This window comes from Arachis stenosperma, chromosome 10, assembly GCF_014773155.1.
Source record: "Arachis stenosperma cultivar V10309 chromosome 10, arast.V10309.gnm1.PFL2, whole genome shotgun sequence".
NCBI classification, from domain to species: Eukaryota; Viridiplantae; Streptophyta; class Magnoliopsida; order Fabales; family Fabaceae; genus Arachis; species Arachis stenosperma.
Genome location: NC_080386.1, coordinates 134,856,462 through 134,928,550, shown reverse-complemented (window position 1 = coordinate 134,928,550; position 72,089 = coordinate 134,856,462). Strand labels below are relative to the sequence as shown.

Genomic DNA, 72,089 nt, shown 5'->3' with positions numbered 1-72,089 from the left:
AAATCTTATAAAATCCTAGAAAACCCTTGGAAATCCTTAGAAACATCTAGAAAACCCTTAGAAATTCCTAGAAAACCATAAAAAATCCAAGAAAAACCTAGAAAATCGTAGAAAATCCTAGAAAAATCCTAGAAAACCCTAGAAAATCTTATAAAATCCTAGAAAAACCCTTAAAACTCGTAGAAAACCCTTAAAAACCCTCGAAACCCCTAGAAAACCCTAAGAAAACCTTAGAAAACCGTATAAATCTATAGAAAATCCTAAAAAAACTTAGAAAAATCCTAGAAAATTATAGAAAACCTTAAAAAATCCTAGAAAACTGTAGAAAACCGTAGAAAACTCCAAGAAAAACCTAGAAAACCCTCAAAGATCCCTAGAAAACGCTAGAAAACCCAAGAAAATCGTAGAAAACCCATGAAAATCCTAGAAAACCCTAGAAAAACTATAGGAATCCCCAGAAAACTCTTAGAACTCCCTACAAAACCCTAGAAAACCGAAGAAAAACCTAGAAAACCCGAGAAAATCCTAGAAAAACCATAGAAAATCCTAGAAAATCTTAGAAAATTATAGAAAAACCTTCGAAAACCATAGAAAACCATAAAAAACTCTCGAAAACCTTAGAAAACACTAAGAAAATCTTAGGAAAACCCTAAGAAAATCTTAGAAAAACCCTAGAAATCCCTTGAAAACACTAGAAAACCTTAGAAAATCCCTAAAAAATCCTAGAAAACACTAGAAAACTCCAAAAAACCCGTGGAAATCCCTAGAAAAATCTAGAAAACCATTAGAAATTCTTAGAAAACCCTAGAAAATCCTAGAAAACCGAAGAAAATCCCAGAAAACCCTAGAAAATCCTAAAAAATCCTAGAAAAACCCTTAAAAAACATAGGAAACCCTTAAAAATCCTCGAAAACCCTGGAAAACTTTAAGAAAACCTTAGAAAATCGTATAAATGCATAGAAAACCCTAGAAAAACCTAAAAAACCCTAGAAAATTCAAGAAATTCGTAGAAAACCATAAAAAAAACCCTAGAAAACTCTAGAAAACTCCTAGAAAAATCTAGAAAACCCTCAAAAATCCCTAGAAAACCCTAGAAAACCAAAAAAGAATCCTAGAAAACCCTTAAAAATCCTAGAAAACCCAAGAAAACCCTAGAAAAACCCTAGAAATCCCTAGAAAGCCCCTAGAAAACCCTAGAAAACCCTAGAAAAACCCCAAAAAACCCTAGAAAACCATAGAAAAACCCTAGAAAACCATAGAAAACCCTATAAATTCATAGAAAACCCTAAAAAATCCTAGAAAACTCATAGAAAAACCTAGAAAATCCTAGAATACCCTCAAAAATCCCTAGAAAATCCTAGAAAATCCTTAAAAATCCCTAGAAAATCGTAGAAATCCCAAAAAATCCTAGAAAACTCAAGAAAACCCTAGAAAATCTTAGAAAATCCTAGAAAACCTCTCGAAAACCATAGAAAACCCTAAGAAAACCATAGAAAACCCTATAAATCCATAGAAAACTCTAAAAAATCCTAGAAAATCCTAGAAAAATCCTAGAAAATCCTAGAAAATCATAGAAAAGCATAGAAAAATCTAGAAAACCCTAGAAAAACCTAGACAATCATTGAATACCCTCAGAAATCCCTAGAAAACCCAAGAAAATCCTAGAAAACCCTAGAAAATCCTAGAAAAACCCTCAAAACCATAGAAAACCCTACAAAATACTCGAAAACCCTAAAAATTTCTAGAAAATACTAGAAAAACCCTAAAAACCCTAGAAAAACCTTAGAAAATCGTAAAAAACCATAGAAAATTCTAAAAAATCCTAGAAAACTCCTAGAAGAACCTAAAAAACCCTAGAATACCCTTAGAAATATCTAGAAAACCGTAGAAAACCCAAGAAAATCCTAGAAAAACCCTTAAAAACCATAGAAAACTCTAAATAACCCTCCAAAACCCTAGAAAAACTTTAGAAAACCCTAGAAAATACGATAAAAATCCTAAAAAACCCTCGAAAACCCAAGAAAATCTTAGAAAAACCCTAGAAAAACTTAGAAAATCCAAGAAAACCCTTAGAAATCTAGAAAATCGTAGAAACCTAAAACAACCCTAGAAAACCCAAGAAAATCCTAGAAAAACCACAAAAAATCCTAGAAAATCATAAAAAAATTATAGAAAAACCCCGAAAACCATAGAAAACCATAAAAAACTCTCGAAAACGCTAGAAAACTCTAAGAAAATCTTAGATAAACCCTAGAAATCCCTAGAAAACTCTAGAAAACCCTAGAAAATTCCTAGAAAATCTTAGAAAATCCTAGAAAAACCTAGAAAACCCAAGAAAACCCCTGGAAATCCCTAGAAAAATCTAGAAAACCCTTAGAAATTCCTAGAAAACCCTAGAAAACCTAAAAAAACCTTAGAAAATCCTAGAAAACCCAAGAAAACCCTTGAAATCCCTAGAAAAATCTAGAAAACCCAAGAAAAATCTAAAAAAACACTAGAAAATCCTAGAAAACCCCAGAAAATCCTAGAAAATCCTAGAAAATACTAGAAAAATCTTTAAAAACCGTAAAAAACCCTCAAAAACCCTAGAAAACAGTAAGAAAACCCTAGAAAACACTATAAATTTATAGAAAACCCTAGAAAACCCTTAAAAATCTCTAGAAAACCGTAGAAAACCCAAAAAATTCTAGAAAACCCAAGAAAACCCTAGAAAACCCTAGAAAATCCTATAAAAACAACAGAAAATCATAGAAAACCCTAGAAAATTATAGAAAAACCCTCGAAAACTATAGAAAATCCTAAAAAACTCTCGAAAACCCTAGAAAACCTTAAGAAAATCTTAGAAAACTAAAGAAATCCCTAGAAAATTCTAGAAAACCCTAGAAAATTCCTAGAAAATCCTATAAAATCTTAAAAAACCCCTAGAAAACCCCTTGAAATCCTTAGAAACATCTAGAAAACCCTTCGAAATTCTTAGAAAACCGTAAAAAATCCAAGAAAACCCTAGAAAACCGTAGAAAATCCTAGAAATCCTAGAAAACCCTAGAAAATCCTATAAAATCCTAGAAAAACCCTTGTAAACCGTAGAAAACCCTTAAAAACCCTCGAAACCCCTAGAAAACCCTAAGAAAACCTTAGAAAACCGTATAAATCAATAGAAAAGCCTAAAAAAACATCGAAAAACCCTAGAAAATTATAGAAAATTGTAGAAAACCATAAAAAACCCTAAAAAAATCCTAGAAAACCCTAGAAAACTCCTAGAAAACCCTCAAAGATCCCTAGAAAACGCTTGAAAACCCAAGAAAATCGTAGAAAACCCTTGAAAATCCTAGAAAAACCCTAGAAATCCCCAGAAAACCCTTAGAACTCCCTACAAAACCCTAGAAAACCCAAGAAAACCTAGAAAACCCGAGAAAATCCTAGAAAACCATAGAAAATCCTAGAAAACCTTAGAAAATTATAGAAAAACCCTCGAAAACCATAAAAAACTCTCGAAAATCCTAGAAAACCCTAAGAAAATCTTAGAAAAACCCTAGAAATCCCTTGAAAACTCTAGAAAACCTTAGAAAATCCCAAAAAAATCCTAGAAAACACTAGAAAACTCCAAAAAACCCGTGAAAATCCCTAGAAAAATCTAGAAAACCATTAGAAATTCCTAAAAAACCCTAGAAAATCCTAGAAAACCCTAACAAACCGAAGAAAATCCCAGAAAAATCCCAGAAAATTCTAGAAAAACCCTTGAAAAACATAGAAAACCCTTAAAAATCCTCGAAAACCCTGGAAAACCTTAAGAAAACCTTAGAAAACCGTATAAATGCATAGAAAACCCTAGAAAAACTTAGAAAAATCCTAGAAAATTCTAGAAATTCGTAGAAAACCATAAAAAACCCTAGAAAACTCCAGAAAACTCCTAGAAAAACCTAGAAAACCTTTAAAAATCCCTAAAAAACCCTAGAAAATAAAAAAATCCTAGAAAACCCTTGAAAATCCTAGAAAACCCAAGAAAACCCTAAAAAAACCCTAGAAATTCCTAGAAAGCCCTTAGAAAACCCTAGAAAACCATAGAAAACCCTAGAAAAACCCCCAAAAATCCTAGAAAATCCTAGAAAAACCCTCGAAAACCATAGAAAACCCTATAAATCCATAGAAAACCCTAAAAAATCCTAGAAAATCATAGAAAACCATAGAAAATCCTAGAAAACTCCTAGAAAAACCTAGAAAATCCTAGAATACCCTCAGAAATTCCTAGAAAACCCAAAAAAATCCTTGAAAACCCTAGAAAACCCTTAAAAATCCCTAAAAAACCGTAGAAAACCGAAAAAACCCTAGAAAACCCAAGAAAATCCTAGAAAATTTTAGAAAATCCTAGAAAAACCACAGAAAACCATAGAAAACCCTAGAAAATTATTGAAAAACCCTCGAAAATCATAGAAAACCCTAAAAAACTCTCGAAAACCTTAGAAAACCTTAAGAAAATCTTAGAAAACCATAGAAATCCCAAGAAAACTCTAGAAAAGCCTAGAAAATTCCTAGAAAATCCTAGAAAACCCTTGGAAATACCTAGAAAAATCTAGAAAACCCTTAGAAATTTCTAGAAAACCCTAGAAAATCTAAGAAAACCCTAGAAAACCGTAGAAAATCCTAGAAAAACCTTAGAAAATCGTATAAATTCATAGAAACCCCTAGAAAAACCTAGAAAAACCCTCGAAAATCCTAGAGAATCGTAGAAAACCATAAAAAAGACTAGAAAACCCTAGAAAATCTTAGAAACCTCCTAGAAAAATCTAGAAAACCCTCAGAGATCTCCAAAAAATGGTAGAAAATCCAAGAAAATCATAGAAAACCCTTGAAAATCCTAGAAAACTCTAAAAAACCCTAGAAAACCCTAGAAATTCCTAGAAAACCCTTAGAAATCCTTAGAAAATCGTAAAAAACCCAAAATAACCCTAGAAATTCCAAGAAAATCCTAGAAAATCCGAAAAAATCCTAGAAAAACCACAAAAAACCCTAGAAAACCTTAGAAAATTATAGAAAAACCCTAGAAAACCATAGAAAACCATAAAAAACTCTCGAAAACCCTAGAAAATCCTAAGAAAATCTTTAAAAAACCCTAGAAATCTCTAGAAAACTCTAGAAAATCCTAAAAAATTCCTAGAAAATCCTAGAAAATCCCAAAAAACCCTTAAAAATCCCTAGAAAAATCTAAAAAACCATTAGAAATTCCTAGAAAACCCTAGAAAATCTAAGAAAACCCTAAAAAACTGTAGAAAAATCCCAAAAAATCCTAGAAAATCCTAGAAAAATATTTGAAAATCGTAGAAAACCCTTAAAAACCCTTAAAAACCCTAGAAAACACTAAGAAAACCTTAGAAAATCATATAAATGCATAGAAAATCCTAGAAAAACCTAAAAAAAACTCTAGAAAATCCTAGAAAATCATAGAAAACCATAAAAAAGTCTAGAAAACCCTAGAAAACTCCTAGAAAAACCTAGAAAACTCTCAGAAATTCCTAGAAGACCCTAGAAAACCCTCAAAAATCTTAGAAAACACTAAAAACCCTCGAAAAACCTAGAAAACCTTAGAAAACCTTAAAAAGCCATAGAAAACCATAAGAAAATACTAAAAAACCCCAGAAGAACATAGAAAACCCTAGATAACCCTCGAAAAGCCTAGAAAATCCTAGGAAACCCTATGAAAACCCTAGAAAACCAAAGAAATCCCTAGAAAACTCTAGAAAATCCTAGAAAACCTTCGAAAACCTTAGGAAATTCTAAAAACCCTAAGAAAACCGTAGAAAGCAATAGAAATCCCAAAAAATCTTAAAACCCTAAGAAAACCCTAGAAAATACTAGAAAAACCCTCGAAAATCCTAGAAAACCCTAGAAATCCCTAAAAAATCATAGAAAACACTAGAAAAACTCTAGAAATCCCTAAAAGACCCTAGAAAACCCTTAGAAAACCCTAGAAAAATCCTCAAAAACTCTAGAAAACCCTCAAAAATCCTAGAAAACTCTAAGAAAACCCTAGAAATTCTTAGAAATTCCTAGAAAACCCTAAAAAATTCTAGAAAACCCTAAGAAAATCCTAAAAAACCCTTGAAAAATATAGAAAACACTAGAAAAATCTAGAAAAAATCTAGAAAATCACTACAAGAAAACCGGCAGATAGCAGCGGTTATTTAGTAGCGGTTTTTTTAAACCGCTGCTAAATACAATATACCAGTAGTTCTTGTAGCAGTTTTTGGAGACGCTACCAAATGATCATATTTTGCAGCGTTTTTTCGGTAACCGCTGCGAAATGTACCGTTTTGTAGCGGATTTTATAGTGGTTTGAGGGGACGCTGCTAAATAATATCATTTTGCAGCGATTTTTCTGTAACCTCTGCTAAATGTCCAGTCTTTGAAAACGTTGATATTCGTTTTGCAGCGGTTTTTCCGAACCGCTGCAAGATTTTTTTAAGTTGAATTTTTTTTTTGTATAAACATTATTGCCTTCTTATAATTGTTCTAATCCTCGATATTTTTTAAATAGAAAAATAAGGTTCAAATACTGCAACTTAATTAATGCATTAAATAAATTTTCGATTTTGTGTTAAATAAAAAAAATCATTACTTAAAAACAAAGCTATACATGGATAACTAAAACCGAATTTACGAGTCATGTTGGCTCTTGTAGTATCAGCCATTCTGAGTTTGTATTTAACCATAACTGGTACCATAAAATTCAAATAAACATCCGAATTCACTAACTCAAAACAAAGTTCAATAGAGCATAAAAACCAGAGTTACTAAAGTAGACAAACAAGTTTTGAGTCAAATTTTCCCATCAACATCGTATTGACCTGGCCAAAAATACTCTGTCAAAAAAGCACTGCACGAACGTGATACCGGATCCGATAACTCATCTCCAAACCATGGCAGCTTGTTGAGATCGAAACCCCTTTTTCCAGCATGTACAGCATCTTCTCTGTGTTGGATGTTTAAAGTTTCATTGTCTTCTTCTGGAACCCTATTAAGCTCAACATCCCTGGAGATGTCATTTCCACCGGAGGAGATAGCATCTAAATCATCTTCTGAATTAGTATCTGCTCCATCTAGAGTGTCAGCAACTATTTCGCCTGAATATTCAGGTGACACTGAATATATGAACATGCAACCAACAACATATTAATCTACTTAAAAGATAATTAATACTTCCTAGTCATTCTAGTTATTAAGGAAAAAAATTTTCGGAATTATGGAAAGAGGACTTTCAAAATTAACAAATACAAAATTAATTATTACCGTCTCCTTCGTCAGTAGTTTGGACAGATTTCTTGGAAAGAAGCTCTCTAATAGCACGTTCTATATACTTCAATTCCTCTTTTGAAGCAATCTCCAACTCAATACCATGCGAGTTATTAAAGCGCATCTGCATCATAATAAAATGTATAGTAGATGGTCTATTTTGTAAAGCACATTGTGTCTCTGTAATTCACTTTCTGTGCTAGAAATTTATTGAAATACCTTTAATTCAGCAAGTATGTCTTCAGATGTCCTACCAGCTACAAATGTCACAAAAACATATCCAAATTTCTCCTCGTACCTTGATCCCCATTCATGAAGTTCCTACAAATTTTGGCATGAACGAAACAACTATCACTGGATAAATGTCATAAGCATATAGCAACTTAAAAGTTTTATTTTTCAAATAATGTTTAACTCAAGTGTTTAATATTACAGCTAATGAACATACCTGCACAGTAGCTTCATTCGCCGTTTCCAAATATTCATTAGAACAAGATCGACCCGATAAAGCCTCCACCCAAGACCTAACATTCAACTTACGTGACCATATGTCTCTGGCAACCGTAATTGCATGTTCCAATGAAGAGAATGGAGAGGCCAATGCCATTTTGTTAGCAAATGTTGTGCTTGCACAGCATGATGAGAAATCTTCCGTTTTCATTTCTCCTGTTACAACACCATTTAATATTAACTATATTTGTCAATGATAATAACGTTGTAATTCAAGATAATTTACTCGATGTCATAATTTTCTTTATTGGAGATTAAGAACAAAAACAATGATGATGAGAACAACAAAGCCTTGACAACTAAATTTTGAAAGCAAAAATCATTGGAAAAAATGAGACACAGGTGGCATTCATGAAAATCTACTTGTAATGAAAACTTAATTCAAATAAAAAAACACATATAGTATTGTAACCAGCAAACTGCGTACATCATAAACACTGTTAATCTTATCAAAAACACACAGATACTCTAAAAATGCTGCACATGTTTTGTCATATTTTCACTATGGCACATAATCTATGTTATCAGAAACATCTGCTACTGGGTCTTCTATATCATCGTTCCTTGTCAACTGTAAATCACTGATGTCACCTACTGCGGACATGTTCAACCTGGGCTGAGGAGAAAAAGCAGCTTCAACATCCTCATTTTCTCCTCCCATGTCATACAAGTCTCGTGGTTTTATATGAACCACTACACTCCATTCTTGTTCTACTTCATCACGTACATAGTATACGAGCTGAGCTTCTGATGCCAATATGTACGGTTCATCCTCTTCTCGATCACCGGTGTGAATTGGACGAGCGAAATTAATGCTGGTAAGGCCCAGATGGTCTTCTTTGATTCCTCTGCTCGTAGTTGTATCAGCCCAAATACATTTGAACAAAACCACTGTGAAATGACAGTTGTAGTTTAGTTCGATTATGTCCACAATTTTTTCATAATATGGAACAATACCAACAGCCACTCTGTTGTCACGCATGCTGGCATAACTTCTTGTATTTGATGAGACATAAACTCCACTATTTTGTGTTTTCAGCCCGTCTTCCTTTGTGATAGTTCTAAACTTATATCTATTGACGTTGTATGCCCCAAACCGTCTTGCCTGAAGCATGAGACCACATGCCAGCATTTTCATTTCTTTCGAATGTACAGTACTGTCCATTGGAACCTTGCACCATAAAAAATTTGAATTTACAATTTATAATTCTAGAAAACGAATAAGTTGGTCAGGTTAAATTTCTACGAACCTCACGCTTGAACCGCCGAGGAAATTCTGTATGCACAACACGGTCTATCTTAGAGTGCGACCTCGTTTGATCCCGTAACTTTCGCTTGGTTTCTGACCTAAATTTACTTTATGACATAACAAGAAATTAGTCCAACGACCGAGTGTTTGAAATTGGTTATAATCGTGCTTAATGATTACATGTGCATACTTACTCAATAAATGGAGCGACGGCCTCGCAGTTGACTAGCACATGACGATGTGCCTGATCTCTTTCCATTGGGGTTAGTGCAAAATGTGATACAGCCCCCGAAGCTTTTCCAATTTCAGGGAACATAGTACATCCTGCATTGTTTGTTATCTCAACAGGTCGATTGTCAACTCGCGCTGGACGGTTGATTCTAGTCTCAGTATTATCCAAATATTTGGAGCAGAATGTCAAAATCTCCTCGGATAAATAGCCCTCCGCAATTGAGCCTTCAGCTTGTGCCCTGTTACGCACGTATTGCTTCAATCGTCCCAGGTACCTTTTACATGAATACAACATAACGTTTAGTATATACGTAAGAAAATTGGAAAAAGGATTCTTAAATGAGTTCATTAGCACGCTAACCTTTCTATTAGATACATCCACCGATACTGTACCGGGCCACCAAGTTTTAGTTCATCAACAAGGTGCACCGTAAGGTGAACCATGACAGTGAAGAAGGATGGAGGAAATATCATTTCCATTTGACACAGAGTTTGCACAACATGATTCTGAAGGGCTCCAAGCTGCATAGGATTTATAGCTTTTCCACAGAGTTCTCAGAAAAATGATGACAGATTCGCAATCACATTCGATACCAGACTTGGCAATGCATTCTTCACCAAAATTGGAAGTAATTGTTCTATTAGAATGTGGCAGTCGTGACTCTTCAACCCATACAACTTGCGCTGCCGGATGTCAACACAACGAGCAATATTGCTCGAGTAACCATCTGGAAAGATCACGTTCTGTAGAGTCTTCAGAAATACATCCTTCTGTGGATTTGACATTGTGAAGATTGCTGAAGGATATTTACCACCTTCGTCCGGCCACAGTTCAGGCCTTATGCCCATGCTTTGTAAATCTTTGCGAGCTTTAAGATTATCTTTTGATTTGACGCTATCGTTTAAAATAGTGAAGACCACATTGTCACAAATATTTTTCTCTATATGCATCACGTCAAGGTTATGACGCAACATGTGATCCTTCCAGTACAGGAGTTCAAAGAACACACTCCTCTTTTTCCAGTACGAGTCATCTTGATCTGCATCTTCACTAATGCGTCTTCTTTTGGCTGTCAGAGTTGAGTTCTTCCCAAACGTTACTTGCATGTTACACTGCTGTTGTAAGATATCTGTTCCAGAATACTTCTTCGGTGGATTCCTGCTTTCAGCTTGTCCGTCAAATCGACTACGGTCTAGTCTATACTTATGGCTCTGAGGCAAGAAGCAGCGATGTCCCATGTAACACCATTTTCGACTGAATGTTAGCCGCTGAGGCTTAGCGTCCACATTACAGTTCGGACATGCTAACCCGCTGTACATGTTCCATCCAGATAAATTTCCCAACCCCGGAAAATCGCTAATAATCCACATTAGCGCCGCACGCATATTGAAAGTGGTCCTTTTATTAGCATCATAAGTTTCAACACCATCCCACAATTACTTCAACTCATCCACCAAGGGCTCCAAATATACATCTATGTCATTATCCGGCATTTTAGGACCGGGAATAATCATAGATAGGATAAAAGATGTTTGTTTCATGCAAAGCCAATGAGGAAGATTGTACGGAATAAGAATCACTGGCCAAATGGAATACTTCGTACTCATATTGCCAAAAGGATTAAATCCGTCACTAGCTAAAGCTAAACGAACATTTTGCGGATCGTTGGAAAAACATGGATACTTTGCACAAATTCTTTCCATGCTTCAGCGTCTCTTGGATGCCTCAAGTACCCATTATTATTGTCAGACTCTTTATGCCATACCATGTCAGTTGAAGTCTTGCTACACATGAATAACCGTTGCAGTCGTGGTATAAGAGGAAAGTAACGGAGAGTTTTTGCTGGGAGAGGCTTTCCGTTCTTCCTTACTGGTATTTTGAGTTTCGTAACGGAACCCTTTCATGTTTTTTGCTTCCATCGTGAAGTCCCACACTGCTTGCATTTGGTCGCGTCTTCATCATCACCCCGATACAACATGCAATCGTTTGGGCATGCATCAACCTTTTTATATTCAATCCCCAACTTTCGTATAGTTTTCTTCGCTTCATAGAAAGTTGATGGGAGTTTGGCTTGCTCGAATGCATCCCGCAATAAGTCCAAGATCATCGACATAGCCTTGTCACTCACCCCGCTCATACACTTAATGTGATAAAGTTTCACCAGAAAAGACAACTTTGAGTATTTCGAGCAGCCGGGGTATAATTCCTCCGCTCCATCAGCAAGAAGATCGTGAAAATCCTGTGCCTCGCGACTTCGACCATCGTACAAGTACGGCAACTCCAGATCATCGTCTTCTACAGGATCCCCGGTTGTGGTCTCCTCACCTCCAGGAGGCATTGTGAAGTTAAATGCCTCTTGCACCATTTGAAGATATGGATTTTCCTCGGTTGTAACTTTATCAAGTATCGGTGTGCAAGTAGATCTCTCATCAGCTGGTTTTTTACCATGACGCAACCACAAAGTATATCCAGGGGAAAAGGCTTTATCAACAGGTGGTCGTATGCATCCTCTCTTGTTTGCATAAATTGAAACCCGCATTGAGGGCATGGACATTTTATCATGTTATCCGACGATGCATTCGCAAATGCAAAGTCTAGGAACTCATTAAGTCCCCGTTTATATTCTATGCTATCTCGTGGCTTAAGAATCCAGGTTTTGTCCATATCTATTGTAAAGAAAAAAATCCCACATAATTACACGTATACAACGACGATGAAATGTACGCCAATTTAGATAAATTTTATAGTACATTTCGAACTTATTCAAAATATACGAATGACATAATTTTAAAAAATTTGGATAATATTTATTTGGTTTAAACTTTTTCACGTAATTTAATTTTATGCAAATGCTTGATTTGTAACGTGATATTTTAAATTTAGTTTTCAAATTATTTTGATCTAATAAAATATAATTTGAATTATGTGGAATTTATATTCTAGTCAAACTTTAAATTTTAACTTTAAAGTTGTCATTCGAATATTTAGTTAATATATGTAAATAATATTTTAAACTGCTAATATATATATATATAATATATATATATATATAAATACATATATTTAAATTAGTCTCTCAAATCTTTATTAATAATAACATATTTTACTCAAGTTATGTAACATATAAATAGTTATTATGTAAATGTTTAAATTTTAAATAAATTTAAATTAAATTTTTACAATTTTAAACCCAATAATTTGGATAATATATAATTTCATATAGTTACTTTCGTTTTGGTGACTTATGATGGATAAATTTGTTTTAAAAATTTGATTAATAGAACTAGTTTCGTTAAATACATTTTCAGAATATTTTTTTTCTGTTATTAAAAAAATAACACTGTGAAGATTTGATTAGATTTTGTTAAAAAAACATTTATTCACTTACCATTTTTCTCGTTCATAAATCACTGCCAAGGATTAGATCCAATGGAAAATGTAAACTTTGTATGCTTGCAATGATTTACTTGTTAATATACAGAGTTAAAATATTTGTTCATAAATCATTATAAGTGTATATTTTATTGAAAATTGTAAAATATAGAGTTAAAACTTAGCTTACCCAAGCTGTTATTGTGAAACTTACCCTTTGGCAATTTAATCATACACGATCAATTTAGTGCACCCGAGAATGCTGATTGTTAGATATTTCATTCTTTGTTGTTTTTTTTTCAATATTCCTATAGGTGTTGTATTGTTGCTGTGTTTTAAATGTTCTTTTGATTCTTTGTTGTGTTGTTGCTGTGTTATATTTCTTTTTAGATGAATATTTGTACTGATTAGCTCTATGAGGACCTACACACCGAGTAGCATTACTGCAATAAAGCTTTCCATGTTAAAACTTTTTGGTGATAAAAACTGACACGATGCCATGAATTTAGATACGTTTGGAGTTTTCTTAATGTGTAGGAGAGATTTTAGAAACCTATTTAGAAAATTAGGAGAAGCACTTATCAACTAACGATTTACGGGGGATAGAGTTTAAAGATCTAGTTTGGAGCATAGCAATTACTCTTAAAGACGAAACCGGAGCTAATAGGATAACACAAACAATATTGTCATAAGAATGAAAAAAATTAGTTAAATAACGCTAGTACTGAGATTTTGCATTACTTGAAAAATTAAGTACAACGAAACCTTGATATTAACAACTGGAAGGGAGAGTAGTGTTTAAAAATGAAAACGGTGGTACCTGGATGAACGTGTAGTTGGAAATTGAAGAAACCCACAGACGACTGTTGTTGGCACCCAAAATTTAGAAAGAAGTAGAGTGGAGATAATGAGTTTACAATTGTACTTAAGTGAAATCTGTTATTATATAGTCGACCAAACTCATTTAAAATATAAGATATTATCAAGTCTGTTTTGAAGATAAGTAATAGGAAAAACGAATTTGCCTATATGCTCCGGATTTACAGTCTATTTTTTGAACAGAAGCCTTTTTTTCAGTTACAAATAATTAAATAGAAGGCTAAATTAATAATTAAACAAAAAGGTTAAACTAAGTAGTAGGAGAAACGGGCTAGTCAACTCAGATAACAAACAAATTTAAATTTGAATTCAAATAAGCTAGTTAAGTAAAAGCCTATAAATCTGATTGAGATGAAGTTGTTAGGATTTCAAAAAATCACCCAACGTTTTAGCAAAATTTGAAATCAAATAAGCTAGTTAAGTAAAATCCTAAAAATCTGATTGAGATGAAGTTGTTAGGATTTCAAAAAAACCACCCAACGTTTTAGCAAAATTTGAAATCAAAAAAGCTAGTTAGGTAAAAACATATGAATCTGATTGAGATGAAGTTGTTAGGATTTCAAAAACTACCCAATATTATAGCAGTGTCTCCCCTCTTCATAACCTACTATGCGCCTCTTTCACCCCACACCAGTTTATACTTCTTATTTCAGATAGATTTTACACGAACTCTTCTTTTATTCCTCTGCACAATAATCATGTCCTTCTAATCATTGAGAAGAAGGCTCTTAAATTTAACCAAAGGGTTGAAGTGCTTCTGAAACCGTGATTTTAATTTGAATAATTTCTGCCCAGTCACTTAAGGTGAATAAATTTGTCCATCATTGTTCCTTTTTCACTCTTATGTGATTAAATTTTATTGTTTATATCTTTCTGCAATTTATGAATAGTTTGATGATGATTTCTCCTATATGTAACAGATTTTCGTCTTCTGCATTAGCTCTTTTTCGTAATATTTTTCTGTTGTTGCTGCAATATTTAGTTCGATACAACAAAGATAAGCACTGGGTCACGTTGTTATCATTTTTTATTCTCCAAAGTGTGCCTTCAAAAATTATTTAATCTTCTTATCACGGAGTTCGAGCACGAGCAGTCCAAGCAGTCATAGCACAAGCACTACAAGCAGGAGCCCTTGATTCTCTTCTTTCCACGGAGGTCCGACACAGTTCCAGCACACCAGTGCCTGCTGCCTGTATCAGCGTCCACCATCCACCACCGCTGTAGCACCCCCGTCCCTTTTATTTTTGCCCTGTTCTAGTTATATTCTTCCATATTCTGGTCCATTTTCCTGTTTAATTTAACTAAGTTTTATTAATTTGGTTAATTATTTGATTTTGGAGCGAACACACTTGGGCCCAACTTCTCAAACTTCTTCTTTCATCTTCGAATACCACGGAGTTTGTGTACTTTATTAGCACCTTTGAAAGTTGCTAACAGAATTGTAATGATTATTTAATTTCATTTATTTATTATTATTCAGCAACAAAATTGCTATATAATGTCTTAAATGTTGTTTGAAACTTGATTGATATAATTGGTATAGTCATTGTGCACTATTTGGTTTTCCATTGTCGTTATATTGCTGGTTCTCTAATGACCTTTTGTTGTATTAAGGAATAATCAAATGCCAAGGAAACCTCGATTCACCGTTAGTGATGCAACCGGACTTGTAGCTGGCCCTAATAGTCAAACCCACGCTAGTCCAGTGAGTTATTTAATGCACCAGTTTTTTAGAATGTTCATTTGCCTTTTAGTGTATACACTTCTTCAATAGAATTTGTAGGAAAATCGAATGAAATAAATTGATGTTCTAACTACTTTGTTTTTAGCAAACGGATGGAACGCATGATACGGGGGAAGAAACTTCAAGTGCACAACGACGTGCAAGAGCCCCTCCACCACCCCGTTCCGGCAATGGTGCTCGATAATCCCGTGTTAACGCTGTACCCTTTCGACCACCTCGCAATGAAACACGGATGGCTTCGTCAAGTGACATTGGGGACGCTCGAGCTCCTGTGACAAATAGAAGGCATCCACCGGATTCACATGAAGGTGTGGATGACCATTCAGAAGATGAAGACTATAACCCGGAGGCGGATGAGATCAATTCATTCGATGACCATCTAGACAACATGTTTGCTGCACATGAAGTTGAACATCAAGGCAATGTAAACCGCAAAAAAAAGGACACTGATTATTGGGTTGTTGATGTCATAGGTATTATTCTGATGCTTGCTTCTTTGTAAATGTAATGATTCTTCTCCGTGCATTATATTCTCTTAGTAAACTAACATTTGAAGTTTGTTCATTGCTATTAGAAAATGGTGTGATCTCTTCTATGGAGCTAACTGTTAGGGAGGCATTAGCACTTCATCCTGGAAAGAAGATCGTTCTACACCATAACAGAGAGTTGCAACAAGTTGGTCAGGCAGCGGGCTTGTTGAGCGGTTTCTTGGGGACATTGGGATCTGATTTTCAACAATTACCAATTTGTGCAAAGAGTTGGAAGACAATGACCAAGGCTTCCAAGGAGCATGCGTATGACCAGGTTAAGGTAATGTTTATGTGGTTTTAAATTTTTCTTGAGAGATTATTTCATTGTTTCCTTTCAATGGGGATGTTGTTTATTTTTTGTGCAGCAACTCTCCGTTAGTAGGTGGATACACAATTGATTTTCTATTTTATTTGTTTTAGTCTGGTAAATTAGAGAAGGATAGTGTATGTTGAGTTTCTTGTAGTTGAATTCTGTGAATTTTGTTGTCGAGAATTGTTGTTTTCATAAAGTATGTCTTTTGATAATACATAAGTCTTTTTGAGGTGGTTAATTATTATATGTTGTCTTTTGATTTGAACAACTTGTAACGAGTCTTCCACTATGAGGACAATAAAAGAGGGTGGATAAAGCGGGGAATTTTACAAAGAATAGGAAACTGTTGGAGGAATTCAAGAAATCATTTGTTCCATAAGGTTTATGACGAAGAACTAACTTTTGAGGAAAATATCAAGCGTAAGCCAGCAGGAATAGAGGCAAATCACTGGAAAAAGTTTCTTCAATATCGATTGGACGATGACACGAAGGTAACAAATATGTAATTAAAATTTCAATGTATGCGATTTTAAATTTTAATGAACTACTACTAAATATGCTGAATTTATTGTGATAGTGGAAAAACTACTACCCAAAAGTTCATCACCTAATCATTATTGTTTTTTCTTAAGTTGTACGCTCAAGGTTGATTTATAAAATCATTAACAGTGTAGTAATTTATATCTGTTTTGTTTTGTGTGCAGGATAAATGTAGAAAAAATGCCGTTAATCATTCAAAGCAACAATACACACATACCGGAGGTTCTAAAACGATGGCAAGAAAGAGACACGAAGAAGTAATTAAATTAACTTCAGTTCAACAATATTGACGTGTTTCTGGTAATACAATGTTGTGTTTAATACAAATGTGTGTTGATGATTGTTATAGGAGCAACGACTGGGAAGGCCTATTGGGAGAGGAGAGGGATGGACCATGAGTCATAAAAAAAAGGAATGGAAAGTATATGAATGAACAAGCGCGTTTGGTTGGGGTAAATCATGTTCATTACTTTTTCAAATTTCCCTTTGTAATTACTATAATTGAATTTAGATTAGTGTAAATCCGGACCTCACATGTTTGCAGGAAGCAATTGAACTTGTTGAGAGCCAAGACCCCTCTAGCAAGGAATTTTCACAGAATGATTCCCTTGCACAAGTGCTTGGAAAGGAGCACCCAGGAAGAGTTCGTGGACTTGGTATTGGTACATGTCCGAGTCAGTGTTTTCGTAACATTCCAGAGCAGTCAGACTACGGTGTACAGATTGAGGAGTATCAGATGGAGATTGTGAAACTCAAGACAGAGGCAGCAGAACTCAAGGCGGAGGCAGCAGAACTCAGGGCAGCAGCAGCAGCAGCAGCAGAGGCAAAGAGACAGAGAATGGAGACAGAGGCAGCTGAAGGAAAGGCAAAAATACAGACAATGGGAGATTTGTTGACATACGTAATCCAGCAACAAGGAGGTAATTTGCCACCTGAAATAGCTGCGGGTTTGGATTATTTGAGAAGTGCACCAACCTCATCCCATGCAAGATGATGTGTGGACACTCTTGATTTGACTTATCAGTGTTGGAATCGGAAGACTCTTTTATTATTGGTCTTTCGTAATGACTTTTCCGATATTTATTTGTAGTTTTTTATTTTGTTGACTTTATTTGTAGTTTACAGTAATGGACTCAGTGGATGCAAATTATCGTTATAATGATTCACCTTTGCATTTATTTAGTTATGTTTTGTTTTGTATGTTGTTTTTGGATTGGCTGTTGGTTATTTTAATAAATTAACGCAGTTGGGTGGATGAACATATAAAAAATAAGAGAGTTGTCATATTCTATTATAAATTCTGGTTTTTTTTTTAAAAAAAGTGTTATTCGACATTTGGCAGCGATTTTAAATCCACTGCTATATTGATAACAGGGTTAGTAAATGTATGGCATTTTGCAGCGGTTGACAACCGCTGCAATCTCCCTTAAATCATATTTAGTCGATTTAGTAGCGGATGAAACCGCTGCAAAATAATTCTGCTACAAAATACCATTTAACAGCGGTTGTTCCAGCAGTTACTAATAACCGCTGCTAAGGGTTTAGCCGCACACTATCTTTCAGCGGATTTATCAACCGCTGCTATCCGTTTGCCAGCAGTTAAAAACCGCTACTAATCCTATCCATAACCGCTGCTATCTGCCGGATGTGGTGTAGTGAATCATAGAAAAACATAGAAAACCCTAATAAAACATTAGAAAATCCTACAAAACCCTAGAAAATTTCTAAAAATACTGAAAACACTAGAAAACCCGAGAAAATCCTAAGAAAATCCTAGAAAACCCTAGTAGATCATAGAAAACCTTAAGAAAACCCTAGAAAATCCTTATAAAACCTAGAAAACCCTAGAAAAACCCTAGAAAATACTAAAAAATACTAAAAAACCCTAGAAATCCTAGAAAATCCTAAAATATTCTAGAAAAACCTTAGAAAATCCTAAAAAATCATTAAAAAAACTCTAAAAAAATCCTAGAAAAAACTAGAAAAACCCAAGAAAACTCTAAAAAAACCCTCAAAAACCCTAGAAAATCCTAAAAAAAACCCCAAGAAATCCCTAGAAAATCCTAAAAAAACCTAAAAATCCTAGAAAATTCTAAGAAAACCCTAGAAAACCTTACAAAAACCAAGAAAATCCTAGAAAATCCTAGATAACCCTAAAAATTCCTAGAAATCCCTAGAAAACCCCTAAAAACCCTTGAAAAACCTAGAAAACCATACAAAAAACCCTAAAAAAATCCTCGAAAACCATAGAAAATCTCAGAAAACCCTAAATACCCTAAGAAAACCCTAGAAAATCATAAAAAATATTAGAAAATTCTAGAAAAACACTAGAGAACCCTAAAAAATACTAGAAAAACCCTAACAACCATAGAAAATCTTGGAACCCCTAGAAAAATACTAGAAAATCCTAGAAAACCCTATAAAACCCTAGAAAATCCTAGAAAACACTAGAAAAGTCCTAGAAAACCCTAAAAACTCTTAGAAACCCTAAAAATCGTATGAAAACCCTAAAAAAGCCTAGAAAAATCCTAGAAAACCAAGAAAAAAGCTAGAAAACCCTAGAAAAATCTTAGAAAAGACTAAAAAATCCTAAAAACCGTAGAAAATCCTAAGAAAATTTAGAAAATCCTATAAATCTAGAAAACTCTATAAAATCCTGATGCTTTCTCAAAGCCACTGAGTGTTGGCGATAGGGCTGCAGCTTAACCAGCACTAAGTCTCCTTCACTGAATTCATAGTGTCTTCTATCCTTGTCAGCATCCTGCTTCATATACTAGTGTGATCTTTCCAGGTTAAATTTTAACGTGTCCAGCAGTTGATCGTGGTCCTCCAACAGCTTTTGTAGGGAGGAATCATCTTGAGCTGAAAACTCATATCGAGCCAAAGTAGGAGGTTCTCGACCATACAATGTTTTAAATAAAGTCATTTTGATGCTACTATGCCAAAAAGTGTTATACCAATATCTTGCCCACGAAAGAAGAGTAACCTAACGCTTTGGATTATCAGAACAAAAGCAACATAAATACATCTCCAATGTCCTATTACATACCTCACTCTGACAATCAGTTTGTGGATGATAAGCGAAACTCATTGCTAATGTAGTTCCTTGACTTCAAAATAGGTGCTGCCAAAATTTGCTGATGAAAACCCGGTCTCTATCAGAGACAATAGAACTTGGAAAACCATGAAGCTTAACCACATTGTTGATGAACATATCTACCGCCGATTTGCTATTGAAATCATGCTTTAAAGGGATGAAATGAGTATATTTGGTTAGTCTATCAATTACAATCATACTCACTAAATTTCCTGCTACCAGTGGTAATGCTGTGATAAAATCCATTGCAATGTCTTTCCAAACCTGTGAGGGAACTAGTAATGATTTGAGTAACCCTGCTGGGGCCTTGGTGTCCACCTTAGCTTGTTGACATACACAACAGTTTAGAACATAACACCTAATGTCTCGCTACATGTTGGGCCAATAAAAGATTGCACAAACTTGCTCTACGGTCTTTGCTATGCCGGCATGACCTCCAATAACACTATCATGGTACTCATGCAAAATTTTAGGTATTAAAGATCTGTTTGTAGGTATCACCAATCTATTCCTCCATACAAGAAGGTCATTATGGACAGAGTAATTTAAATCTCCCAAAGTATGATTACTACACTTTTCTATTATTACTTAAAAATAGGATTTTGAGCTACATCCTCCTTCAATTGCCTCATCCAATCAGCTTGTGGTGCATACCAAGCATCAAGAAAACTCCTCGAAAGAGCATCTGCAGCCACATTCTCAGCACCAGATTTGTAGTGAATCTCGAAGTCATATCCCAGTAGCTTATGCAGCTATTTGTGTTGCTTTGGAGTGTGTAGATCCTGCTCGAGCAGCACCTTAAGGCTCTGATGATCTGTACGCAATACAAATTTCTTTCCCAGTAAGTAATGTCAAAAATTTGCCAACGCTTCAATGATGGCATAAAATTTCCGAACATAAGCTGATTATTTCTATAGAGTTGGGGGAAGCTTCTTGGAAAAGAAGGCTATTGGATGTTTTTACTACAACAGAACTGCACCTATTCCAGAATCCGAAGCATCAGTTTCAACCTCAAATAGTAGATCAAAATTGGGCAATTGCAACACAGATTTTGAACATATAGCCTATTGAATAGAGGAATTAAGCCAGAAACACAAGTTAGAGTTCAGAACTAAGAACAATCAGAAAGAATCAAGCTCATCAGTGACTTGAGGTCTAATAAAAGAAACAAAATTGAGTTCTTTAATGTAACAGTAAATGCGACAGAATTGAAAGAAATATGGAGATCAGAATCTATAGAATCAGATTGCAGCAGTGGGAAGAAGCCATAACCTGAGAAAGATGGAATTGGAATTAGCAAGGTGGCAGAGAAGATAACAGAATAGAAAAATAGAAGGGAATATTCTACGTAACAATAGAATGAGAGTAACAGAAAAAAAAAGAGAGTTGAGAGAGAGAAGGAAGAAGAAAAATACCACAATTCACCTAATACCCACATTCCTCAGCAGCCTGCTATTTGACCTTTCTTTCTCACGCTTCTTATGAGGTCCTAAATTTGTGAATTGGCTGCCATCTGTCCTAAGTTAGTTGCAACCTCTTTTGCTAACATTGCATGCCTCTTACTTTCTTCCTTACATTCAGCTATACTCGTATTAATATTATAATTTAGATATAACAAAAAAATAATGCATCCTCATATATTTAATAAACCTTATCGTATTAAAATCTAAATGTGTTTGTTGGTGTAAATAAGAGTTAAATTAAAATAATCAACAATGTGTTTGTCTAAAAAATAGAAAAGTGATTCAATTAAAAAAAATAATTAAATAATATTATTTAAAAAGTTAAACAAAGGCCAAATTTTAAAAGATAACTAACACTTTTTTAAATCATAAATTATGAATAGAAATTTTTTGGAACATGATAAAATATCAAACAAGGTATTTACTTTTTATTTGCAAATTATACATCGATATCTCTTAAAATTAAACTTATAATGTATAGTATTCAATATTATTATATTTTATTGAGTTTACTTTTAATAGATAATATAAAAAATAATATGAAATCATATTATATTTTTTTAATAATTATTAATACGTACAATAAATATAAAAATTAAATATTTTTACTAATTTGATAATATATAATTAATTATATAAACCTTTTTATTTAACTTACAGTGTATTACTATTAAATTTTATTTTATTTTATAAAATGACTAACATTGATCTTTCTATAAATATAGATATAGTTCGTTTCTTCTTAATTGCAAATAATAATTGAATAACGAGCTAGTGGCTTTTTTAAATATTTAAATTAAATATATTTATTATTTATCGAAATATAAACAGTAGAGTATTTAATAAAGTGTCATTTAGTTGTCAAACTTATTCTCCTGGTTGTTGAATTAGCATTTTGGTTATTTAAATAACCATTTTTATAACATATTTAAAAATTAACATGTAAAATAAAAGGTGAAAAATTTCAGTTCGAGTTAATTTTATGTGAAGTGAGAGTCATTAGATAAAAATTTAATTAAATCAATCAAATTATTTGACAACTCTCAACTATTAATTTCACTTGAAATTTATCGCATTTGAATTTTCACCTACAAAAATTAAATGTTTAATTTTTCTACTAAAAAGTAAAGAACATTACCACTTTCACCTACCACTTTATATGCTTAGCAATTAGTATGACATCATTTTTTTTTTTGCCAGTTTAAAATTTTAATAAAACCATTCATATATCAACAAATAAGTGTCTATTTATTTTATTACAAGACTAATTAATTCACTTTCAAATCACTATTTTGTACATCTAAAAAATGCCGTTATTGCAAAGTTATCTCGCTATGTCAGTGTCAAACTGACGAGTTGGCCGTCGTGGATACAGCCTATCAGGAAGATTGGGCTTTGGTGCTTGATTGCTTAGAAGGCTAATTTTGAGCTTCTGTTCAGTTTCTCCAGTCATGCATCATAGTCGAGAGCATGCATCATTTTTTTCTTTACCAATATTTATATATTTGCATAATATAAATATGGGATTTTTTGCTAAATAGAAAACTATATATACATAAGAACAGATAGATTTTGCCCCTGAGAGATTACTACTCTCCCTCCTTGTAGATGAAAGGAAACAATGCCAAGTGTCAAAGGGTATTGAGACCGATAAGCGCCATGCTACCAAGGAAAAGAACCAATATTTTTTAAGTTTAGGCAGGTCATTCTTTATAACAAATTAACAATTCATTCCAAAACAGGAAATTAAACCTAATTTAGGATTAGAATCACACTTGGAGCTTCTCGCCAAAACGAACAACACAGTTTCGACCAAACTAGCTACACTAGCAGGGCTTGTGGGCAAAGCAACAAATCTTATTCTATCATTAATTAAGGATAGGGAAGTCTACCTCAACCAAGGAAAGATACAAGAATAAAGTACCGTGCAATTTAGATTCCTTGATTGATCTTATTATACTATGAATAGATAGGAAGAGAATCTAATTAATCTAGGCAACCTTTTTTAAAAGAATTACAAACTCATTTCTTTACTTACTGAATTTACCGAAACTCGCTACGTAAAATGACAGAAAGTTGTATTCACCTTAAAGTGTATGAGTACCAAGCTAAAGGGACAATATGAGTTCTCTGCAATTAGACTCTAAACTATTTTAGTCTGAACAAGACCACATTCAAAACATCAACGATTCTCGCATCTTTTTTACACTATGTAACACTACACGTTACGACTCATAGCAATTCCCAAAACCATCATAACTCCATCTGAAACAAGGCACAAAACCTTTATAAATCAATAGAAAACCATAAAAAATATAGCTAGCTATCCTAATTCCTTACAAACAATCGTAATTTTATGTTTAATCCTCAAACTTAAAGCACCAAATTCTAAATTTTAAATCCTAAATTTTTATCCATCAGATACTTTTAGATGGGTGGTGCCACCCACCATGTGTAGTTGTTTTTATTTCCTTTTTAACGGGTCAATAATCTTCTAAATAATCTTTTGAAAATTCTTTAACGTGAGTGATGAATCAGTTCACCTCCTTTTGTTATAGAAGCCATTTGTCTAACAAGGATTAGTTAGAAAGACTTTGATGGTTAGTTCCAATTTTTCATTTTTTATACTAAGTCATTTGATTAATAAATTCATTGTAATAACATGTCTTGTTCAAGTAAATGCAATTAATTGTTTCATTTTCTTTCTTAGCATGAACATGGTATTTAAGCCTATCTTGTATAGATGAGCTACCTACAAAAGTTTATTCTTGCAAATATTATGCTTCATATGTTCCATCTTGAGTGTGAGAAGAATGTATTGAAAATTCTAAATTATTTAAGGTATATGATCTCGATAACCTTCATGATTATGTCATAGTCCTCACTCCTTGAACTATAGAATGAGATTTTCTGGTTGAGTTATGCCTACTGCTCAATGGAAATAAAATAAAGTATATACTTTTGTACATTTCAAAAAACAATGTCTTTACACCAACTCATCCGCATTGCAGACATATATGAAATAAAAACTAATCCACAATTTTTTGTCTTTTATTTTCATGCTTTTAATACCCAAGATTTGTCTACCCATTTTAAATTGAAAAAAATATATATATTTGTACTGTAAGTTGGTTTCTACACCTATCTAGACTCCACTTTTTGTCCAAAATTTTTTCCCTTTCATTCGTTTTTCCTTTTCCCATCCTTCTCTTTCAAACATGGTGCTCACACCAAAGTTAGGTACATATAGTGTTGTTGACGTTAAAGTAGCAAAATGCTATTAATGTTTCATGGAAATTGGAATTCTGTCTTAAAACCTTTTGCGCCTCCCTTGGGTGGGCTAATGGCAATCCACAACAAAGAAATTGTAATGGCAACGAGACCTGCCCAAACATACACAATGGTTGGGGTCTTTCCTCTCCTCCCCATCAACCCTTTTGCAAATGGATACAAATGAGCAAGCACCCAAAAACTAAAGAAAGCACCTCCAATAAACTTGCTCCAATCTGGATATACGCTGAAAATTGTCCTAGAAAATGCAACCACAATGGCAATAATGTTCACCATAGCAATAACAATGGGTGGAATCATCAGGGAGGACCACTTAACTATATACAAATCTGCATATATATCTTCATCGTCCTCTGCCGCAGATTTGGATGTCAATGTGAAATTAATTTCAATACCAGCAATGACCTTAAGGAGTCCTTGAACCACAGCAGCAAAGTGAGCACTAGTTCCAGAAATGAGCCAAAATTGTTCGTTTCTCCACCATTGCTCTAACTCAACGCCAGACCATTTTACCTCAAGAATGGCCAACAAAACCAAACATATGGTGATGGTAAGCAAGTAGATCAAGAAGGCAATGCTAAGAGTTTGGACAATGAAGAACCCAGAAAATAGAGAAAGTGCAGGGAGGAAACAATACACAATAAGGAACACAGAGGTGAATGGGTATATGCCAACATTGAGGTAAGCGAGTCTTTGAAGAAAATTAAGGCGCCGACTTGCAAGTATAGCATTATTCTTTGAGAAGAAGATTTCAACAGAGCCTGTGGCCCATCGTAACACCTGGTGCAGTCGATCAGTGAGATTAATTGGTGCCGATCCGCGAAACGAGTCTCTTTTTGTTACACAATACACAGAACGCCATCCACGATTGTGCATGCGATACCCTGTAACCACGTCTTCTGTCACTGACCCATAAATCCATCCTACCCTATCTCCCCACTCTGTCTTGTCCTCGTACCTATAAATAAATATACAAATCGCACATCAATTAATCGATAAAATTTGACTGGGATGTCTACATTAAGTCTGTAGTTTGATTTGATCTGATTCAAAAGCATGCATACATACCAACAAGAAATGACAGATACGGCCTCTGCTACAGTTGTGGCATCAAGTGGGTCACGAGGTACCCTAAGAGCACCAGGTGGACGTCCATACTTGACTGCCGGATGATCTGCAAGTGGCCGACCTTGGAACTCAGCAATGGGTATGCTCTCGGATAACAAGGTAGAATTACCAAAACGTTTTGGCAATAGGTTCATATCTAGATCTCTATCAAATTCACTAGCACTCAATGCTTGCATTTCAGACTCACCCTCACCTTTTTTAGGGTTTACCTGATCCACCAAGGGAGGGTTAAAACCATATAGTGCAAATCTTCGAAACATGCAACCCGTTCCCACATAAACTGGACCTTGAAGACCATCAAGAGCTCGCATGTTACCATCAAAGAAGACAGTATTGTGGTTGGCATAGCGATCTGAAGGATCAATTCCTTCAAACCTTTGTGGGAATTGGATATAGCATATGTTTTCACCACCTCTATCCATCATGAAGCACATTCCTTCTCGCACCGCCTTGCAATTATAGATGTAGTGGTCACAGTCAAGGTTCAGAATGAATGGCCCATTCGACAGAATCGCGGATGCTCGAACTAGTGCATTCATGGCACCTGCTTTCTTGTTGTGATCGTAACCCGGGCGTTTCTCTCGAGATACATACACAAACATTGGTAATCGTATATCTACTTCTGCAAAGTCTATGATCTTGTCATCTGCACTTCCTAACAATGGATCAGGACTTGGCGGCTTCAACATCACCTTTGAATAGATTGATACATCATAAAATCATCTAGTGTTAAATGTGATCATTAAGCAAATATCTTGTAAGAACTTATTTGAAGAAAAAGATACTATTGGATACAATCGGGTAATATTAATATTACACCAAAAATTAGTTACAATATAGAATATATGTATTTATACATGGTGACTGATTTCTTAATGTACTCATAGTATTTTTTATTTTTTATATAATGAGTGATTTTCTTTTTGCACTTAAAAAGGTGATAGTTTATTTGTACATAAATTTTTATCATATATAAATGCATATTCATTTATTTATGAATTTAATAGGTATTTAAGTGGACATTCTAATAACATTTTTTTATAATATAATTCAATCAATTGATATATTGTGGACTAAACTTTTATACAAGACAACATACAAGCAGGTGGAGGAAAAAGAACAAGACAGAGAAAAAAAAAGTTGAATTTGTTAGGTGTTTCAACAACAAACCAGAATTTTTACACCATTTCGTTTGTATTGTGACACATTAGTAATGTTTAGTTTAAAGAGCATGAGTTTTTTTTATTATTATTTTGAAAATTTGACTTCAAACAATAAAATGAGTCACATTGCTGATTGTCATAACATAAATGACATAAGGCAAAAACTCTCATTTACTCACCTATAAAAAATTCTGATGGAGAGAGATATTATGAGCTAATTTTTTTGTGTATACAACTAGGTACGTAGCAAAAAAAAACCGTACACAATATTGACTTAAACACTTCCCATGTATACGTACGTTACAGTGTGCACATTTTAGCATGTAATGTGATAGATCAATTAGTATTTGATGAGGACGCTAATAAGTACATATAGTAACTACCTGAAGTATTCCAGCATGATCACCTTTTGCATGCTCCCTAGAAGGAGAAGCCCAAGTGCCAGGCCAATGGGTACCATCAGCCATCCATGTTGCCTTCAACACTTTAATTGGTTCAGAAGGGTCGGCACCACTCTCTTTCATGTGTTTCATCATCTTCATTTCCTCTCGTGCATTGAAGGCATCTGATCTTCTCCTAATAGAATCTGGAAGCCCATTGATGCGCACTTTGAACTCATCATATTCTCTTTTGACCCTTCTTCTGTCCTTCACAAAATCTGATCTGCTTTTGTTCTTTGTGGGGTCAACTTTTAAGTTGAAGTAACTCTCTGGATTCCTGGGCTCAATTTGATGTTTTCTGCAAAAAGGAACCCATAAGTCGGCAAAGCTAGCAGCCTCAGCCATGGCTTCAAAAGTCAATAGGGCACCTCCATCGTCAGAAACATAACATGAAAGCTTTTCCACGGGATAATCAACTGCTAATATGGAAAGAATTGTATTGGCAGTCACCAGAGGTGGCTCTTTATCAGGATCAGCAGTGGATACAAAAAAGTCAACACCCGGTAAATCTGATCTCCCGGTAGGATTGGAAGGGGATGGAGCATCAAATTTCTCATGAAGGACTTCAAGGTCAGTGGAACGGTTAATGGGGGAAAACTTGGGAATTTGATCAAGTATCCAAGAAAAAGCAAACCATGTCTCACAAATAATTGACATAAACCACAACCATAATGCATCTTGATTTGGATGTGCTATTCTCCAATGTAAAAAGAATCCCAATACTATTAATCGAACAAAAATTAGCAACCTGTCAACAACATCAATAAAGTATATTCAAATCATCAACTAATTAATAGACTATATGTGCATGTAGTTTGTTATGATGATGAATAATAACCTATAAGGACTCAAGATAGCAGTTGGAATTGGTATTATTCTACTTAAAGGCTTCCATGGTTTGTCTGATGGATCTATCATTCCTCCTTGCATACCACCATCACCATCACCACCATACATATGATCTTCCTGAGGCCAATACGCATTTCCAACACCATAGGTACCTTTGGTCTCAAATAGCCACCGATTATGGTCAAATTCTCCATTTTGATTCCTTTTCATGACAGACATGTTGTTTGCATCCCGCTTAGAGCCATCTGGTGCAGGTAACGGCAATGCTCTATTAGAATAATCTGCATCGTCGTCATATTCACCCACTCTATATGGCTCTTTACAACCAGGGCATAAGCCACTTTCTTTTTGTGCATCCAAAAAGCAGTCTCTGCAAATCTTGAACCTGGGTTCAAAAATTGTATAAAAATTAATTGGATTATTTCTTCCAAGTAATAATACTTAATATGGAATTAGGTGTTATATTTAATTGAAGTAAAGCATATTTATTGCATACCTACACTCACATGGGATTACATCATTTCCTCTTTCATCCTTCATAACCTTGCCATCACAGGCAGGCATTGAGCAAGCAGAGCCTTTGGCGCCTGCCATTTGGGGGTGGCTCACCTCAGAATCAATCACCTTGTCCATTAAGTGGGCTCTAGTTACGCTATTGAATCCTCCAGTAAATAAAGAATTGGAAACATATTGTTCTTCAGCTTTCATAGCAACTGATGAGTCCATGGGTTGATTATCAGGGGTAGGAGGAATATGAACAGTATAGTTCATATAGTCTCCTGACATGTCTCCAGACATGTCAATGTCTTCTCTTGACAATGTTACATATTTCCCACTTGAAGTTCGCCTTGCAAACTTCACAGTTGGTCCTCCAGAGTTGCGCGCTCCTTGGGAACTACTCGATTCTGATACTCCAGTATTACGTACAGACTTTTTTGAAGGTTGGCTTGATGATGACATCATCTTTTCTATGTGCCAATTCTATAATTATGATTTAATTTTCTATAGAAAATCTACATGTGATGAATTTCGTTGCAAGCCTTTGGTCATTTTGCTTGACACATCTTTTGGAAAGAATTAACAAAGAACAAATCCTCTTTGTGTCTTGAAATATTTCTAGTGTCATTGGAAAGATCTATCAAAACATACCAAAGGAAAATTGAAAAATTCCATTCTTCACGCTATAGCTATCATGAAGGATATGAAATAAAATTGAAATATTATCGTGGTAGGATTCAAAGAAAATTTATTGGAGAAAAAGTTTTGATTGATAACAAGACATTTGTTAACGTTGGTAAAGAGGTAGATAGATTTATGGTGAGAGACCGAGTCATTTTCTACAATCCTATCTTCAAGGATATCCGTTTCTGATTTCTAGGAGTGTGTTTGCTTTATATGCATGCGTCTTAAAACTAATATGTTTGTTTTGCTATATATACTTGCAATTTTTCTTTGAGTAATTATTATTTCCACTTGTGCAATGTGTATGACAATTTGAAACTATTGAATTATATTTGTTTTTACTAAAGCTTTTTAAAATATTTGTAAAAAGATAATTTAGTTAATGCATATCTTTAGAACATATGTTAAGGTTACTGTTAATGTAAATTTTTAATTTTCTTTTCTTTTAGACCTAACAAATACAATGAAAAATTTATTTCTGTATATTTTCTATAAAAATTTGCTCGGTTAATAAATTTAACATGTACTCGTTTAATTAAATCTAAGGGGAAAAAAAGCAAGACCTCACCACAAACTTATGATAACACTTGCAGCGAAAACCCAACAGCTAAAATTAGTAAGACATTATTTAATATGAAAATAAAAAATTCATTAAAAAATCATATTTTTTGGAAACCTAATGATACATTGCACTTTTGTACGTTTTTCTGTGTATATTTCCATCTTCATCAAAATTTAATATTTTCAACACACGATTTTGGCTTCACTTGATTTGGATCCCAAGATGAAAGTACAGAGACAAATAGAAATATAAACCAAAAAAAAACATTTAGAATAAAGGACAGCTACAAAAAAAGAAAATAGATTTTAATCTAGATCCAGTCAAGATTCACTACCCCTGGTGATGAAGCATTCCAAACTGAGTCTACGACGTATAGAGAATGGCACATTGATGATTACAATGTAAAGTCTTAGCTCTTTGAAGACACATGTTTGTCAACTTCAACTTCAACTTCAATTGAAATCGGTATAAAAGATTGACCCAACATCCGATTATCTTTTTCAAATCAAAAGGCTCGTGGATTTTTTAACTATTGTAGGAGCACTCATATCAGATTCTAAATAAACTAATATAATCCTGCCTGGATAGTTAAATGTAGATTATCAATCATTCATTACCTTTGTCATAGCGAAAGATCCCCCATACTCGATTCCCGATTTGGAAGCACTACTCATGGCACAAGAGGACATCATCAAGCGCTTTCAAAGACCTGAATCCTTCTATGGTTTAGGTTTATCTATCTCAATCCTCTAACACGCAAAATCCTGATTCTCCTTCTAAGTAGTGGCATTGGTATGCATATCAAGAAAGTCAACTCTGTTTTATTTAGTACTTCTAATCTCAAACGCTATCAATTCTATGATCTTTATGGGCTATTCATCAGTACTTTAATTTGTTTTATAATCTTGGATCAGTGACCAAACCTAGGTAACTGTTAACAAAATTCTTTATTTATTTGGGTGAAATTTGAAATATATTTTATATATAACGATATTATGTACAATATTATACGAAATCGTGATTTTTTTTTAATAAAGAGACATCTTTTGGAACATATAAATTCCTCATGGTTAAGAAACACTTGTAAAAGATGTGAGAGATGTCATGAATCTTCTTGCACACTATATACCTTAATATAAAAGATTTTGAAGATATAAACCAGGAGAAGCAACATTATAAGTTTAAGTATTCTCAAATATTTTACAAGTTTACTTGATCATTCTTATAAGTTTAAGAGAGTATGAAATTTTGTTATTGCCTGAATGTTTGATCAGAAACTCGAGGCTTTCATTATATTATAGGATAATCCTATCATTAACTCATTAACAGCTATGTATTGAAGAAAATATCTTTCTACAAAAGGTATTTCATTTATAAACCATAATATTCAAGTTATTATTATCTTAGAATGCAAATATAAATGTGAAAGTATATCTTTCTTCTCTTTTCTCTTGTAGTAGACCAAACCCACTTCCAATATTTCTGTGTTTTTATTTTCCACAACATTAACATCATTTTCTTCTTCTTCTTCTTCAAGTGCTTCTAGTCCTTCCTCTTCTTCTTCTGACAAATTGTATTTAGTATCAGAATTTGTGTTTCTATTTAAATAAAAATGGTTTATTTCCAAATATAAATTTTAAAAACGTTATCTTAAAAATATATCAAAATTATAATTTAATAATTTTTAATTAAGACCATTAGAAAATCTCAAACTTACTTAAAACTATCAAATTCAATCCCTACATATACACATTCAGCAAATATATTCTCCCCCTCCCTCCCCATGCGGACTGAACTATTTTATTATAACTTAAAATACTAAAATTTAATTTTTATCTCTTATTTTTATTGCACAACAGTTTTTAATTTTAAACATTCAAAACATGTTGGATTTGGACTGAATTGAGTATATTCGCATTTCGCAATTCTCTATTTAATAAGCAACACTCCTTTTATCTTTGAGTTCAAATATAAAAAATTAGGTATTATGTAATTTAATATTATTTTATATTTTACTAATTATTTAATTTAATTTTTTATATGATAAAAAATATTAGAATATTCAATAAGTATTGATATTATTATATTTGTATAAATTGATAAAAAAATTCAGTAAATATTATAAATTTTAATATTTGTCTTTCTAACTTCTTTTTTACATATTTTACATGATATATATATTCAAATTTTTATATAAAATAATCATGAAAAATCAAAGAATTGATACATTTTTTAAGAGGAAGGCTAATATTCAAGAAGGAGAATATATAACTTTTACAATATCAACACCTGTAATGAATCACGAAGAAAGTGAGATACAACCTTCAAAAATTTAAAGAATTGCATCTAATGAGTTTGACCTTAATTCTTTATAACGAGACCTTAGAAAACGGTTTTAAATTTGGCAATATCACCCAAATTAGAGAAATGAGGTTAGACGAGCTTATCTTAAATGGATCTATACCAAAAGTATTTTCACAAGGGAGCCACTCAAATAAAGACGCTAAAAACGTCTTTTTATAAAGATGTTTTTAATAATTAAAATTTAACATATATAATCGATTAAATCGTGTTAATTTTTGTCAAAATTAAGTTAGACAAATTGATTTGACCAAAAAATGGTGAATCAAATTTTGAACTGGTCTAAATTAATATTATTTTTTATAGAAAATGACTACAATACCCTATTATAGAAAATGACTAAAATACTTCTATTATATATATTAATTTTGAGAATCCTAAATTTTAGTCCTTTATTTTTCTATCGTAGATTTAGAATTTAAAATTTTTAAAATTAATATATAATATATATATATATATATATATATATATATATATATATATAGTAAGAGTATTTTAATCATTCTCTATAATATATAGGTATTGTAATCATTTTTTATAAAAAAAATAACATTAATTTAGACCAGTTCAAGATTTGATTCACCATTTTTTCGGTTAAATCAATTTGTCTAGCCTAATTTTGACAAAAATAACATGATTTAATCGATTAAATATATTAAATTTTAATTACTGAAAAACATCTTTAAAAAAAGACGTTTTAGGCATTTTTATTTAAATGATTCTCGATTGACAATTATCTTCTATCTAATCCCTTAAAATTTTATTTCAAACTCCGCCACTACCCTCTTTTCTCTCTTCTCTTTTTCTTTATCTTTTCAATTCATTTTTTTCTTTCCTTCTCAACAATAATTCTAAAATTCCTTTTCATACTTATTAATTTGCACAAATACAAAAAAGAAAAAAATTTATACTTGTTTTTTTCCAACACAATTCATTTTTTTCCTTCACAATTCATTTTTTTCTTCACAATTCATTTATATATATAAACGTGTTTTTCTTTTTCAAAAGTCCAGTTGTACTTGTCTATTTATATTATATTTATTAATTTGTACAAATGTGAAGAAAAATATATGTTTATTTTTTAATTGAAATTCATGCTTACTTTATGCCTAGCATGTATATTGAATTATACAAATACAAATAAATCAAAGAACATGTCTATTTTGTGCCACCTAGGGGTGCACAGATTCGGCCCGGCTCGAAGGTCCGGCCCGGTCTCGAACACTTTAAAGACTAATTTGGTGTGATTTCATCGGGTTTAGGGTCGAATAAGAGTCTCAAAAATAGACCCGGTCATTATTTCGGATCGGATCCGGGCCATAGCTCGGGTCACCCGAAGTCGACCCGGTGGCCCGGTCATCATACACAATTAACATTTTGTGTTATTAGTGACGAATCATGACTATTCTTATGTGAAATTTAAGTATTGTAAACCTTAATATTTTGTGTTATTAGTCATTATAAGATTATAAGTTAATGTTTTATGTTTAGAATTCATAAGACTTTAGACTAATGCATAATATTGTGTTATTTGTATTGATTTAAATATTTGGTATTATTAGACAATATTAGTATTGATTGTGGTTTTGCTTTAGTATTGATTGTGGTTATGCTTTAATTTTAAAGAATGGTTGGTTCTTATTATATTTTTTTAAGTGAATTTTACCATGTTAAATAATGGTTTGAGTCTTGAAAATTTGGATATTTTTACATGCTAGCTTACAAGAAGGTATCAACATAATGTAATGTTAACGGCCCGATTTTCACCCGGTATAATCGTGGCCCGAAAGTGTATTGGTTTCATCGGGTCTAGAGTCGGGTTCGGGTCTAATAAATAGACCCGGTGTATATTCCGGATCGGATCTGAGTCCCATCAAACCCGATCTCACCCGACCCATGTGCACCCCTAGTGCCACCTACATTTTCTCTTCTTTTCTTTCTTTCTTTTTTCTTTTTTCTTTTTTTTTTCCTCCTTGGTTCTTTCTTTTGTTTCTCTCCTTTTTCAATTTTCATCTTGACTATTCTTCCTTCCTTTCACTTATGTGCAAATTTTGAACCATTTCAATTTTATTTGTCTTCTTCAAAGAGATTGAAGACTCTTCTTCTCTCGTTCCTAGCTTTTCTTCTCTATCAAATGATATAATCGTTTCAAACGGATGGTAACAAGTAATAAATCTATCTTGACAAAAATAAATGTTTCACATAATAAATACTCATCTCTATCAAAAGATTAAATAGGGGATCACAATATGGTTTTGAAAGAACAGTAAATTTGATAGAAATAGAAAACAAAACATTGACCAATAATTTTTTAGGAAGACATTAAACAGGATTTAACCTGTATAGAGAAAAAAACATGTTTTATTTAGACACAAATAAATATCCATTTGAAATACATTAAAAATGGTTCATAATTTGTACCAACATGCATGTAACATCTAAGTAATTCTAAACAAAATAAACATTGTTTAAATGCAATTTTATTTTATATTTGGAATTTAGTAGAATATATTCACATTTATTCTGATTCCAATACACGTTTCTTTTTTAATTTAAGACATGTTTATTAATTAATTTGTACAAAGCATACTTGTCTTGGATAAATATAGTAGATAATTTTTATTTTTAAATGTGATAGTTTCTGTTCTCACAGATAATTATTATTGTATATCACAAAACGAATGAAACTGATTCCACAATTTCACAAAAAGTACTTCTAATAAAAAAATATTTTAAGAAAGTAATATATAAATTTTTAAAAATGCAATTTTTTTTAAAAAACAATTAACAATGAATTATCTATTAAATTGTCTAGTTTTAAGTCACCAAAAAAAAAAATTGTCTAGTTTAAAAAAAAAGCTAAGAGAAGAAAAGTATTTAAATAGTAAAATAGTCAAAATTCACAGGCCGGAACTTAACTGAACTTATCTGGTTTGGTTGGAAAGAACGGAGGATTGATCAGTCATAACTCATAACTCATAACATTAGATGGCGGCCGAACCAAAGAAGATCATAATTGATACTGATCCTGGCATCGGTAAGAATAAGATTTCAAGCTTTCCATCATAATTCGAAATGCTTCTTTGCTGATCCCTAGTGCCCGCAAATCAAACAATAAAAAACAAACAGATCATTTTGAATATGGATCGCCAATAAAACCATCAATTTGTGTCCGAATAGAGGATTTCTAATTCCTTTGTTTGGCTGAGAAATTTAGATTGGTTTTTCTTGTAGATGATGCTATGGCAATATTTCTTGCCCTACGATCACCGGAGGTGCAAGTAATTGGACTTACAACCATTTATGGAAACGTTTACACCACCCTGGCAACCAGAAACGCCTTGCATCTGGTAAATTTACTGGGATATTTCTTGTCAGCACCAGTTCCATTTTCTATGTATGTTATTGTGAAGGACTTGTGCTTTGCGTTCCATTGCATGTGCAGTTGGAGGTTGCAGGGAGAACTGATATACCGGTTGCTGAAGGATCTCATGTCACATTAACTGTAACAACTCTCACTCATCACTACTCAGCATGGCTTTAATGTTGATATCAATTGTTATGACTCTTGTGTTTTTTTCTTACAGAAAGGAACAAAACTTCGCGTTGCAGATTTTGTCCACGGTGCTGATGGACTTGGCAACCAAAATTTTCCTCCGCCAGAAGGGAAGCCCATCGAAGATTCAGCTGCTGCTTTTTTGGTTCAACAAGCAAAACTTGACCCTGGCGAAGTCACTGTGGTGGCCCTGGGCCCACTTACAAACATTGCTTTGGTTTGATTATAAATGGACAATTTTCGATTTGGCTGGCATTTCCATGTTGCTCTTCAGAGACCATATCATGCCGTACAATACCTCATTTCTTGACTAGATTCTTCTTTTGTAGGCCATACAGCTTGATCCAGATTTTGCCAAGAACATTGGGCAGATTGTTATACTCGGTGGTGCTTTTGCAGTAAATGGCAATGTGAATCCAGCCGCGGAAGCCAATGTGTGTTGTGATGAAATAAATAAATAACTACATCTGTGTACGGGTCATTTCTCTCCTTGTCTCACTCTTTTAGTTGGGTTTGATTCCAGATATTTGGTGATCCAGATGCTGCAGATGTTGTGTTCACAAGTGGAGCGGATATACTAACAGTGGGGATAAATGTTACCCACCAAGTTGTATTGACTGGTACACGCTCTGTCAAAGTTTTCTTCACTCAATTTTTTCTTAAAATTTTTAACCATTAATTCATTGGTCCTATCTTTATGGAAAATTTTCTTGTTGGGTCAAGTGTTTACCACTAGACCAGAAGCTATGGTTGTTAGTAGGATACAACTTTATTTTCTTATACTTTCTCAAATCATATCTAGCATGAGGAGGTGCTAAACCTATTTTAACATTTATATTTTAGATAAAAGTAAGTACAGAGAATCAACTTTTAATTAGTTAAAATTAGGCAAGTTTTTTGTTATAAAATTACTTTCTTAACTTTCACTTTTTGGAAAGTATAGAGTTTAGGATTTAGAATTTAGAATTGGTAATAAAAGGGTAATTTTAGAAAAATTGTCTAATATTGGCTGAAAAATAGTTGATTTCCTAGTTGAATTCTTTAGATTTTAGTTGGTGAGTTTTCTATAACAGAGGTTTCAGTTCAACTGAACTCAGAGGTCTACCCAACTGGACTAATATTCAAGACTTTCTTTGATCAATGAAAAGTTACTGCTTTGTTACTAAATATTTCAATTATTTCAATGAAGCATCGCATTGGTATGTTACAATGAATCTGTCTTTGACATTTATTTCTCATATCTTGTTCTGTAGTATGCTTAATTTTATAAGTATTAAGGTTAGACAGATATTTTGTGTTGTATTTGATTAGAACTGAACCCAGAGTTGGGAGAGGATTTGAAGAAACTTGGAATTTGAATGGTTACATGGTTCTGTATCAGTATGCTCACGGAACAACAATGGGGTAAAATATAAGATACAAGCGTACATAAAGTACAAAAGTAAAGGGTGATACTTCTCTTTCACCCTCCCATTCTTTTGTGAAATTCCACTTGAGCCTTCTGTTGCCCCATTCCCACTCCCATTTTTCATCAATGCATACAAGGTTAGAGATGTATTGCATTGGCAGGGAAAGATACTAGTACTTAGATTGGAGGAGTCAGAGTTCACAAAACTGCTAAAACTTAAATAACACTATTTTAATTTCATAAAACTGCATGGCTTTTAGCTGCTATTAATTATGGCACACATCATTTATCTTCTTTCTCATCCGTTCTGGCCTAATCTCATGCTCTAAACTTGATGACTAGGTTCTGATCGAGAAAAGTTGGCAAGTTCAAATGGAAAATTCGCTCAGTACTTGACCAAAATCCTCGATCTGTATTTCTCGTATCATCGTGAGGCCTACAACACCGACGGTCTGTCTTCAAAGTGCATTCAAGAATTGGGAGAGACCTAATAATCTGAAATACTAACTGCAATTATTTTCTGTGCAGGGGTTTACCTTCATGACCCCACAGCATTTCTTGCAGCTGTTGATCCTACTCTTGTAACCTGCATGGAGGGTAGTGTTAGAGTTCAAACCAGTGGCATTACACGGGGTCTTACAATACTGTACAACAAACAGAAAAGGTACTGTTATGCTGGCTTGAAATTTATCTTCATTTATTTGCAGTTTGATAAAAGAGAAGTCTTGGAGCAATGGTTGAGTTATCTTTGTATGACCTTAAGGTCAAGAGGTTAAGTCGTATAATTAGTCATTGATGCATTTATTAGGTTAGAATGTCTACATTACATCCTTTAGGAATGGTGCTTGTGCACGTGGGTTTTTTTTTTTTATTTTTGCAGTTTAATCTAGTATATATGAATTTCCTTGATATAGAGTAAACTTTTTCCAGAAATGCAAAGAGTAAGATTTGGTAAGAGTTTGGACTGTATTAGACATAAGAATGCCATACTCTTCTCGTTACTAGCTGATGTTACGGAGACCTAATAATCATCTTGCATGTTAGAGGATGAAATCTTGAAAACTGCAACTATAGTATCTCTTTTCTGAATCTTGGGCACAGATATTATAGTACACATTTTCAACTAGACAGCCTGTTATATTCAGGCAGTGAGGATATTATATGGAGTACGGACTATGACATTATTTTGACTTTTTCATTTCTCTGATTTATTGTATTTAATGTAGTTTTATTTATGCTCTTACTAAGAAATGAAATGCTATTAAAGATAAAGAAAGGTAAGGGGAACCTGGGACATGGATGCGTCTTAAATTGATACTCTGTTGTCTCTTATTTAAATGGTGTAGAACATAGATTTATTGAGGACTCCATCGAATTGTTTATGCTAGGAAAGAACAAAGGAGGGAACTGAAGTGTGATTTATATAGGCTTGGATGAAATAAATGCACATAATTATTGGATATTCTAAATAACAGTTTATTATTGGTTAGCCATGTATTATGGGATTATGTAGTTACTTGTAGTGACCGAACTAAATGCTATACATGTTGAATCTGGATATGATTTAATGCTTACATATATATATGAACCTGTGACCAGGTCACATGGAGAGAACTTCCCCCTATATATATATATATATATATATATATATATATATATATATATATACTTTTCAGAATGATTGATGAATTTGAAGGTTACACAACCTCCGTAGTAGCATATGATTCATTTAAAAATATATGCCTATTCACTTGTATGTCTCAAATAATTCAGGTTTGGTGAAATCACTGAATGGTCCAATAAGCCCACAGTAAAGGTAGCTGTGACTGTTGATGCTCCTAGAGTTGTAAAAATGATCATGGATCGTCTTGTGGAGTCTTGAAGAAAACCTTTCACATAAAACTATATATTTATTTCTATCTATTTGGAGGAGGATACAATAAGCTTAAAGCAAAATATGTCTATGCTGCTTCATTTAATCCTCAAGTTATATTTTGTGCTTTTAGGTGCGTGGGCACCACTATGTTAATCTCAAATTCAGGATGGTACTCGAGAGGAAGTAGCTCTATTGAGTTGTTCATTCTTGCTCTCCGAGCAATGCAGCATCTTACTCACTTTTTGTACATTTCACTCCTTTATTAATCCACCAGTTATTATAATTATGTACCAGCGTGTGGCCTGCATAAGAAATTACTTGAACAATGTTATAAAATTTATTTCTAAAACCCGCGAAAATGTGCAGGATTGATACAAAAAATTGTATATTACATACATTTTGGAAATAAGTTTAATTATAATTGTTTAGAACAAAACATTATCAAGCATTAATAAATATTAGATAAACTTAGAATCTTTTGAAAAATAAATGAAGTCATAAAAGAAATATTATTAGCCAACACCAAATAAGCCATGTCATCTTGGAAGAGACAAGTAAAACAAGATGGAATATTTTTTAAGTCAAACATATTCTTACTAAAATAAATATAATCAGGAATTCAGGATTCAGGAGAAAACATTGAATTGAATCAAAGAAAAATACCCTTTGTCCAACGACAAGAAAATTTTACAATTCTAAATCGTATTGGTATGGGAAAATTTTCACAAACGTGCATAAACAATATTAATGCGTGTGGGATATTGATCAAACGGTCACACACTTTGAAATGAAAAAATTGTAAAATTTCAAAGAACTATCCTTGAATACATGAGATGGGGACCAAATGTCTTGGAACTATCTAGTGAGAGTAGGGATTGCAACACAACTCTCATTTGCAGATATCCAACACGCTCCAACCCAGTCAGAGCGAATTGGCAACCTAACCTGCAAAGAAAGTCAAATACGAGTGCCAAAACAGAAACAACCCTGTCCGCACCTTCATATACAAAGTAAATGTTCATAAAAATATATATACAGCATATGATGTAGACGTGATAATTTGAACCCAAATTTTTACCTCTTGTACAAATACTTAATGTCATCAAACTATTAATTTTATTTATCATACATCAATGATATTTAATATTATAAAATATAAAAAGACTAAATATTATATTTTTGTCTTTTTTTTTTTTTGCGAATCTAGTCGAATAGAATTAGATTGAAAGACTTAAACTGCAAGAAGAATTTGGATTGCAGAGTTTAAACCCACAAATAAAGTTACAGTAAAATTTAACCCTAACTCTACCCTATCCATTGCTACACAGGTTGAGTGTTCCATATAGAAAATTGAAAACATATACCGCATAGGAATCGGGAAGTTTTATGCCAAAAATATGATCCACCTTTGCAATAAAAAAGAAATGCATTTCAATCTCCATGATACATGACTATCAATGTCCAATCATAAGAGTAAACGATTTACTATATAATTTTACAATAAATTCCAGCAAGAAGTTGACAAGTTACAAGAAATATGGAACGCCTGTCCTGGGACCTCTCATCTGGTTGTTCTCCTCTGTTTCAGTGAAAAATTTAACTTCTCTCTCCTGTTAAAAATAAACCATATGCTCGCAACTAAGAATGACCGCAACCATGAAAAACAAGTTACAAGATCACTTATTTCATCAAAGCACATACATTGGATCACATTCATCTGTTTCTTTGCTGTCTGAATATATCAAATGTTAAAACACTGAAAAATTTCACGCATGCCACAAGAGAACTATTTTCATTATTTAAGAAGTTTCAATACTAGTCCTAAAGTATTATTTGTTTCAATTTTATAACTAACATTTTCAGAGAGTTTCAATCTTACCCTTGCATTAAATTCTTTTTTACAATCAACTGCGGGTCAAAATGCTTTTTTCTTTTCAATGTTACCCCTCTTCATCCCATCATCACCGATCCTCTCATCCACCATCTTCCATAACCATCAACACCACGTCTTCCTTCATCCTCGTCATCATCATCACAACCTACACCTCTGCTGCCACCACCCCTCCTCACAGCCACCACATCCACCATCATTGTCATCACCACCACCATCATCATCTTCCATAACTAACACCTCCTCCTCCCTGATCTTCATTATCATCATCATAACCTCCAAAAAAAATCCCAGAAGCGAAAAATGATGCGTGCTTAATTGTTGTGCTTGTTGATGATGGTGACGGTGGTTTTTGTGAAGGGAGATATTGACAATGGTAGTGGCAGTGACGGTGATGGTGGTGCTGGTTTTGGTTGTGGCACTGGTGGTGCAGGTTGAAGGAGACAATAAGGATGAAAAGGGGTAGAATTGGCTGCGGAGAGATGATGACGGTTTAGTTGTGGTGGCAGCGGGGCCAATTATGGTGGCAACACTATTGTTGAAGGAGGTAAGAAGATGAAGAAAAAAGATGAAGAGTAAGGGGGGAAATTGGAACAAAAATATTCAATTTTCGATAATTTAACACATGGAAAATAAGGGTAAGGTTGAAACTTTTTTTAAATCGCTAGGTACAAAATTGAAACATAAAACGTTATGAACTGTTTTGAAACTTCTGAGTAGAGACAACATATTTTACCAACAACTACCATCTTCAATGTTTTATATTGACACTTATTATTTAAGTTGATTCACGTATATTAATAAGGGGTATGACTCAAAAAATTAATTTACCATTCACATATAAATTTTGGAGGTAAATGTCTTCCAGTTCCAACAATACGTATCTGTTGTCTCTCAATTTCTTTGATATAAAAGATGTAGGAGAATGAATGTAATTTGATGCATCAAAGAAATCATAACTCATAAAAACTTGACAGAAATGCATATTGATAAAACAAAAGCACCACACACATTCATGAGACCAAATGATGCAGTGAAGCAGATTGCACACACACCAAAAAAAAAAAAAAAACAACTGGAGATAGCTCACCATATTTTCATTGAAACTAAGAATGGAAGCTACATTTCCACAACGATAGCAATAATTAGGTGCAGACCATACCTGCAAAAAATAAAAAGAATTACTCCATTGACCACATAATTTTCAAGAGACTCAGTTTCTAATTTTTGAAAGACTACAATAACAGTCAAGGTTAATACCACAATAACTGCATTGGCTAAATGGATTAATTGACAAATTTCACCATCAACCATCAACCTCTATCAAAAATCTAGTGTAAGTAAGCATTTATAGGGGAAAAAAACATTTTAATATTTCCCATCACGTTTTCTCAAGTCTTCCACATTTCTTTTGGATCGTGCAATGTTTAGGCATAGCCTTTTCATGTGAGACTAATACACATCCAATTTATTGAGATTTGAGGATGCCTTTCCCAGAATTACTTTTCCAAAAGTGTCAACCCTTGACATTTCACTATTTCAGAATCCCCTCAAGACCTCAACCACTGAGCTCAGGCTTCCTTATCACTTTAACCATCAACGTGAGTCCTTTTCTCAAAATAAAACTTTTACCAGTCAATTGGTCCTAAACCACCTTAAAATGTACAGTAATTAAAATTGAAATAACATTCAAAGTTTTCATAAATAAAAATACAAAAATACAATCTACACTTACAGTTACAAGACCTTTATCTTGGAACATATACTTAAGTCCTTCTTGAACAAGTTGGTGTGCTCGGCAAACTAGATCAAGATTGTTTATGTGATTGAACTGCATAAACACAATGCTTATGTCAATTAGCACTTATGTTCAGCTCTACAAGTAAAGAGCATTTAATAATAAAATTATATTACCTCAGAAGTGACTCTGGAACCAAATAGCCAACCTGCTCCACGAGGACTAACCGCCCATGTTTCAATGTCTTCAGGATCACTCCACATTAGATCACAAAATGGTCCCTCATGAGGAATTTCACAGTTCCTCTCAATGACTCTTATCTGCCATAGAAAATGTGCATCATTATCTTCAAACCAATAAACTTTGTTATTCACTTATTCTCTTGAAAAAAATTTACACAAACATCACAACTCTGCACCATTTACAGATAAGAGTGAATAAACCAAATCCCAGTGACAACTTACAGATTAGATATTTCTGTGGACACAAGACTAAATTTGGGTAGTGTTAGAAATTAAAACAGACAAATACATCAAAACGAAACAACCGAAAGCTTTCTGAAGTCAAACAAACACTGATCACATATTAATCTGCTACTGAAAAGATAGGAATCTAAGGACAAGCAAATAGTGATATTTTGTGCAAATTTTTGTGTAAACAAAGACACACACACACACACATATACATAACACGCTTGTACATATGATGTATCAACAACAAAAAAGACAAGGATGGGCATAGAAAATTGTAGCGTGAAAATTTTTAAAATATTTACTTGACAAGATGTATTTTTACATCTAGCGAAGTGCTTATTCAAGTTGACATACACATCTTTTGGATTTTCCAGACCTATTAAACAACAAAAGATTTAGAAGAAAAAGTTCTATCTGCAGTTTATACCAGAAGCTTTTTCAAAAAACAAAAAAGGATCATCCAAACCTAAGCGTAGTCTTAAACTTAGACCATATTTTTGTATGATCAATAGTTGAGAAGGGAGATACACAACCTGATCAATTGTTCGAATGTCTGGAGAAAGTCCTCCATGAACACAAAGCACCTGTGTCAACCGAAGCATGCATAAGAGGGGTTTTTTTCAAACAGATTGGAATATCAAAATATTAAAGGCTTGTATACCACTATACACAAATAGAAGCAGAGGGATGGAAGAAGAGAGATTTACGGTTCCATCTATAATTGCAGAAAGTGTTAGATAGTCAAAAACGTCTGTACAATATCGCCAAGCATTAGCATTTCCATACTTTCTCTGGCATTCATCATAAAATCCATAGACCTGGAAAAGACAGTAAATCAAAACAAAATAAAATGAAAAGAAATAATAATTGGTATGATAAATTGTAAATTTTTCCTTTCAAATCTTAATCTTAGCATTACCTATGGGATCAACCAAAAGAAATTCAAAAAATTTTGACATCTCTTACTATAAAAAGAACAAATGGCAAAAATATAAATTTTAAGTTTTAACTCAGTCTCTACACTGCGGAATCATAAAATCATCAATCAACTCCTAATTCCAACATAACAAAATCTTTTAATTTTATCATAATTACCAATGTAATGCATCTATGGATCCTGAGGTACATCAAACTATAGAATGCATCACAGTTTTGTATTCATCAGTCATCACGACTGCAACAACATATCCAATGTTTCTCTTCTGTACACTTCTCATCCCTAACATCAGCAACCCACATTTTTAAACATTATTACTGCCCAATCTGTACATCCCTGTGATTGAGCAATTATTTGCCAGCCAGAAGAAAAATGGGATGAAATAGTCGTCTATTTTGAGGTGTTGCATAACACGAATCTTCAAAAAGGCACTGAACAATTATATATACCACATGCTACATAAACCATGAAGGGTCATCGCTTACTAAACTCAAACTTAGTTAATGACTATAATACAGGTGAAAGGTTTAAGAATAGATCGATTTTACACTTCATGAAAGTAGAATAGAACTGAGCAATTTCCTAGTAAATGAAGCTAAAGGTTCAAATGAACTATTTTACGTTTTACAGACAATGAAATTCAGACAAATACTTTATCAGGCTCAGTTTGTTTTCCATCACGAGACGGAAAAAAAGGACAGAAAGATGTTTGGAAAGAAAGACAAGGACAGAGACAGAAAAAAGATTCTATCCCAGAGACATATTTACCGATTTTTGTCCACCCCAAAATGGGGGACACAACAATGGATAGAGTCATAGAGAGACGGAAACTTTTATAAGTCAAGAATGGTGTTGGAAGAAGGTAGATGGTAGTTTGGTATGGATGGTAAGGAGATGGGAACAAAAATGACTTTTAAATTTTTTGGTCTTTATTTTTACCAAACAAGATATAAAGACAATTTTGTATGTCTCTATCCCTAATGTCACCATCTCCGTCTCAGTATTTATGTCTCAGGACAATATCCAAATGGAGCCTTAGGCCCACTACCTTCTCAGATATAATTTATCATAATAAAAAATAAATAAATATAAATAGAAACCATGAGATCACATGCAGTTCAGTTTAGGATAACATATAGCCTATAACCCCAACATGCAGTATATATAGTTGGAGTGCAATTTATGCACTTTCAATGTCAGATTTTGAGAAAAAACAAGTTTCACAGGATACAATTAGAAGTTTGGCTTGAGAGATTGGAAATCTATGCTTCACTGGTCTTTGTTACTTATTTCAATGTAGTCAAAGGTGTGCTTTGGCACTAGAGGCAAGTCAAGAAACAGTTCTGTGCCTCTAACATGTTGAGGCACACTAGGTTCAATGAAGCGTGTTGCTAGTATGTCTCTTCATGAAAATGGTAGTCTACTCGTGGCGCATTGGTAATGACCTGACAGCCTTATATAGGGAGGTAATGAAACTCGAGTTAGTTAAGACTTCACTGGTTGCAATGGCAACACGGTGCACAATGTTTGGCCCTCCCCTAGGTGATCTAGCAAGCATGATGTAGTTGTAGGGTGATCATAGTGGCACCACCCCAATTTGAGGTTGAACACAAGTGCAGTCTAAGAAGGGCAACACATCCATGCTCCATTGCTTTCTAACGGCTTTGTTTAATGAGGTGTGTGCCTTTTGGTGCTTTTCACCTCAAGTCATTTTGAGACACTTGCGCCTTTCGCCTTTGACTACCTTGACTTATTTTATTTTATTAGCAGGATGTCTTATTCCCCCTTCTTGTATCGTTCTTTTCCCAGCCATAATTATCTTCCTTTTACTCAAAGGAATACATACATATACTGAAAAAAGATCCCCATTCCCTACTACATTCAAAACCACATTTTACTATAAGATCAATTTACTGTTGAAGAAAACTCCTAGCTAGTAGACTTTTTGAGATTACCTAGTTCATGCTAATCAAGTTCAGTGAGGGCAGATCTAAACTGCAAAGGTTTTAATCCAAGTTCTTCCTTAAATCTTGGTGTTAATTGGCATAAGAAACTAATCCTGTCTCAACAATACCAAAACTGGCAGACTAAGGTGACATGCAATGACGTAATGCATATATCAAATCATAAACGGAATCTGAAGTTTAGAAACCACGTGCTAAAATGACTCAGCAAAGAAATGTTTTACAGCTTTCATCTTTTGTACAGACTACAGACTACTCACATAAAATCTAAGTATACAATTATTCATGCCATATTTCTGGTTACAGGCTATGAAGTCATGCAGATAAAGTCGTGCCAAAGATGCTTTTTAAGCTTTGAATCGGCACATGCAACATTCACAGTGAGTATAAATCTTCAACATAACCTTTTTGAATAAGCTGTTTACTTCAAATAGAATCCTATAAATCGAGAATGATATATTTCAGGAACAATAGCAAAGCTTACCTGTGTAAGTTGTCTACTTTCATGGTTTCCACGGAGAAGAGTAATATTAGCCGGGTATCTATGAAATTAAACAAAGGAATAAATGTAAAAGAAAAGGAATTGTAAGATCACAACAATTCTAAGATTTGAGCAATTCTAAATTGGAGCTTCAAAAACAATCACTAGGAAGCTGCTACAGCCTGAAATTATTCTAATAAGCTTACAATATCAAGATAAAATAAAAAATTACCTTATTTTAATTAAGAGTCATGTGAACAATGCAGCAAGTTGATGACAGATGCAAGCATACATGATGATAACATACCTTGCTTTTAGAAGCAAAAGGATGGTGAACACTTCCAGACTGTTGTAACCACGGTCAACAAAGTCTCCCTGCCACACATTTAGGAACATATAGCATACAAGATAAGATAATTAAAAGCAAGAAAGACACAGAGAATACATTAAGTGCATCACCCAATAAGCAGTTCCTTGAGAAAAATGCACATACCATAAAAATGTAATTTGTCTCTGGCACATGACCACCAGTCTGGAAAAGTTTCATTAGATCATGAAACTGACCATGAATATCACCACAAACAGTCACTGGACTGTTGACAGGTTGCACATTGGATTCTTCAATAAGGATTTCTTTGACCTGAGATATCAGTCAAAACATAACAAAAGAAGAAAAGCATACATACGTTGCAGCATAAATGACCCAAGCTATGTAGATAGGACAAACCAAATGTGACCAAACGACAACCCAAGCACAAGAAATACGTAAAGCATAAGCCCCTCAACGAAAATTAATATAATCAGAATTGAACCCTTGGGTATACATATTAAGCTAAAAGCTTCGCTTCTTCTTGCCTCGCAATGGCACATTCATCAACCACATTTGATTCGTTCGACAAAGAGACTTATCAAGATAACTATATTTTACCCCCTCCCGACTTAACTATCGGTGCTTTAACACGGATAACCCCAAAATGCAGATTCAGTCTAGATGCTTGAGCAAAGATTTGGAGAGTGGGAAAAGAGAACCGAGGGAGTTGAAGAGGAACCCTAACACGATAGCGGAGGGGAGATCTAATTGGAATTATTATTAGAAACCCTAAATGGGGAAAATGAACCGAGCGAAAGGGGAAATGATGCTTACGTATTCGCAGAGAAGTTGAAGTTCGTCTTCCAGAAGGTGTTGGCCATCTTTGACCTTGGAGATCCACTGGTCCAAATCCATGTCTCTCTGCCTCTGCGACTGCAAAATGCAAAAATACAAACAAGGAGAGTGGTGAAGGCAAGGCCAGGCAAGGCAGGGCAGGGTATACTCTTACTAGTAGGTTGCCACCAGTCAACAATAATTAACACCCCTCTGCCCTCTAATGTAATTCGTGTTCGATTTGATCGCCTTTTCTTTTCCCAACGAAAACAAAAAATGCTAATTTTTGCTTTCTCTCTCTTTTCCTTCAATAAAATTTTACATGGAAATAAAAAATATTATCACTCTTAAATTGATAATAACACGTTTAATTTAGAAGATACTACTCTCAATATAAACACATTTAAAACAAAGTTTTGTCATATTAAAAATTAAATTATAAATTTTAAAATGACAATACCCACTACTAATTACTTTCTAAATATTTAATGAACTAATAATTCAAACATTTAAGAGAAATTATTAATAATAATTAATTTAATTCAAAATAGTAGGAAAAATCTAAATAAAAAAGTTAGGCAAAAAACTTATATATAATATATTTATTTTGTTCATCCTTTGGGCTTTGTCGTTCATTTGCTATTTTCCTCCTTTATTTCCATGTTATATATTAAACTCTTAGCAACATGCATCTATATCCACACGTATTGAAGGTTTTGAAAATTAAATTAGCTATTGAATCACTCTAATTATTAGTTCATTAGTTTAGTGATTCAATTATAGTTTAATAGAAGTAATAAATTATAATAAAATAATATAAACAATTATAAATAAACATAGAAAATATTATTATATTCGAATATAAAATTTAAAAATATACAAACTAAAATATGATATCAATCAAATTAAAAATCTTATCAATTTATCTAAGTATAATACAAAAATTAAATAACAAAAATATTTAAATATAAAAAACCAACATTAAAATTTATTATTGTTATGAAATAATACCAAAAATTAAGGTAATTTGAACCTGAAGAGGTTCAAGCTTTTTTGGGTGAAGATTTTGACTCATTCGTTGGGATTGTGGATTATCCGACATCTTTATTTGAATGGTGGTGGAAGTACTTATAAAGAACTTTGATACTTAAATTAGCAAATGTTTAAAGTAGACTTAAGCGAATTAAAATTGAGCAATACCTGAGTTTGATAAAGTATTTATAAAGATAGGTGATGACTTGACTACCACTTCTAAATTTCTCTACTTATAATGTGTATTTGGATTAGAGTTTGTCAAGTTGGAGTTTGAATAAAAGTGATTTTGTAAATTTTATTTTGGATAAAAGTAAGTTTGTGCCAACATAATTTATGTTTGGCAATTCTATACTAAAATTAATTTTGATAAAATGAAATTGTTTAAATAATATTAATTAAAATCACTTTTAGATAGATAATTAGTTAATTACTAAAAAAATATAATATTAAATTATACTATTATAGTGAGTAATTTCTTCCTTAATATTTGAGAAATTATCCCTTGTTGTGGTATGAGCTGGAAATAGTATTTAAAGTAGGCAAAGGCTGTGGTATGGATTGAAAGGAATATCCAGAGGTGTGGATACCACGTGCATGCATTCGTTGGGCGACACCTGTTGTGTGGATAGAGTTGGTCAATCAATGTTCCTGACACAAGGTGGTAAGAAAACAGCTTTTCAGATATAGATAAGATAGGGGCGCAGAGAATTAGTTGTTAAGTATCCTTGGTAATGGAAAGATGATGTTAAACAATTTTTTGGCATAACATAGTTGGTGGGCAATCAAATTTTCGGCAGAGCAGGGCTTTGCTAGTTGGGCCTTATTTTTTTGTGAATGATTATTGTGTTGGCCTTTATTTTAAATGAGATAGTAGCCCAATTTCAGATCCATAACCAAAGAACAATTTCAGATCCATAAGAGTCAAGGTGATGAAAATCGTTGAACCGGGTGGTTCGACCGGGTCGGTAACTTGCCGGTACGAATAAACCGTTGCCGGTTTTTAATTTGGTAAAAAAAAAAAAAGAAAGATACAGATCCAAGTCATTCCCAACAGACGCCCCTTGTGACCCAAACCCACCCTTCTCCCAAACATTCCTTCATTCATGTAATGGAGAACGAAGAATCAAAGAAGCCCTAGCCGCCTAGCCTTCCGCCCAGCCCTCCGTCTTCGCCACCAATCCCAGGTCGTCAGCCCCGCCCCCCATCGCATGTCATCATTGCCTTCGCGTCTTCCTCCATCGTCGCCGCCAAAACCAGCCTCTCCAGCGTCACCGCCTAACTCAGTAACTCGGCAGAACCTCTTCGGCTCTTAATCTACGCCGGCTTCTCGGCACCGACCTAGGTTAGTGGCTTCTTGTCTTCATCTTCCCGGAGGGTTTGGTCTTCCTCTCAATCTATTGTTCCATTTTTCTTCAAGTCTACTTCAGTCTTGCTTTGCATGTTGGTTCCGAAGTTTGGATCTTCAATTCCTCTTCTTTGGTCTTGCGTCTCGGTTTGAAGTTTGATTCTGTCTTGTAGTTGGCAATTTGGATGTATGGTTCTGAATGTTCTGTTACGCTGCGGAAATTTGTGTGTAAGGTTGCTAATGGTTGGAACTTATCCTGTTAGGCAGAATTTATTATGTATGGTTGCTAATGGTAGAAACTTAGCTAATGGTGGAAATTTGTATATTGTTGAAGGCTTTAGGCCGAATTAGAATATCTCTGAAGTCTGAAGTAGTGATTTGTGATTTTGGAATATCTCTGATTAGTTGATTATGGATTTGTGTATTGAATATGAAATTTGTGATAAATGATAACTGATTTGTTCTGCTGCTGTTGCGTTTTTTTTTTCTCATTAAACTTGTTAGCATTGAACTGTCCTGTTTTCCCTCAAAATAATTTTGGTTCACGTGATTTAGTTGGGATTTAGGGTACAAAGTGAGAAGCTGTTTTTAATTGGATTTGCCAGGTGATTTTTGGTTGACTTCTTATTTAATCTGGTAATAGTGTTTATGATTGGGCTTATCTGATTTTCATTATTTTTGAGTTTGGTAATAGTGTGATTACTTATTGCATCTGTTTAGTAATATTTTTTGAAATTTTGTAGATTTTTGATGCATATATGGAAATGTTCATTGCTAAACTCTTCAATGTTGTATTTTATGCTGCTAGATTTGAGCTCATGAAAGTTCCCGGAATTTAACTTCTCCTTTGGATACACATATTTAATTACCAGTGGAAACATAAACAATCCTGTATCTCTTGAATAAACATGCATCTGCTTCTAGCTAACTCAATTTAAACAGTGAATTTATTTATTTTTTTAATTCTTTAGAATTTTTTTTGTAATACAAGTGGTTTGTACATATGATAGTAAAATAAAAAATAACATTGGTTACAATTGTTTACCGAGAATGTGCAAACTTAAGTCATGAAAGTTGTTTGTATAATGCGAGATCTAAATGAATACGTAGATGGCAACAGTCAACTTGGAAGATGTGTTGTACACACGGAGTGACGATGGTGTCGATTATGGCGATGTTGCTTCTCTCACAGACGACGACATATTGAGAAAGGTATTTCGAACGGAAGAAGATGCATATGATTTCTATCAGAAGTTGGGGAGGTTTCATGGTTTTGGAATTCGTAAAGGGGATATGTTTAAGGATGGAGGTGGGAACCTAATTAGGCGAAGATTTTTTTGCAATAAAGAAGGGCTCAGACATAGAAAACATTACAATCGGGTGGATAGGATGAGGCCTCATAAGCCGGAGACAAGGACAAACTGTGAGGCGAGGATGTGTATATACCTTGACAGGCGCAATAACATCTGGAGGGTGAAAAAGGTTATCACGAAGCACAACCATGCGCTCACACATCCTGGGATGGTCCACCTAATTCCAAATTTTTGGACCATGAAAGAAGCGGCAAAAGCTCAAATAGATGGGATGCAAAGGTGTGGAATCTCGACCTCGAAGACGATGCAGTACCTGGCCGGCATGGCCGGTGGGTATTCTCTAGTTGGTTTCCTGAAGAAGGATGCCTATAACTACGTCGACAGGAGTAGGCGAGCTAGAATATCTGACGGGGATGCGAACTCGGCGATAGTGTACCTGGAAGGAAAAGTTGATGCTGACCCGATGTCTATGGCGCGTTATAATGTTACCGTCGATGACATGCTAGCAAATTTACTCTGGGCAGACGGTGGATGCAGGCTTGACTACCAGTACTTCGGTGATGTTCTTGCATTTGACTCAACATATAAGAAGAACAAGTATAATAGGCCCCTGGTTATTTTTTCTGGTTGTAATAACCACAAGCAAACGTGTATATTTGGGTTTGGTTTGGTGTTAGATGAGAGCATCGCATCATATACATGGCTACTGGAGAATTTTTTGGAGGTCATGTGCAACAAGGTGCCATCGGTTGTTGTGACTGACGGAGATGATTCAATTAGGGAGGCTGTCCGAAGAGTTTTTCCGGATGCAACCCATCGGCTTTGTGCATGGCACATTGAGAAGAATGTTACATCTAACGTCAAGGACATGGCTTTGCGGCAGCTATTCAACAGGTGGCTGTATGCAGACATGGGGGTCGATGAGTTTGAGACCGAGTGGGTGGAGGCATCGTCTGAGTATGGATTGAATGACACGTTGTGGGGGAACCAGGTGTATGGGAAGAGGGAGATGTGGGCCAACGCATACTTGCGGGATAAGTTTTGTGCTGGGTTCCGGACTACATCGCGGTGTGAGGGCATTAATAGCGTGGTGAAGAAGTTTCTTCAGTCAAAGCACACAATGCTGGAACTTGTCCAAAACCTTGAGCTTCTTCTTCGGGAGTTTAGGAATAACGAGTTACTATCTCAGTTCAGGTCGATCTATAGTGACCCCGTGTTGACGACCTCGTTGGACTCCCTGGAACGGTTTGCCGCTAGAGTGTATACCCGAACAGTTTTCAATGATGTGAAGAAGGAACTCGAAGCCGTTGCTTCCGTTAACTTTGTTGGGGTTCGGCGGTCGCTTACCACCAAAGTGTACACAGTAGATGAATTCGGGCACCCCGGCCGGCCTATTGTGGTCTTATGTGACAAGAATATGGGAAGTTTGCAGTGTGACTGTTACTTCTGGGATACACACGGGTACCCATGTAAGCATATGTTCTTCGTTCTGAAGCACGAGCATGTGATGGAGGTCCCAAAGCGTTTGGTGTTGAATCGATGGACGAAAGATGCAAAACATGTTGGCGAGTACGTGGAGACAAAGTATGATGATAGTGACCGGCAGTTTTTGCTTCGTCATGGGGCATTGCATTCCGCGTCTCATTGGTTGTTTTTTCTTGGGGCACAAGAAATCGGTCTATTCACGGAGGCGATGAAGGGTCTACAGGAGCTACGTGCTAAACTGGAGGAGATGTTCTCCAAAAAGGGTGACGGCAAGGGTGAGGTCACGCCCGCGGAACTCCGTGATCCTGATGTCGTGCGAACGAAGGGTGCACCAAGGGTGCGCAAACAAAATCAGAACAGGAGAAAGTGTGCGGCTTGTAAGTTGCCTGGTCATACCAAACGAACATGTCCGCTGCGCAGCACGAAAAATAAGATAAAAAGGGCCCGTACCACGCGGCTGGATGCTGGCGACTCTCACGTTGGCGCCGCATGTTCCGGCGGACACACCACGAAGGTTAAACTAGTATCATTACATAAATGTTAGTTACTGTTTATGTTTACACTATGGTGATTGTATATGTGGTTCTTTTACGGTTGTTAATATATTTCTAGATGTCCTTGTGTTGTGATTAATTATGTTAGTGCTATTGCATACAGGTGACCGAGTATGAGGTAACTGGGTCGAACGAAGAGGTTGGACAGCCAAGTCATTCTACTCATCCTCATCCCATGGATGATCTTAACTTCGGGACAATCGATGAGTCCATAGTGGAGGAGGCCAATCTCGGTTCTTACGGTCCAGGCTTGAGGGAGGGCACTATCGGCGGTCTTGATGTGGAAGACGCCAATGCAAGGAAGGTACGCTTTATGTCTCTTGTTTTCTGAATTAGCAAATGGTGGTCGTGTAAAGCTATGTTGTTCCTTTCTCATTCACATCCTTCTGTGATTACTGGCACAGCTGATGGACATGGTGGCATCTCTTGCAAAGTCTTTATGACTATGGAAAATTGAAGTGAGTTGCCGTTTATGTGTACCGTGTAGCTTCTAAGCGGACTTAATGTTTCAGTAGTTAAGACACTGGTTGCAACAGGTTGTGTATGCATTTTTTTTTGTGGACATATTCTAGCTGAATATTAACTGTACGAAGACAATGATCTTGACCAGAATTGCTTTGGGTTTCTGTTTCAAGAGGTTAATGATTGACCATATGTCAGTGATAAATATATTTGATGTATAACAAACCAAACATCGAACGTAATGCCAAATTGCTATAGTTGGCCAAAGCAATGGGTGTGAAAAATGCTGCGTTATTTTTTATATTCCAGTGACACATTGTAATAAACTTCTTAGCCCACAAACTCCATTTATGCTGAGATTAATATATAATAGCAGTAGAATAACAATAGAAATTCTTATTCAGTTATGTCTCTCTGGCCCTGGGCCTCGGAAACTACCATTGTTGGTAGTGCAGGCACACGGAACCAGCCCCTGATCTGTGTTGTGAGATTTGTGGGATTTTTATTCACACTCAATGCTCCCCTTGGGTTGAGTCGCCATCAATGTTTGGAAGTTGAGGGTGTGGCAATTGCTGGGAATGGCAGTAGCTGATTCACCTGTCATTTTGTTGAATTTGAATTTGGGAAATTCTCCCTCTGGATTGAAGTGGGTTGAAACTTCTGATGTCTTAACAGTGATAAATCGTACAAGTCAGGTCAAATGAATATTTGCAGTGTCTTAGCAGTATCTCCCCGTGGACGAGCTGAATTTTACGCGACTCTTTCAAGGGCAAGTTTATGCTATGTGCTTTGTGTTGCCATTATAACTGCCTGTCCAGTACCCAGTGGACCCATTGTACTCAATCGACGAAAGGATCTGGTGAGTTTGTCTTTAGTTTGCTTTGATCCTGTAAGGAGATTTTATAATCAAATCATTCAGTCACTCGCATGGGGGATTGTTTTCCCATTTTACGGTTCGTAGATAAGCATTGTTTTCGTGACGCTAATCTGATCGAATTATTGGTATAGATGACATGCCTAGACGAGAATCCTCAATACTTTCATGGAGGTTGGTTAGAACTATGAAGCCACGATCTATGACGAAAGAAGCTTCTATACTGCTTCCATCCATTTTCACTCCTTTTATTATAAGAAAGCACGTTAGGATCCAATGCTGGCCTTACTTAACTCTTTCGTAGTCTTATATTAAACCCAGGTTTTCCGCCTAATTCGTGTGTTAGCCTAGCACCGAATCCAGTATTATTACTAGCAAAAGAAAGTAAACATGCCTAATTCGTGTGTTAGCCTAGCACCGAATCCAGTATTATTACTAGCAAAAGAAAGTAAACATGTGATACATACAACTGAAACTATGACGCAAAATATTTTACGTTATAAATACACACTGATTAAAATAGGTAAGAGCTCACGGATAAGAGAACTAAATACACACTCGAGAGAATTCAGTCACTCCAGGGGAAAGAATCCTAAAAAAAGGCCGCCCTAATGAGACTACACTGACAGTTTTCTGATTCCGCCAGTCCACGCATCATGAAATTGTATATGCAACTCAATTGGCTTACGATAATTCCACCTCAATAACATACTTTAAATCATTGGCTTATGCATCTATCTACTTTGTAACAGAAGAGCATCAAGCATTCTCGGGGTGTGTTGATGCTGCCAGATCACTGGCTTGTTGAAGTGGTGTTGGTGATGCTTGTGGAGGTTTATGTATTGCTGGGGGAATGCTGAGTAGCATTTCCTTTATAAACAGCAACAACCTGAAACCAACTGTGAATTATATGAATAAAAGGCGCTTTCAAATATGAATTATATGAAAGAAAAAGCTCTTTCAAATATGTTTGATAGCACACGTAAATTTAAACTAAATCGCATACTGAAAGTCCTTCTCAAGATTTATTTAAAGAAAATTGATGCTCTAGAATGAAATCGGTCACGTGTACAAAATTAAATACTCACAGCTGACAAATACACAAGCATTACACACTGTTAACCTCCCATTTCCTCCACATGCATATAACCTTTGTTAGCCGATTTAAAAATTCCTAACACGTAAGCATAAGAAGGTTCCTAAAAAAGCCGACTGACAATAGTAGGAAGGTGATAACAACTAAGGCAACATATAATTACTGCTCATACATATGTTGTGCTCGAAGCTTTTGAGGTCAACATTAATATCTACACTAAAGAGATGAAACTCAAGTTCACACCTGCACATATTAATTTTGCAAAAATTTTCTACATCCAAAATTTTACGCAACAATTCTGGACAGTAATATCAACAACAAAACGCTGAACATCAAATTTCACAGTAGTGTTTCAACCTAAATATACAGCCACACTTGTATCACTTCAAACAAGCAGTTATTATTGATACAGCAACGTGCACATACAACGTCACCAAGACATAAATACAAACCATTACACTACACGCAAAATATGGACAACTAGAGCTGGTACCTGCTTAGCAATCAACTCCATGGCAAAGATCACATACTCCACTCTGACATCTTTCGAGTTGCACGACTTTGCCGGATGTGGTTTCAGCAAAATTTTTACCTGAAAGCGACCTCAAATAACTGATGAACTTATTGCAACGAACAACTTAGACTTCACCCTTCTAAACACGTACCAAACTCAACGAGCGCAATCTACTTAGTAAATTAGTAATAATAACAATAAACATAGTAATTCGTGAATGAGATCCTACACAGATAAAAATCAGCACCACAAAAAACACCATAATCACACTAACGTGGTCCTTGGAGAATTAGAACCCTGGCTTACCCAAATCGGATTCCACTTGATCGTCGCAAACACCTATATCCCGAAAAGGTCCTGATCCACCATGTATTGAACCCCCTTACTCTGCAACCATGATTCCTCGAATATCAGACAAAGTTACAAAACCCTACGAAACGGGATTACAACAGAAAGTAGTAGCAGGATGCGGTGATATTAACAGCACCTCATTTAGTTTCCGGTCAGAGACTTCTAGATACACGAAGAAATAAAGCTTTGCCAGATCGGTGAACTCCCCCGGTAACATTCGCCGTTAGATCCACCATATCTGAAGCTGTTCTCGGTCTGTACTAAGCCATACTCTCAGATGCCGCCAACCTGAAGGAAGAATCAATCTTTAAATACATCACACCGAAAAAGATAGAGTTTCGTAGCAATTTATAACAAATTCAGTCAAGTTAATCGAACAAGATAAGGAGGAGGAGTTACGTGGATCATGATGTGGCAGGATAAGGATAGGGGGATTGCCGATGGTAGAATAAATTATTCTTGGAAAGCCACCGAAAAATTTTATTCATATCATTATTTAAACTAATTGTTTTGACTACATATGTATATATCTTGTCCATCTGTGTTCGCCTACGCCTTTTTCGCACAACCAAAAATTTGTGTTTTTAAAAATTTTTTTTTTTAAAACGTTTAAATGGGTTACAAATTCTATGTAACACTTTTTCCCGAAAAAAATGCAATACAATATTCCCTCAACAAAGAAGAGACACAGGTAACCATCAATCCAGCCTAATATTCAATGTTATGTGTCGGCTGTAAATATCTTATTTAAGACGTCCTGCCGACTACAACCCTTCCCCAAGTTTTTTTTAACAGACTTACTGGAAAGGATTGTCAAATCCAATATCGTTGAATTTTTCAGACGCGGCTGGAATACATGCAAAATGGATCAAGAAAGGTGATGTTACTGTTTGGCTGAATGCAGCTTGGCAAGGAATTGTGGAGCTATACAGGTTAAAACACCAGTATTTTGTAATTTCTAAGTATCATGGTCAATCTAAATTTAATCTCGTGGTGATCTGCTCGAATGCTTCGGAGGTTGATCACTCAAGTGTGAGAGGTTTCTATAATGTTCACCGCCACATGACTCGGAAAATTATTTCCCACAAAGTGGTGATCACTATAGAAACCAATCAAACTCGAATTATCAACCTTCGAGTCACTCAAATAGATCACTACGAACTTAAATTTAGATCCACCAAAACACTTAAAAATCACAAAATACTGATGCCCTAAACCCGATAACTTTACAACCCTACCAACATTCGTTGAACCAAATACTAATATCCTCTTTCTTACTCCATTTTACTTTTATTCCTTCCCCAGCTGCTACCTTTACCGATATCGGATCCGACAACCCTCTCCAACAATCCTTTAAAACCAGCCGATTTATCGCAGCACGTACTCAAATAATTACTAATAACAGCCACAACAGGCACAGAGAACTAAACCATACAACGTTATGCTCTACTCTAAAGACTTTTTGTTCATGAAATAACTTGATCTGGATTTAATGCAACTTAAACAAGTCGTGAGTCTTTATTTTGGTTTTTTTTTTCTGTCAACAAACTACTTACATGCCATGATGCGTTGTGTAAGGTGAGATGCGTAGTCATGTGATTAGGAGAGTGCATTTTTCGTGTACTGTTGTAGCTAGAACATGTAGATACTATGCTATATGAGTACATACTACTGAAAATTAAAATTCAAACTGTCTTCCTTTTCTCTTGGAACATAAATTTAAAGGCGGCATCATGTACAATAGTTAGGAGACGTTACTGTGAGTTATACAAAACATAACTACACAACAACTGCCGTGGCGTGTTTTGAATTATTCGAACTATGATCGAGTCTTGAAGATGATTCATTTTTCAGGGAGTCATAGTTGTATCATCTATCTTACCATGATTTTACTCAGGTTACGTGATGCCTTTGTCGGCAAACTCTTTAAACTAAGCGTTTCTTTGATGTTAAAACCTGGTATTTTAAGCAACAATGCAAAGTTAATTTAAATCTTGAACTTATAATTTTTTAATTTTTCCAACCCTCATAAATGGAATTCAAAAGAGAAAAAAATGATTCTTACCCACAATGACTTCGTACGCAATAGAAATTACTTAAATACTAACCAATTCATGAATAGGGATAGGAGGAGGGAACCACGAGCCGTCTCAACAAATTTCGAGCTGCTACTCTGTCTTGAATTGGTCTTCGCGTGAATCCATTGGGTTAGCAACAAAGTATTACAATGCGGAGGGACCGGAAAGGCAATCAGAAACAGAAAATCGGATTACTAACGAACATGAATAATCCACTACCCCATGAACATGGACAGCAAAAACCAATTACAGTAACAATCATCAATCATAAAAACCAAATGTGTAATACAATTCCCCCGACCCACAATGCGGGGGACCAGATAAGCAATTCAAAACAGACAATCCAACTAGATAGGACTATGAAAAATCGATCAGCCAATGAACATGGATGGAAAATCCAACAGCAATAAAAATCATGCTTCTTAAAAAACTGCTTATATAATCCAATTCCCCCGACACAGAACCTTCTTTTTGTGTTCCGTTCCATCAACGAAAACTGACTTTACATTAACTAACTGTAGATATTCAACTTTACTTTTTTTCTAGACTAATCCATCGCCTTTACATTTTTTCTAAGCTAATCCGTTGCCTTCTCAATAAAAGAAGTTGCAAGCATCAAGGTCAGTCGATGCAATTCATACATGTCAACATATACTATAAGTCATTTAAAAGCAATGAATTTACATAAATTTAGGTTTAGAATATGATTCTCTAACTTATAAATAACATGGTCCCCATAACAGTATGGAATTTGTTAGTTTACCTGGATTTATCAAGAATAACCTTCCGGTTCGTATATGGCAGAACTTACGAAGCATCAACAGCACAATATCGGTTACGGGTCTGCATCACTGATCGCCTACAGAACAACAACATCCTATAATAAAAATAAGTATATAGAATAAAAAAATTATGTCGGTTCGACCAACCTTTCACGTCATTCGCTACCAAGATTAACCTATCTGAAGAAATATTCCTGGTTCAATGTACCTTTATTCAAGTTCTGCTGTGCGCCACCTACGCAGATCCATCTTCAGTGTGCATCCCAAGGATAATCGCCCTCATCAAAGCTCCGGATATCTTCCTCCTTATCCAACGGTGTCTTTGTTCCGAGGAAATCCAGATCTCTCCGCCACTTATAGCCCCACCTCACAATTAATCAAACGTTGAACCACATCAACACACAGCGGCGTTACAATATAAAAAACGCATAAATTCATATATCTGAAAAACCAAACGACAACGGTGAGGAGTTACCTTAAAGCCTTGGGTGTTACATACGTTACAAGGGATCGACGTTTCTCCTTCTACGTGTGAAGAACTGGGGTTAGGGTTCTCCTTCTTATAGAACGGCGGCTGCTACATTCTCTTTAAACCTATTACATTTTACCAGTATTGGGCTAAAGCCAAACAAAATAACCCGAACCGATTTCTCTTTCAATCCAAGCCCAATTAACACCTCATCATACGCGAACACTGTTCACGTACCAGAAACCCACTTCTTCCAATTGCTGCTGCCACCAATGCTGCCCAATACCAAAAACGAAACAACAAAGGCCCAGCCCAGTTTCGTGTCCAGTTCGGGTTCTGTTACCAATAATACTTCTACCCTGTTTTCGTTAGCCAGCAACTATTTTCACAACTACGGCAGACAGGCTTACAGAGCTCTGCCAACCCTGTTCCCTCAAAGCAACCTTCTTGCCACTTGTCAACAAATCATCCAATCTGTATCTATTAATCTGTATCATATAACTGGCCATCATCCAATCTGTATCTATTAATCTATATCATTTAACTGGCCTTACGTAAATATATATGTTATTTACTTTATTTTCAGAATATATTCTATATTTTAGCGTACACCTTATATTTTATAAGCAATAGTTTTTGCTGATTTTAGAGTATATATAAGATAATAATTTTATAAATTTCTTATTATAAATAAATCTTACTAATATATCTGTGATTTCTAATTTAAATATATACACTTATTATGTAAAACTATTTCAGTTAATATAATAACTTAAGTTTCGTGGACATAAATATATAACTTAATTTAATTCTAATTTATTTTAACGTGCGGTGTATCACGTGATGAGTTTAGGTAAGAATTTGTTAACTATGTTTAAATCTGAATAATTAACCTAAGCTAATTGTGGGGCTTATAGGTTGGCTGTTTGGGCTATAATGTTAGAAGTCTGAGGTGTTTTTGGCGGATTGAGATGCCTTTTAAAAATATATTATCCCATGTCAAAAAAAAAACAAGAATATATTGTATTTTTTGCGTAATTTTGGATCTTGAGATGTAATAGCCTATGTGAATAATATGTGAACACCCAATGGCTGGAGGTAAGTACTTAGTGGTATATATGATTTAGGTGGATCGAAAAAGGCCTCTCTCTAGTGATAAGTAAATTTTTCAGTTTAAAAAGTATTATGTTTATACTTGTCTATACATATTTAATTATTAGTAGTTTAATATTTAAAATGAATTTTCAGTATGTAATCTAAATAAATCATGATTAAGACAAATTTACTAAATAAAGATTGACTAATATTAATATCTCATCCTTAAAAGCTTGTTCAAATAAAGAGTGCAGCACATTAATTTTTTGTTTACTATATTTTATATTAATAACTAAAATTTAGGATTTAAAATTTAATATTTATGATTTATGATTTAGATTTTAATATTACAAATTTATAGTTTAAAATTTAAATTTTAGAATTTAAGAAGCATATTTTCTATTGAACGGATGAACGTATATGCATTTGTCAATATTAACCAATTACAAAGTAACGAATAAAGTGACAAGTAAATTTTTGAGAATTTATAATTTTAATAGATTAGTTTTTAAAAGAGAAAATATTCATAAAATATTTTATAGTAGTAAATTTAGAACACTATCTTTAAGTTACCACATATGGTTGAGATAAAAATTTTAATTTGAACTAACTTATTTATATTTATTACCTTAGAAAAATTCATTAATATTTTTTTAAGATTAATTTATTCAAAATATAAATTTTTATAAGTTTATTGTCACTCTATTCAATTACTTAAAGTATGATAATATCTGCTTGCACTTAGTTTATTTGTCACTCTATCTAAATAATTAAAGTATGATAATATCTACTTGCACTTACTTTTAGTAGTACTCTATTCAATTTTAATAGTATTTATCCTTAATGAATTTTGAATATGTAATCTAAATAACTCATGATTAAGACAAATTTATTGATTTAAGACAAATTTTGAGTACGTAAATTTATTGAATAATTTTTCAAAAATGCATAAAATAATTAAATGGGGATAAATCATATTATTTTTAACCATTCTCTAAATTACCTATAATTTAAAAATTTTGACACTTTAAAAAACGTAATCAATTCTATGTTTATTCAATAAAGTTGTCTTAATCATTATTTATTTAGATTACATACTCAAAACTCATTTTAAATATTAAACTACTAATAATTAAATACGTATGGACAAGTATAAACATAATATTTCTTAAACTGAAAATTTACTTATCACCTGAGAGAGACCTTTTTTATCTCATCTAAATCATAGATACTACGAAGTACTTATCTCTATCCATCGGGTGTTCACATATTATTCACAAGCTATTACATCTCAAAACCCAAACTTAACCAAAAAAAATAAATATTCTTAAAAGACATTTCAATTCGCCAAAAACACCTCATCCTTCTAACATTATAACCCAAACAGTCAACCTATAAGTCCAACAATTAGCCTAAGTTAATTATTCAGATCTAAACAAAATTAATAAATTCTTACCTAAACCTTTCACGTGACACACTGGATAAAGAATACTGTGCAGTGCCAGAAACGGTCTCTTACCGGAACACTTGTTACACAAGGACGGGATCCAACACATTTCTACATGTATAGAACTGTTCTCCCATTCTACAGCAAAGAATCCACCTTAATTTAAAGAAATAATAATCGGTCAATATAAACACTAGGTATAATATTTATTACGCTAGCATACATATATTAGTAGGTGTACTACGTTGACTTCAAATTTTATCTATTAAATTTCAAAAATTAGTTACCGGAATTTTACCATATAAATATGTATTTTTATTTGTTTTTCTATATTTAATTTATAATAATTATTAACGTTACATTATCCCTAATATAATTGTTTGAATATATATTAACTTGTTCACCGTTACTTAAAGAAAATTTGGTTCACATGACTTTGGCATACATACGGCCCCTAGTGCTATATACACATGATGTAAATGAAGGACATTTTTCGTAGCTGGAACCGACACGGCAGCTGCCACAACGAGGTGGACAATGTCAGAGCTAATAAGAGACCCAGGGAAAATGGAAAGAAGAATAGAGGAGGTAAGAGAAGTAGTCTTCTAGAATAAAAAAATTATGCTGAGAGAGAGTGACGTTGCAATGCTTCCATACCTCAAATCGGTGGCCAAGGAGGCCTTAAGAATCCATCCACAAGCACCGTTCTTTGTCCCACTAAAGACAACAAATATCATGCAGGGAAACTGAAAATAATACTTACAAAGGTCAGACGAAGTGAATTGAAACTGAAAATTATTATACTCATAACGGTCCCTCTTACCGTTTCCGGCAAATGATTACAGAGGGTGAAATGTACCATCCAAAACTTCCAGAGAACAAGAAAATAAAGATCACTCCATTATTAACTGATTCAATGACCATACAAGCAGCACCCTCCTCTTCTTGCATGTTCGAATTTTGACCCACAGCCGGACCTACATTACTAATTGGTACAATGGTGGCACAGGCTGTCTGCAGCAGACTTGTAATATACTTGTCTTGAAGACGTTCCATCTAATTCATGCACCTTTAAGAATTACAAACTTCCTATTGCTAAAGAAAATGAAACCAGCCAAAGGAGAAGGTTACCTGATAAAGAGAGAGGTGTTCCACGTTCGTCATTTTCAAATTCCATCTAAGACCAGAAACCATGTTGTGAAGATAAAGCCAAATATCGGGCATCCGGTGACCTTGCAAACACATACATGTTCAGTTATTCTGTTCCCAAAAGAATTCATTTTAATTCAGTAGCCTGAAAAGGGTTTGATCTAGTAGATCATTTACCAGGTGATGCCCGTTATCGCGACATAGTGAAGACCAGCTAATACAGCTATTCAAACAGTGCTCTCTGTGTCGTAAATGAACGGTGACAAAAAGTGGCCACGGCAAATATGATGTGATATGGGATGAGAAGAAAGCCATCTGCAGAAAACGAAAAAAAAATATAACCAATACATTCCCCAACACATTCCTAACGTTAGTAATACTAATCGATGGGGCATGAGTTGACACCATCACCTCTCAGGCAACCCGATTGTAACAGTACCAAACAAGAGTCCCAGTTCCATCTAATATATATACAATAGACGTTGTTCATCAGACGTATATCACGTATATAACTACCTGAGTTTGTATTATCACCTCAGATAATCAACTAACACCCATCACCCACAAAGAATTTCATAACCTGACTCAATAAGCTACAATGCGAAATTGAACTTAGAATAAGAAGATCAGTAGCCCAGGTAGCTGATAATCATCACTCTGTTTTTGATTTGCATAGTGTATTCAGTGTCAGGCCAAGCATTTGATAGAACTCCCGTTTAGAGCTCCATTCAATGGAATCCGAAAAACACTTTATAAATCTACCCCAACCAATTGTATTGTACTCACTTATATTCAACAAAAGTGTTTGTACTCCTAAAACAAACTCAAATTCATAAACACTAAAGGGAACCGTTAGATGGTCATGCTGATTTCAGTTATGATTTTTTGTGATCTTGCTTGTAAGAAATTAAAGTTCTTTAAAACTCATCATGTTGTCCCTTTATAAATGTTCCCCTGATTTTTAATAATTATACAAACACATGTTTTTTGTTTCATGCTTAATAAGTAATCACTGTTAGCCGACTGCTTTGGGTTAATACGATTTTGCTTCTCTTATTATTTGAGGTATTATATATTTCTATTTTTTAAGTTTTTTGTATATATATATTCCTGTGTGCAGTCGAAATCTGACATAATTTAGTAATTATGTTTGCGTTTACTTTGATTGAATTTAACTATGTAACATAAAGCCTGACGCAGATACTTAATTCATGGTTTTCTCACATTTCACTTCTATTAACGACAACAATTAAATCATACAATAAAATAACAATCTCAAAACAAAGAGGAGGCACAACAGGGGGCAACTAGCAATAGAAACACACGAATTAGTAGTTGTGCAGGGTGCAATTTGGGGTTTCTTTCACAAATTCAACAAGGCATGCATGCAACGGATGAAGGATGAAGAAACGAGCAATGGTAGGCAGCAATCACGTGCATATGGAATACGGACTACGACCAACACCGACTCCCTGAGCCGGGAGAGGCGAGAATAGTAGAATTAAGAATTCAGTAGAGAGAAGACGTTTACTCACCAGTAATAGCCTTCTTCCCCCTCCCTCCAGCTGCTGATATCTTTTCATCCGTTAAGAGTGTGTCTTCTAGAGTATATTGCCAGATCTAGATGTGTCAGCGTACGTTTGCCAGTAGACATTAAAAAATGTTCTACGTGGAAAGATGGGAAAGTGGGTTAGAGTGTAGCAAGTTCGACAACAACAATGATCGAAAGTGGAGGCACCAACCTAGAAATTTGAATACTCCAATGGGATTTCCCGATAGCAGCTCCACCACAACGAAGTTGCCGCAGACGATTCCCATCATCGAAGTCAGCTAACCTTGGACTTCTGTTACATCACACCAAGGCAATAAGAATTTTAGATATATATTCCACTTTGCGAGAGACATAAAACCTAGGAAACAGGGGTCACGGCTTACCATGGAAACCTGACGGTTGGGTGACGGCGAAGCCATCGAGAATCTAGAATCCGATTTTCCTGAATTAGGGTTAGGTTACGCTTCCTACACTCAGGTGCTTGCAAAATACTGGTGTCACTTTAATGTAAGCTTTTGGGCGTCTGCCAATGCTTAGCCCAACAAAGATGGCCCGTACCGAAAACCACGGCAAGCCTGAACTCCCTCCCACCCGAGGTTCCAGGCCCAACGAGGATGGGGCAAGTTGATGCAGAGTTTCCATGGGCGACCCAAACCTCCCTTCATCCCCACCGTCGGGACACCGGCTGGCCAGGCGTCACGCGGTTCGTTAACTCGAAGCCCATACTCCGTCAGGAATCACGCCGTCATCCTCTTGCACCGACTAGCAAACAGAAACTTAAGTATAACTCACGTTAGCCGCACCGTTTACAGACGGTAAATGCAGCGAAGATGCTGGTATTACACAATCTTGACCTCACTTTTAACAAGAAAGCTATGAAATTTATACTCAATATCTAATTCAACACCGATGAATATTTATTTACAAAAAGACCAACAACTTTTTCTGTAATGTACATAACAACGAATTCTTTCTGAAAAAACAAAACGACACCACACCTATATACCCGACACGATCACGCTGAACCTCTTAAACAGCTCACTCATATATTAAATGATTCATTCTTCAACAGCTACCACGCCACAACTTAAAGAAATATCTTTTCAACAGTTACCTAAATAAACCACTCAAACCTTCTAAATAACAGTCGGGGGCTTTATCTTTTGGGTAAGGCCTGGACCTGCCAGCAAGTAAAATGTACTGGGCCATATTTTCCTGCCCTAATAAACTGTTCACTGCTTCCATTGGAAATCTAATTTTTTTCTCACAGCCCAAGAGTACTGTGATTAGGATGGAGTTACAAGCAGCCCCAGTGACGTCATGAGTGCATCGACCTTTACGACTTCAGGCGGCGCAAGTCGTATCAACAGTGATATTAAATCCAGTATCCTGCTGGGAGATTCATCGAAAAGATGTGCCCAGAGTATGTCACGTTAGGTCTGCATTGGGTTTGTAGAAGGCGACGCGGCTGACTAAACACCTACACTTTATCTTACTGACTTTCTTTTGTTCATATAATTTCATATTCTTCTCACTGCTATTGATATCCCAAGAAAATAAACTACTGCTCATTACATTGTGCCATGGATGCAGGCTCAAGCGGTTTCCAAACCGGAGGTGATGGTGTTCACTTCCCAAACGGTGACGCCACCTTCATCTACGAAGAGGATATGGAGCTCATGCTCCTGAGGGTGTGTGCAAATCTGCGCGTAGGGTCCCCGGCCTTCATTCTGAGAAAGGCTAACAACGCGCATGGAGATGTCCGCTTCCGGTATTCTGTTTTCATGCCGAACTGTGCTAGATTTATAAATGTCCACGCTGAGGGTCCTGTCTGTGAACAAGACCGTGATGCCAGGCAACAAGCATCCACCCTGATACTGGACAAGATTCTAGCTATCGCCGGGTATGAGATTTTGGACTACAACTACAGGAAGATGCTGCGTTTGGAGGAAGAGAAGAACAGAGCTGTCGAGTCTCTTTCGAAGCAGGTACAGGCGTTGGAACTGGAGAACAAGGAACTAAAGGAGTGTATGGAAATGTTCAACGACATGCTTGAAGATTGAGATGCAAGACCATCTTGTTTGCATTCAGTGGAAGGGAAGTACGACGGTACAGGGAGATACCATGCAGCCATAATTTCCAATGCTATTTTGGTCATTTTGTTTAGTTTTTTTTTCCTTTGGGGATTACCTCAACTATGGGTTTTCGGTCGAGGATGATGTACTGAAATCAGACTCCTACATGTTGCTTTTGCTATCCAGGTTGCATATAAATATATTTAAAAGTTGGTCCATTATTTGTCACTGCCAAAGCATTTAACTTTCCTCAATAACCTAACGGTTTTATGCGTTCAAGTTCGTAGCAGAGTCACAATAAAACATACTGAAGTTGATTTACAACCCCTAACGTTGGACACAAAAAGTAAAGCTCGTTGATTCATAATACTTTTTACACGCCATAACAGAGTCACTACTTTCTTCTGCATAACAACAATAACGCACCTGTCCTCATAACCTCCAAGCAATATGAACTAGACGTCCCCCAAATAAAATTCTATCACTTAACATCCTACATGATCAGCGGGGGGTACGGTTACACACCATGATATGCTAATTTCAAAAGAGGCACCTAGTAGTTAAAATATCAGTTCAACAAAACTTCCAAAAGAGGCACCTAGTAGTTAAAATATCAGTTCAACAAAACATGCTCTGCTCCTATCGGGAAACCATAGGTGCAGCAGATGGGAGTCCATGGTTGACCTCTCCATGATGAACAAAATGCGACGAATGGATAGCGTCAAAAGCCATTCGAAGAATGTGTCACTAGTTTCAATTCCGCCGACACCCCCTACTCGGCCGGTGCGGCTTTGCCGGACGAAGCAGCACCGTGCTTCTTTGATTTTCTTACTGATCGACGGCACATCGCATCCCAGTTATCCACGGCCATGCGTCCTATGTCCGTTCGCAGTGCGTTATGCCTCCCCATGACAAGGTCAAGAGCTAGTCGCATTCGAGTCGTTGCATTGACAACCTGGTTTCAACGGAGGCAGAACCAGGACGGGTTATTGCAAATTGGAACTGTTTTGCGTGGATACAAGTCAAGTTACGGCGATTTTTTTGCGTTACCTGTATGTTGTAATTTCGCCACAAATGGGACTGGATCATCCACTGCGCCACCCAGACTCCGCAATCGTTCCTGCAATCGTTCACACAGAAGGTGACTTTAAACAACTTAGATAACTGAACGCCAACATAAAAAAAAATTTGGTGCCGTAACACACGATCTTTCATCCTGCTGGCCTATTTCAGGTTCCACGACATCGAAGGTTGAAGGCTTGGGAAAGATGCAGTTGACCTTGTCGTCGTAGAAACTAAGATCCGCCAGCATATTCTCCAGGAAAAATGCCTACGCACCAGGTACAAGTCTTCATGTTACATTCGTTTAGCAAGGCAGATTATCACGATGAACGTTTAAGAAACCATGTATTACCACGTATCGCATTTGATTCTTACGGGCCTTTGTCTCGGTTCCAACCTTCATAGAGTCTAGGTACACAAGTTCCGAGCTCACGAAATCGATGATCATGAGGTACCAGTGATTATCCTTGTGCATCGGCACGTACACCTGTTGGAGTAGCCCGGGAAAAAAAAAACAAAACAAAAAAACGGGTTCAGGAATCACTAACGTTACTGCTTAACCGACTTTGGATTAGATGAATACGGTTAAGAGAATACCTTGAATAAGTTGTCGGCCAACCCCATGAACTTCTTCCTAATGTACTCCAGGGTTTGTGGACAATGGTGGCCCGGACTTAGTGCAATTTGCTGGCAACACATGAAAGACGTAGATGGATATTTGGTATTTCAGGACCCAGACAATTATAACACTCTATTTCAAAACACAGAAGGAATTTATATTCACAGGTACTGACCGAGAATCCAGTAGGAAGCCACCAACGCTTCAAAGAAGACTCCGCGGTGATGCTCCTAGTGCACATCGCAGCGGTCAAGCTGAGCACCTGCAACCGTTTCACATTCGGATGTCAAACAAGTAGCAACAATTAATGGGTTATCACCTTGCATGGGGGCCTTACGTCATCAATCACTTGCTCTCCTGGACACAGGGTAAGTAGAGACCCTCTAGTGACGGGGCAGTGTTCATCAGGAACGAGCACCTCACTGCAGGGAAGATAAGGAACATCATAATTGGGTAAACAAAGGCAACAGGTGCCACATCAAGCTGAGGCCCAAAACTGTTGAAACAGTGCAGGAAACAAATTTTAAATTCTTTGTTAGCTGAATATAGTGCCGACCAACCTAGATGGGAGCCCATTACCGAAAATGTAAGCCGCTACCGCAAGATCAAGGCCCCCGAATTCCATGCTTTCCGGAGGTGGAAACAACATGTCGATGCACTGTTACAAGGAAACAAAGTTATACAATGTCACTGGGGTACACCACACGTTGAATCCGTAGAAGTGATTATCGGAATGCCATACCTTCGGGATCTCTCCGCCATCCATGTAATGGCCAACATGCGTATAGTAGGTGAAGGGACTCCCTGGACCATTTTGTTGAACGTCTTCCATTCCGTCATAACCGTCATCGTCACTAAAATCCAGCTTCCTCTGTGTGAAAAAAAGTTGATAGCATCAGATTAATAAGTAAACAGCCCCAAAGTTAAAAAAGAGTTTCCCGGCATTGTATGGGGTGCAAAATCTCCAGCTTCTGGCATCAATACCTTCGGGGTGAGAACATTTCCGCCTGGGTTTGAATTGCCCTGTCGTGGAATCTTCGTTGTTGACCGTAACGAAACCCGCTTAAGCGCCACAGATGCCGCTTTTCGTCCACGGACGGTCTTCGATCGTTGGTCCCCACCGGTGTTCATCTCAACGGCTGGGTGCTTCTTCGCTCCCGTCGGCATTGACTGCAGAAGCAGTTCAATGGCCTTTGCATGACCGGCAACAATGTCGTGCAAAGACTGTATTTGGTCGTTCTGAATCCGCACTGCTGCGCTATTAGTTGCTTCATCCCTTTCCAGATGCTATAAAAAGTGAACCAAAGACTAGAAACATCACCGGACCAGATCCCACCATGTTCATAACACTGAACGTTACATAAAAGGTTTATAGTCGTACCTGACGGATGGACCCCAGCAGTTGCAAAACCCGATCCTCAGACGAGGTCACATTCTCACTAGCATCAGTTTGGCCCTCCCTAAATGCAGTAAGATTACAAAAAATTTAGTAAGAAAACATAACACAAAACAAGACATCCAGTTGCCTTCAGTATAAGGTCACATAGTTCCATGCTGTACATTAACCAAAAAGTGGCTGCAAGTTTGACACAGAACGTACTTGTCCAACGCCGAAGTATCTCGGGCGGCTGTGTTCTCAGAGGTCTTGCTCGGAGCAGATCCGGCTCCACCCTTTGACTTCTCCATCAAGATACTATGAAAATGCAACGTAAACGTGGGCGGCAAAGGCGTTATTTTGGTTGCATTCACTTGGGCTACCAACATCAACCTTCAAAGGACGTTCTTCTTATTTGCAGGGAGTTGAACCTTTATAAGGTATAACTTGTCCAGTAACACCCTTTCGGGCCATTGCCTTCTCAAATCATGGCCCATTAAACTTTCATACCCATATTCCTGAGTTTTAGGTCAGATACGTAATTAGAAACCGTGTATGTGTTCATGGTTGAGGCACGTCAAAGCACAACTGAGAAAAAAAATAATTTGTAGGATTTAATATGAGGTATTATTTAGAGTATTCCAAGTTGATTTTATGCTTGAGATTTTTGTACTCAAACTTATTTTGATAAAATAAATGTTCGGAAAGTGAAAATCATATACGTGACTATGCAGAAAAAGATACCAATTTCATCTTCTGTTAAAGATGTGTTCGTGTTGTGTTTTAAATGGTTTGCGAATTATTTATTCGGTGTTCCTAATCAGATATTATTAAATCCATCAAATGATTTTCTTTCCAAAAATTGTAGAAAACATTTAATTTGAGGTAAAAGAAAAAAGGAAATAGATTAATTGTTACATTCTTTTTAAGTTATTTATATAAAAAAATATATGACATTCATCAAAGTAAATATATATATATATATATATATATATATATATATATATATAAAACAAGCTCAAACGTCTTATAGTTTTTATGAATAAAAAATAATTAATTTATATTCGTACAATGTGTATAAAAGTTATTATGCTATAATTATATAATAGAATAAGATTCACTAATTTAAATTTTTTTTAATCGTTTTTAATATAAGCATCAGATATAAATAAAATTTTTATAACTACATGTAGTGTAGCAAAATATATATAATATTAATTATTTCTTAAGAAATTCTTAGAAAACAGTTACTTTTGTTAAGGTAAATTAACTTTTTGTTAAAGTAGACGAATTTATTGATCACTTCGCTTATACGATTTTTTTTTTTAAAAACATAACAGGAGCTAATTAGGACATTGGTTAAGATGATTAAAATCACTATCTCATTACGTTTTTTATTTTTAAAAAAATCCTAGTTAATTTTGGTATACGAATTTCGAATTTGAAAACATTGATAAAAATTATGTTGATGTTTGATTAATTTAATTGTCATTTAAAATAACTGGATTTTGCACAACATAAATATAAAAAATTCGGAACGAAAAAAATTAACCACCGCTTTAAATTTTTGTATTTCTATTCATATTTAATTTACAAACATAACTATAATTCGATTGTATCTGTTATGAGACATGAGTATAGACGTACATAAAATTTAGTTATGTTACTTATATCATCTTATTGTATAGTACTGGTTA

The 72,089-nt window shown here is 35.0% G+C and overlaps 4 protein-coding genes and 1 long non-coding RNA gene across 5 annotated transcripts; 2 read left to right on the top strand and 3 right to left on the bottom strand.

Moving 5' to 3' along the window:
• Positions 1-15,505: 15,505 nt before the first annotated feature.
• On the top strand, positions 15,506-17,650 carry LOC130957872 (uncharacterized). Its single transcript, XM_057884711.1, has 6 exons — positions 15,506-15,746; positions 15,848-16,083; positions 16,497-16,607; positions 16,821-16,913; positions 17,006-17,077; positions 17,168-17,650. The coding sequence occupies exons 1-6, from the start codon at positions 15,506-15,508 to the stop codon at positions 17,648-17,650; spliced, it is 1,236 nt and encodes a 411-aa protein (XP_057740694.1).
• Positions 17,651-24,420: 6,770 nt separating this feature from the next.
• On the bottom strand, positions 24,421-29,552 carry LOC130954864 (cellulose synthase-like protein D4). The gene is made up of 5 exons (XM_057881647.1): positions 28,584-29,552; positions 28,077-28,472; positions 27,182-27,986; positions 25,576-26,327; positions 24,421-25,465 (listed from the first exon to the last, which is right to left on the bottom strand). Exons 1-5 carry the CDS (start codon positions 29,048-29,050, stop codon positions 24,505-24,507), a joined length of 3,381 nt encoding a protein of 1,126 aa, XP_057737630.1. The 5' UTR covers positions 29,051-29,552; the 3' UTR covers positions 24,421-24,504.
• A 5,556-nt stretch (positions 29,553-35,108) lies between these two features.
• On the top strand, positions 35,109-39,318 carry LOC130956452 (probable uridine nucleosidase 2). The gene is made up of 9 exons (XM_057883501.1): positions 35,109-35,229; positions 35,427-35,542; positions 35,638-35,697; positions 35,780-35,965; positions 36,078-36,182; positions 36,272-36,368; positions 37,499-37,606; positions 37,685-37,820; positions 38,930-39,318. Exons 1-9 carry the CDS (start codon positions 35,181-35,183, stop codon positions 39,036-39,038), a joined length of 966 nt encoding a protein of 321 aa, XP_057739484.1. The 5' UTR covers positions 35,109-35,180; the 3' UTR covers positions 39,039-39,318.
• A 1,121-nt stretch (positions 39,319-40,439) lies between these two features.
• On the bottom strand, positions 40,440-47,931 carry LOC130955352 (phytochrome-associated serine/threonine-protein phosphatase). Its single transcript, XM_057882192.1, has 10 exons — positions 47,661-47,931; positions 47,010-47,156; positions 46,824-46,891; positions 46,520-46,577; positions 43,842-43,952; positions 43,668-43,718; positions 42,838-42,981; positions 42,659-42,754; positions 42,014-42,085; positions 40,440-40,642 (listed from the first exon to the last, which is right to left on the bottom strand). Exons 1-10 carry the CDS (start codon positions 47,739-47,741, stop codon positions 40,559-40,561), a joined length of 912 nt encoding a protein of 303 aa, XP_057738175.1. The 5' UTR covers positions 47,742-47,931; the 3' UTR covers positions 40,440-40,558.
• Positions 47,932-63,561: 15,630 nt separating this feature from the next.
• On the bottom strand, positions 63,562-64,007 carry LOC130954964 (uncharacterized). The gene is made up of 3 exons (XR_009076532.1): positions 63,887-64,007; positions 63,692-63,792; positions 63,562-63,616 (listed from the first exon to the last, which is right to left on the bottom strand). It is a non-coding gene; the product is annotated as an uncharacterized LOC130954964 (long non-coding RNA).
• Between the last annotated feature and the right edge of the window lie 8,082 nt (positions 64,008-72,089).

Coding starts and splice junctions, on each gene's coding strand:
- LOC130957872 (XM_057884711.1), top strand. CDS start 15,506: ATGGCTTCGTCAAGTGACATTGGGGACGCTCGAGCTCCTGTGACAAAT. Junction 16,608..16,820: donor GATTGGACGATGACACGAAG/GTAACAAATATG, acceptor TTTTGTGTGCAG/GATAAATGTAGAAAAAATGC. Junction 16,914..17,005: donor CAAGAAAGAGACACGAAGAA/GTAATTAAATTA, acceptor TGATTGTTATAG/GAGCAACGACTGGGAAGGCC.
- LOC130954864 (XM_057881647.1), bottom strand. CDS start 29,050: ATGATGTCATCATCAAGCCAACCTTCAAAAAAGTCTGTACGTAATACT. Junction 28,473..28,583: donor GTAATCCCATGTGAGTGTAG/GTATGCAATAAA, acceptor TTTTGAACCCAG/GTTCAAGATTTGCAGAGACT. Junction 27,987..28,076: donor GCTATCTTGAGTCCTTATAG/GTTATTATTCAT, acceptor TGTTGTTGACAG/GTTGCTAATTTTTGTTCGAT.
- LOC130956452 (XM_057883501.1), top strand. CDS start 35,181: ATGGCGGCCGAACCAAAGAAGATCATAATTGATACTGATCCTGGCATC. Junction 35,966..36,077: donor CACTTACAAACATTGCTTTG/GTTTGATTATAA, acceptor CTTCTTTTGTAG/GCCATACAGCTTGATCCAGA. Junction 37,821..38,929: donor CTGTACAACAAACAGAAAAG/GTACTGTTATGC, acceptor CAAATAATTCAG/GTTTGGTGAAATCACTGAAT.
- LOC130955352 (XM_057882192.1), bottom strand. CDS start 47,741: ATGGATTTGGACCAGTGGATCTCCAAGGTCAAAGATGGCCAACACCTT. Junction 47,157..47,660: donor TTCAACTTCTCTGCGAATAC/GTAAGCATCATT, acceptor CTGATATCTCAG/GTCAAAGAAATCCTTATTGA. Junction 46,892..47,009: donor AGACAAATTACATTTTTATG/GTATGTGCATTT, acceptor AATGTGTGGCAG/GGAGACTTTGTTGACCGTGG.